Genomic DNA, 72,089 nt, shown 5'->3' on the forward strand with positions numbered 1-72,089 from the left:
GAAAGATGTTCTCTCAAAATTAAGTTAAAAAACTGAAACAGAAACTCTCCTCTTTCAAAAAATCTCTTTCTCTTTTAGAAAAAGGAAAACACTTGTATCTCACTGACCTACAATTTTCTTCAATCTGAAAAGGAAAAAGTTGTTGATCATGCTAGATGCACTTAGTTTATTTTAAAAAAATTAGGCCTATTCTCACTATAATGTCACGAGAATTATTAATGATCAAATGCATGATCAATGTGAGAAAATTCTTGGAGGCGATATATAAGGTGTTGTCTCCTTAATCAAAAGGGTAGAGACTAAACAAACCTTTTATAACGCTGATCGTTTGGATAAATATTTTAAAAATAGATTTGTAAGTACTTGTTTTATAAATATAAGTTTAATTGATACTCATTGCGTTATTGACTCTAATGGTAACACCAAATGTGTATCTCGATTATCTGCTCTTGATCCTTCCCACCAACCTCCTCATCGTGAGTATATTCTGCCCTCCACTAAGACTTTGCTGAAATGTCATATATATAATGACAAAGTTAATTTGGTAAAAAAATTCTTATCATTTTTCCTCAGTTCTCTGTTAGCAACTCTGAATCTGGAGATCAATCAATGTCTTCTAGTCTAAATGACTCTTCAATATCTCTTGAGCCTCGTGACAAAGTGTCACCTGAGCATACCATTGACGACATTGCTTGGTCCAGTACTAAAGCAAGAATTTTTAAATCAATTGATCAAAATTCTTCAGATTCAGCTGTAAAAAAGAAACCAAATTCCAATGTTAAAAGAAAGAATCCTGGAACCAGAGTTTGTTATCGATGTGGTGATGCTTCTCACAAAGTTAGCAAGTGCACTTTTGAGAAAAAGCTTCGTTCACACTAACAACATCATGATTCGAAATGATAAGTGGATCGAAAAGGGAAACTCTTTAAATTGTCTACCTGATGCTTGTTATAATATTTTTTCTTAAGTGACCCATTGCAAGATGGGTCGGTGTAAATTAACTCTATATTTTAGTTTCAGGGTAAAGAACATATTTGGTATTTAGATAGCGGTTGCTCAAGACATATGACCGAATTCAAGTCTCTTCTAGAAGATTTCATAAAGAAGGATGGTCCTACTGGTACATATGAGGATAATGCAAAATGATATACAAAGGGATACAGAACTATCAAGTGCAATTTTGTTGTATTAAAGAATGTCTCTTACATGAAAGGTCCTTAGCACAATCTCACTTCAATCAGCCAACTATGTGATGATGGTTAAAAGTTTATTCGAACAAGAAAGAATGAAAATTTGTTGATGAAAAGAATGTCACTATTCTGACTGCAAATCAACATAATGACATTTATGTCATGGATATGTTCTAACTCTCTTCGTCGCAGCTTCTTCTCTCGTACTCAGTCTCATCTAAATTTCACTTGAACTTCAAGAACATATCAAAGATTTATAGGAATCAACTTGTGATAGGAATTCCTAAGATATAATTTTTCAAAGATAAACTATGCTCAACGTGTGAAAAAGGAAAGAAAACCAATTCCTCATTCAAGCCAAGGTCCTGTTTTTTCATTATCAAACCTCTTCATCTTCTCCACATGGATCTTTTTGGATCGGTCCCAATTAAGTCAAGGGTTGGGAAGAAGCATACTCTCATTATTGTGGATGGATTTTCAAGATTTACCTGGGTAGTCTTTTTAAGGAAAAAGAGCCATGCTGTTAATGAAATCAGTTCACTCATTAAGCAATGGGAAGTTCTTTATGATCATAAAGTCAGGTAATTACATTGTGATCATCGAACCGAACTTAGAAACTCCTCTTTGGAATACTCTGGCTCAATCTCGGGAAATTCTCAAAACTTATATGTTGTTAGAACTCCCCAACGAAATGACATTGTTGAAAAAAGAAATAGAACTCTCACTGAAGCTGGAAGAACTATGGTCGTTATAGTTGGTCTTCCTCTGTTATTTTGGGCTGAAGCTGTCAAGACAGTGTGTTATACCCAAAATTGTTCCATCATTGTTAAGTGTCATGGGAAAACTGCCTATGAGCTACTTAAGGGGAGGAAACCGGAAATCTCTTACGTTCATGTGTTTGAGTGTGCTTGTTACATTTTGAATCAAAGATATCAGTGATGTAAGTTTGAAGTTAAAGTCGATGAAGGAGTGTTTCAAGGTTTTTCTAGTGTTTCCAAGGCTATCAGGGTATTCAATCTTTCAAGGCAAACTGTTGAGCAAATTGCTCATGTCACTTTGGATGAAGACTCGTTCATTCATGCTCAAATTGATCATCCTTCATCCATTCATAATGAAATTACTTTCAGTCCTTCAGACCCTATTCATGATTTCTTGCCAATTGACATTGAGCCAGTTGTTCCCAATGTTGATCAAATTGTCAACTCCTAATCTAACTTTGAAGATCAACCTGCATTCTCTGAAGAAGCCGAGCCATCTAACCAGGAAGAGTTTGTTCCAAATAATACGAATGAATGTTCTAATCTTGGAATTCTTCGAGATCATCCTGAATCTCAAATCATTGGAGATGTAAGTTCTGGGATTCTCACTTGTAGTAGAGTCAATGACAACTTCTGCATGTTTGTGAATTTTGTCTCATTGATTGAACCAAATAATATCGATGATGCCCTGAAAGAAGATGAATGGATCAAGGCTATGCAGGATGAGTTGAATGAATTTGAACAACATCGTGTATGGACTCTTGTTCCTAAGCCTCAAGGAAAAACTATCATTGACACTTGTTGGGTGTTCAGAAATAAAATGGATGAAGATGTGATCATTATTAGAAACAAAGCAAGACTTGTGGCTCAAGGATCCTGTCAATCGGAAGGGTTAGACTATGATGAAATGTTTCCCCTGTTGCTAGACTTGAAGTAATCCGTATATTTCTTTCTTCCACTTCATTCAAGAACTTGAAAGTCTATTAAATGGATGTCAAGACTGCCTTCCTACACAGGGATCTTCAAGAAGAAGTCTTTCTAACCCAACCTCGAGGGCTTGAAAGTGAAGAATTTCCAAATCATGTATATCGTCTTGATAAAACGGTCTATATTTTGAAGCATGCACCCAGACCATGGTATGACACATTGGCCAGTTATCTTCTGTAGAGTGGATACAAAAGAGGAAAAATTGACAACATTTTGTTTATCAAGAATTCATGTAACACGCAGAAATTTGAGGAGCAACATTGGGGTATAGATTACTTTTGAGGATTTGACACGGTGTGTTGGAGGCACCAACACGGTGTGTCTTGTTATGAGAAGGCGTGGTTTTCATTTAGGCAACACGGCGTGTTTCCTCTTAGAACACGACGTGTTGATGGTTCGAGATGAAACCCTAATTTTCTGGGCTTTGCTCCCTATTTAATGGAAAGTGGAGGCTAGGGTTTGTTCACCGTCAACCCCCATTAGCCCCTCAAACCCTGAGAGAAACCCTAATCATCTTTCCCTCCCATTTCAAAGCTACTTTGTTGTTTTTTAGGAGGAAGGTGGAACAAGGAAGTAAAGATCCAGCAAGCAAGTCACATCCTTCAGTTTCACACTCCTTAGGACCTTTGTAAGTGTCCATGATCCGGTTTTTATCGTTCAAAGTTTCTAGATATTGAGTTTTGTCCCTTTTTCTTCTTGTTCTTGGATGTTGGAATGGGTAGATCTCATAAAGTTTTCAACTTTATGAATCTCCAGGTCAAGGTGACCTAGTAGTGCCTTGGATCTGATGTATAATCGAGTTATGATGCCAAGCTTAGAAGTTAGGTCAAAAACCCTCATTTTGACCTAATATAGGTTCAAGACATATGTAGGAAATGTATGTCTAAAAATCACAAACCTTTGGGATGGTTTAGGTGTTTAAATTACTTATAGAAAGGATAGACTTCAGACCTTAAGGATTAGGTGCATTTTGGGTTAAGCCTTGCATCATCAAGCTTATGATTTGAGTTTTTGAACCTATTTGGTGGTCCCAGTGGATAAAGTTGGAAACTTTATCATACTTAATCACATTTTTGTATAGATCTGAGCTTTAGGAGCTCTTGGAGTCGAAATGGCAGCTGAATGTATTAAGTTGTTGGAACTCAGGCGAACACGGCGTGTTGGATGGGGTTTTCCCCACTATTTGGATGATGGCGAAACATAACGTGTTTGCAAGTCAACACGGCATGTTGGGTCAACATGGACTGTTGACCTTGACTTTGACTTTTGACTTTGACCAAGTTTGACCTAAAGGGTATTTTAGGTATTTTGGTTGGTGTTTGAGATTCGGTCCTTTGGATGTTGATTCCGAATTGGTATTTTGGTTGGATAGGTGGCGGTAAGCTGAGATTCAAAGACGAGGCCTCATCAGCTATGGATCATATCGAGAGGTGATTTTTTCCTCACTATACTTGCGGTTCAAAGGCACCAATGTCGTCCCATTGGATTGATATCCTATTATGTATGTTATTTTGCTGTTGTGATCTGTTAGATCGGTATCCTGTTATATAGGATGTTGTTTGTAACACCCAAATTTTCAAATAATTTTTCACATTTTGAAAACACACTTTCATTCATAAACATTATAAAATGTCATTGTATCACATATCAATCCATAGAAACACAACCCAAGATCATAATGTGTAAAAACTCTTCATGTGTGTATTGATCATGTCGGCGCCTTCCCGCGATCCTCACTGGTACCTGAAACACGTAACACAACACTGTAAGCATAAATGCTTAGTAAGTTCCCCCAAAATACCACATATAACACATATTATCCACTCAAGGCTATAACTCTGTTTGACCCTCTGGTCAATGTGTCTCAGTGGGACACTCCAGTCCCATGACTCTGTGGACCCTCTGGTCCTAACTATGTGGACCTTTCGGTCCTAACTCTGTAAACTCTGAATCATACATAGCACAAATCACATAGAAATCTCATCATACATAAATATACAAGGTACTCTGTCACATAACTCTAATTACCACTCTTTGGTAAAGTATAGTGAGAAGACTCACCTCGGGTAACTCGGTAATCTCGAGCTCGGTAAAAATCTGGTCTAGCCTCCGCCTAATCACATGGAATAAGCACTCTAATCAATACCACTCTCAAGGATAGACTATTCCCTCTCTTAGCACTCTCAGAAGGGTAAAAGACCATTTTACCCCTCTCATGGCTCAAAGACCCTAAAGTTGACCAAACCCTAAAAGTCAACAAAAGTCAATCCTCCGGGGTACGCTGTGCGTACCAAACCTGTACATTGGGCGTACCCGACGACCTCACAGAAACGGGGAACGCGACCCCTTTACGCCGCGCGTACTGGGATTACGCCCCGCGTAACTCCCAGTTTCAAATTCCTAAGCTTTTGGGGTCTTAAACAGTTAAGACAAACGTCCAACTTCCATATCTGGCCATCCCTAATCCTCTTAATCCATAAAGTTGGTGACTTTAAGCCTTTGCATGGCTGTAATAGTCACCAAAACCAATAACATTCCACTTCCAACCCTAAAAAAGCTCATAACTCAAACATGACCCCATAACAACGACCAAGTTGGGATTTTTATGGATCTATAACACATATAACACTGAAATGGGATAGATCTAGCTCCATGGAGTCCCTTATACTCATAAATTTTCCACCTTTGGGACTCTTAACCCTAGAAATGGTCCATGCAACACTAAACCAAAATAAAGAGGAAAGTTTTGAGCTTTATACCTCTAGATGAAGCGCCTCCCTCTGAAGAACTCATATCCAAACTTGCACTTCAAGCCCTAGCCTCCACAAGCTCCTCTCCTTCTTCTTCACTAACACACAAAGGCACTTTTAGCTCAAAACACTCACACACAAGCTTAAGGACGAAGGAAATGCTCTCTTAGGGTTTCACTCTCTGATATGGTGGCTGAGGATAAGGCCTTAGCATTCCTTATATAGTGCACAAGTCAAATATTAGGGTTTGCATCTGGGCCCTCTACGCCCAACATAACCCTGGGTACGCCCAGCGTACCTAGGCAAGTCCGCATCCAAATTAAGCGCATGAGTACGCGCAACATACTCCCCAGTACGCCTAACGTGCTCATTTGTTACAAAATTCACTCAAGGGCTAATCTTGGCAATTTGACAAAACGATAAGGGTTAAATAGATTTACCTGAATTTCGGGATGTTACATTGTTATTGTTGGATTAGGTGTCTAAGTCCATAACTATAATTGGTATGTACATGACCCCAAGAGTAGCATGGTCCATTTGGGTTGCCTTCACCAGAACAACTTGACAGGATAAATATTTGAGAAAGAGGCTATTTATGATTTACTAATATATTATAAGTATAATATATCAATTAAGAAATCATATTGTTTAATTAGTATTGATCAAGAATTAATTTGAAATTAATTTAGTGATCAAAAGAGACTAATTAAATTAACGGGGACTGATTATGTAAATCATTGATATATAGTGTTTGGGCTATTAATCTATGATGGGCTAAGTTTATGTAAGTATCTATAAGAGTTATCCCACATTAGATATGGATCATAACCCAAGTGTATGGATTAGGTTTTACCCATGACTCTTGGAATCCTACACTATATAAATGCTACCCCTTAGCCAAAATCGACACCCCTATGCATTCTAAGAGAATCATAACTGATTTTGGTGGTGTCTAGCCTCTCTCTCAAAGTCCTACTTCGATCATGGTGTTTGTGAACCATTTGAGGCATCACGATTGAGGTGTTAAGCTCTTGAAAGGCCAAAACTACAAGCTACAATAAAGAGGTATTCTTCTAATTTGATTTTATGATTAATGTACCAAAATTGTATGCTAGTTGTAGGCTTCAGGCTTTCGAAATTTTATTGCATGTATAATTAGAGAAAACATAGATCCAAAACTATTAGGGTTGCATGTGCACCATAGGAGTGTTATAGTGCTTAAAACTCAACAGTGGTATCAGAGCCTAGGATTGTTTTCTGTTATATTTGATACTTGTTAATTTCAAATCTGAAAAAATCGATTTTCTGGCCTCTGACTGATGAACTCGCCGAGTCCAATGCCTGACTCGACGAGTCTACTCAGTAAAAGGGCAACTCGACGAGTCCAATTCATGTACTCGTCGAATAGATGCTTCTGATGGCAGATTTTCGGGATTTTTGGCCTATTTTGGATTAGGATCATGATTAAGTTTATCTTCCCATGCTCCTGATGGCAGATTTTCGACATTTTCCTATTTCCCATGATTAAGTTTATCTTCCCGTGCTCCACGTCCCTACTTCCTTTTAGTCTCTGCACATCATAACAAATGTGAAATCCACAACCTGTATCAAGGACCCAAGAATTAGCATGTGATGAGTTATTAGAAAGAATAGTATAAATACATGCAAAGGTGGGCTTTATCTTCCCATCCTTAATATCCTATTAAGTATTTGGGGCAGCTTCGTTTCCAGTGCCCTTTTTCATGACAATGGAAGCACTCTGCATCATTTGGATTGGTAGAGGGATTAGCAGAACCAACTTTGGTCCCACTGGAAGAGGATTTATCAAGAGAATTTCCCTTGCGGCTCTTAGAAGGAGCCTTCCTCTTCTTCCCTTCCCATGTCCAATTGCCAGAACAGGGGCAGTAGCAGTAGTAGGAGTAGGTACAATTGACTTCCCTCTTAAGTTGCTTTTTGCAGTTCTTAGAAGACCTTGAAGCTTGCTAAGGGTGACCTCCTCCTTTTTCATATGATAGGTCATACGTAACTGATCATAACAAGAAGGTAACGAATGTAGGATGATGTCAATGACCAACTCTTCATCGAAGTTTACATTTAACTTCAGCAAGCAGTCCACATATCTCTGCATCTTTTGCAAGTGGGCCGTGATGGACTCTCAATCCTTCATTTTGGTTGTGATCATGGAGGCAATGATCTCATACCTCTCCTGACAAGCACTTTGATGGTACATTTCCATCAAATTTTGGTGCATTTTGAAGGGCCAAAAGTCATCATAGGACTTTTGAAGCTCTGCAGTCATGGTAGCAATCATAATACACGACACCTTTGTCGCGTCCCTCTCATGAACCCCGTATTCCTCGATTTGTTCGGGAGTAGCAGTTTGTTCATCAATTTCCTTCAACTCTTTATCTAGGACATATTCTTTGTCATTGTAGCGAAGGGCCATGCGAATGTTTCTTATCCAATCGTTAAATTTTGATCCATAGAAGATAGTTCTCCCAACCAAATTCATAAGGGAGAATGAGCTAGAAGGGTTTGAACCTGAAGCATTGTTTAGGATAAACATCTGAAAAGAAAGAACAAATTTTAGATTAGATGGGAATCCTTAATATAACACTCAAATGAAATATTAAGGTTAGGACCCAACACAATATTTTACAATTCGGAAGAGGGATGTCGTTCTCCAATTGCAAAATACTTGAAGGTAGGTAAATGACAATTTACCAATTTCCACCATGAAAAACGAAATTGAATATTAAGTTTTAATTGGATTGAAATTCCTAGATTCTTTTGAGATTCATTGAACGTTTCAATGACTTGTTTAATCTTGATTGTGCCCTTCAAGTTTGTGACTGGGATGTTGTGACAACCCAAAATTTCCATTCTGAACAAACCATATCAAGCCAATAGAAGTTAGAACAGTTACAGTGAAATTCCAGACTTTGGGTATAAGTTTGAGTATTTCAGGATTAGCACTTAAGGAGATATCAGGAGAGTGGATGCACTAGGGTTTTGTGCAACACTGTTATTCCAATACTCTATGATATTAGAGTTCATTCCGGGAATAAAATATTTTCTGCCAAAAATCTCAGGACTATATATAGAAATCTAAACCATATTCATTCACTAGTTACATTTCCAACTAGAGAAAAGTCGAATTCTCTCTCACGGATCTTCGGGTTTTTATCCTAAATTGTGAGTACTTCTATCTAGTTGTATAGTATAGCTTAGATTGTGTTTTATAACATCAAAATCGGATCAAAACCCCAAGATTCGGGAGTTTACCGCCCAAGAACACTTGGAGAGTAAACTCCTTTTTAAGGGCCAAAAGAGTGCCCAATGTCCCTCAAAGCTTTGGAACTCAAACTAGAAGCCTCCATTACATGTTTTAGACCACAAATCAATTAGAAACAAAGGAAAGAAGTGAGTTCACGGCCAAGGAAGTTCTTGGGCCGTGAACTCCATGTTTAGGTGCCAAAATGCCTTAAAAACCTTCCTTAAGCCAAGAGACTAATTTAGACATGTACCCTAAAGTGTTTATAGCCTAGAAAACATAAGGAATCACAAGGATAAAGGAGTTTACGGCCAAGACAAGTTCTTGGGCCGTAAACCCCTATAAATGGGACAAATGACACCCTAACTCCTTCCTTATGCCTAAAACCCAACTTAGATCATATCTTTGAAGTGTTAGGAACCTCAAAACATCAAATGGTACTCCTTACCATGCGTTTACGGCCGTAAACTCATGGGGGAGTGGTCCAAAGGCCGTTGACTCCTAAATGGAGTTAAAAAGAAGCCCAAACACTTGTTTAAGCCTAGAAGCACTTCACCACATAAGTTGTAATAATTCTAAGCTTCATTTAGGGACCCTATTGAGATTTTACGGCCAGGAGTTTACTCCCCTGGGCCGTAAACTCCAACACATATGGTCTTTTGACCATAAACTCCCATAAGAGGTCTTGCACTCCTTTGTCGCAACCCATTAGCCTCCTAGCACTTGACCAAAAGTGTTTTCCTCGCATTAGGATGTTTATACATGTTTAATTAGTGTTATAATCACTAATTGTTTATATACATTTGTCTTCATATGTAATTAGGACCATTGTGTGTGTCTAAAGTCTTCACTTGACACCTAGCAGTCCTACCTCTTCGGTTCATCCGTGTCACCCACAACAAGTGAGTTCATACCCCTTAATCAATGTCTTAACTGTTTTTAAATGTTTTATGGGGGGGGGATACAAGTAGAATTATGCTAATTATTATATCAATCACATGTGATTAATAAGCAGCATTCAAATGATTGGCTACTCATTAGCCGTTTTACCAAACAGTTTCCTTCAAATGTTTTCATAAACATTTTATATGTTTAAAACTCCTTATTAAACTGTTCATTTTACTCTGTATGTTACATTTCAAACTTATTTACAATTATGTTTCAAACAAATGTTTCCTTATACTTAAATTGTTTTATCAAACCCATGCCTTCAAACCGTTTTATAGATTGACATCAAGTCGATCTTTTCTTAAGATAATAATTATGTTCAAAGGTTTTACAAAACTTATTTATGCTTTTATATTATAAATTGCATGCCTCTATATGTATAGTTATATAAGAAATGTTTAAAAGGCTTAGGAAGGCTATCCACCCTATTTCCTTTTCGCGCTTGAGATGTGGTCTGGTGGGATATCGGGTACTCGTCCGAAGGTCGTTTAAATATTAGTTATATAACATATGTACATATATAGTCATAAAGGCCCTTCCAGTTCATCCCATGCCCTTGGGTAGCAAGGGTATACATCCATGTCCATACGTACCAGTTAGATTACTAGTAAACTACCATATGGGTAGTTTAGGAGGATACTAGAACTATTACTAGAATGCGATATCATACAATGAGTCAGTTCATTCATGAGTCAATACTTGCTAGATAGAGAGAACATACATTACTATGAGAACATATACATTACATTACTATGAGTACATATACAACTATACTAGGAGAAGAACATATACAACTATACTAGAGGAAGAACATATACAACTATACTAGAAAGAGAACATATACAACGATACTAGAACGAGTAACAATACATTACATATACATATATACATTGACAAAATTGTGATCCACTGTATCGGAGCATGCCTTAAATGTCATGGCCCGAGTTATAGCCAGAGTCTCTTGGAGGGAGAGCGTGAGTTTGCGTATAGATCTATACTGGATTGACTATCCTACACCTTGCTGCTAGCTACAGCCGGACCTGCAGGTCTGCGGGTGCCAAACGTCATTTCTTTTTACGACCTAACTTTTGTCGTTGTTACCAGTCGATAGTATGGTACAATTAATCACATGATACCTTAATATAAATCCGGTTTAAGGTAGTTAGTACAACAGTAGTTCCTATAATACAACACTACAATACTACATTACTTTCCCCTTTACATATATTTAGTGATCATTTCACTTAAACATTAAAAATGTACAAACTATATTTTGTTAATGATAGTTACACTTGGGAAATTTACATACTTTTACAAGAAACGAACATTCAAAGTAGTTAGGTCTTGGTAGAAGACTACATTCAGAGCAGTTAGTTCTTGGTAGAAGACACCCTTATATAATAGTAGGAATCATAGGGATTTCTAGGGTTTTTCAAACATTTACAGTTGATTTACAAAACATTGTTATACTTACAGTTCATATACATTGTTATACTTACAGTTCATATATATTTTCAATACTTACAATTCATATACATACAAATTCTTACATAAAAATTAAGACACTAAAATACTTATGATCTCACCAGCTTCAAAGCTGATACTCGCTTTCAAAATTACTTGTATCCTTAGGTCATCATAGTAAGGTACCGATGCAAGGATTAGGGAAGATGGAGCTCGTTCAAGACTCATCTTTCATTTTGATTTATGCTTTAGTGTTTATCAAAATTTGAAGAACACACTTGTATAATAATTATATTATTAATGCAATGGATGATGTTGTTGCTGATTTACTACTTTTCATTGTTGTGATACTGTACATGACGTCCTCCGCCCCAGAACGTTTCCGCCGTTCTTGGTTTTGGGGTGTGACAGATGCCGAGGATCACAAACAAGGTGTAATAACCATGCAGATGTGCTTGGTACTCTTAATGTTACAAATCACCCAATCAATGTGTCGGTTAACCATACACGCTCCATTGATCTATGATTACATCAAGTTACCCTTTTCCACCCTTGTTAGTCCCGATTAGTGTGTCGGTTAACCACACACACTCCACTAACGACTTAGCAAGGTGCAAAGTGCAATTTCATGGAATAGCACCATTTTCACATTTTTACTAAAGTAACTAAGATTGGGAATTTAATAAAGATTTAGTTACTTTATAATTATCAGTATACTTATAACGAGAATTAATGTCCTATCCTACCCGTTCGGTTAACGACCCTCCACCAGTGAAGGAAGCGGTGGGTGAGAGTGGACACCCATTAAACCACCATTTTATAGGCAGTAACCTTATACCCCCCTTATAGACCGACTTCATGAATGAGGCCTACTAACGGTAAGACTGACTTGTCTTATGTGTGTGTGTGTGTGTGTATATATATATATATATTAAAATTTTAATATTATAATAGTATAAGGGTTGAATTTTAAACTTTTAAAATTCTAAGGTTTGAAATTAAATGTTTCATTAGTGAGACTTTACAAATTCCAAAACTTAAGGGCAAGTTTTGTAACTCTTCAAAACTTTTGGTTTCCATAACTTATGAAAACTTATGAGTTTTAATGTTCATGAATGAGACTCTTCACATAACTTGAGGACATGTTACAAAACTAATTTCAGGAACAACTTAGATCAATTATAACCAACATTATCATATAATTTCACCATTGATCTAATATAACTTATAGCATGGCAATTCATATCAAATAATACAAATAATATCTTATTATCTTAAAATTTGACATTTGTCTTTTAATTGGATGGGGATTGTAACGCCCGTCTCTCGAAGTATTAATTATTTAATTTTCTTAAATCATAGTTGGGCCTAGTATGGAAGAAAAGAGTATTGGATTTGGAATTATGCACTTGGGCCAAGTTTTGGGCCGCCCATAAGACGTACGCGGGGCGTAGCCTGGGCATATGCGGGGCGTAATGGACCGCGTTGGAATCGGGTACGCGTACACTTACGCGCAACGTACCACTAGGTACGCGCAGCGTAAGTGAGCAGATAAGAAAACCCTAATTTAAGGGTTTAAGACCTATATAAACCTCATTATAGCCTCCCTCTGGATTCTTACCAACCTCCTCACCCCTAAAGAAACCCTAATACGTCCTTACTTTCTCTTTTGTGTGATTTTGCTCCTTGTGAGAGTTTTTAGTGAGAAAGAAGTTTTGAAGAAGGAAAGCAAAGGTTGGAGAAGAAGCTTGAGCTCAGAGATCTGGACTAGACTCACTCTTTGTCACCAAAAGAAGGTATAAAGCATTGAACTTTCTTCCTCATATGTTAGATGTAACGCCCGGGTTTCAGGGCTAAGCATATTTGTCAATGTAATAGTCTAGGTTAACTATTGTAACTCTTTTTGAAGTAATAAAGATGAAATATTTGAGTATTATGTGAATTATGTGTGTTATCGTGCTTATTATTTAATTATAAATGTATAATTAATAAAGAATAAAAATAAGCGTTAAAAATTAAAGTGTTATATAAACCCTATATCTCTACATAAAGTTGTAGTGGTCGAAACAAGGATTCCGGAGATATAAGGAACGCCGAAATCCGAGTTATAACGACGAAGAAGTTATGACCCGTCGAAGTTTCGCGACAGAACCGGCACGATACCGGGAAGCGTAAATAGTGAATTTACGATAGAGCGAGATTTAGCCTTAACGCTCTAAACGAAAGTCGTAGAATATGTTAAACTAAGAACATCGATAAAAAGAACGCCCAAATCTGACTTCGTATGAGGAAGTTATGAGTTTTCTAAGATTTAGCACAGCAGTGCACAGCCCGAAATCTGAATTTTAGATCAGTCGATTTTTAGCCGACAGGATCTAAATGAAAGTTTTAGTACTCGTAAATACCAACACGTGGATATAAATAACGTCGATAATAGAGCTCGTATGCGAAAGATATGGACGAAGCTTAGTCCTTACTTTTCGAGCGCGGCGAATTCGATACAGTTTTGTAAATCCGAGATATAATGAGAATTAGCCAACGAGGTCTAAGTGAGAGTTGAAGATCTCATTAATAGGAACTCAATGGTTAAAATACAGACAAAAACGGAGCTCGTATGCGAAAGTTATGGATGAAACTTAGTCTCTACTTTTCGAGCGCGGCGAATTCGATATAGTTTTGTAAATCCGAGATAGAATGAGAATTAGCTAACGAGGTCTAAATGAAAGTTGAAGATCTCATTAATAGGAACTCAACGGTAAAAAGACAGACAAAAACGGAGCTCGTATGCAAAAGTTACAGACGAAGCTTGGAGACTACTTTACTATACACTTCCTATAAATAAGAGATGAACTCTTCATTATTTCCTCACACCTTCAAACCTTTCTTTCTCTCTCTAACTTCTCTCTAACCTCCCTAAACCCCTCCCAAGTCTAGGAAACCTCCCTATCACGAGAAGAAAGCCCCGGAGCGCCCGACGGCTCCGAGAAGAAAAGCTTTCGGCTCGGAAACGCTTCTCCAGCGAAGCCCGGTTTTTAATAAAAACCCGTTGTAAGTGAGTTACGCCTATACTATATTTAATATAGCTTTTATTTAATTATAGTAACATTATTAGGACCTTAAAATAATTATTTGGGCTATTATTATGAGTTATATTGAGTGTTATTTAACGCTTATATAATAGTAATAATAGCTAGACTATTAATTAGTCGCGATTAACGTTAAAACTAAACTCTAGTGGTATTAATACTAGGTTTTGGTCAAGGAAAAATTGTTTTAAGAAGTAACGAAGAGTTGTCCGAGTGCTGAGTCACCACCTTACCAGGTGAGTGCATAGTTACTTTCAGCTTACACATAGATATGAAGTATTTTATATAAATTATGTGTTATGTGTGCATATTATCTGAACACTTGCTATCTATGCTGGATGAACATTTTTATACATGTTTTCAATGATTTAAACTGTATATGTATTTTATATCTACGAAAATGTTGGGGTAAAACATGGGTAGATGTAATAGGTGATGTGTGATAAAATGGTGAAAGGTCTCGATGTTGATGTTGTTGATTCTGTCATCTAGCGGAGTATGGATGACGACCACGAACTCTTCTAGACAGTCCAGTGGAACACTAGCAGGCTCGCAACCTGTAGGTGTTTGTGAACGATGTGTTCACCGGTGTACTCCATCCCCCACATGGTTGCCTTTAGGACATTTATTGTTAAGGAATCCCCTTAGCAGTAGTGTCCATCCCGATGATGATCCTTAGACTAGGTCCCTTACGATAGGTGTTTAGGGACGTAAAGTGAGGATAACAGGAACGGGTAATCAGGTTATTGTTGATTGATGAAATTAATAAACTTATTTATTGTGGGTTGAAAACCCTATGTGCTCACCAGGCTCCCAAGCCTGACCCACTCAGTTTTATGTATTACAGGTAGTGGCGCTTGAGCATAGATATGATGTTTGGACGAGGGATTACGGATATAGGCCTGTAGATATGAAATAATGTAGTAAAGCTTATATTGTACTGTTTATGCTTTTGATCTGTACGAACATGACATCCCAAGTCTTTTAATAAAATACATTTCTATGGAAATGCTTTTGATAAATCTTTATCATATATTGTTTTGGGACAAATTCCGCAACACTTTTATTTAAAATGTTACTCTGATTTTCAAACAAAGCATAAACAAAATCGGTCTTTTTCTGGTCGTGAAAATGGGGATGTCACATTAGATCTAGAGTTATTGAAATTTTGGACATCTTTAGGTCCAAAGGTTGGACCTAGATCATGAAGATTCGTTTTTGAGCTTGGGATTGCCATCCTTTGGGCTCAAACCACCTCCTTAGTAATAAAGTTTCGATCTTGGAGGTTTGCATGAGGCCATGCAAGAGATCTAGTCATTTCTATGGGGTTAGGTTATTGCTTTTTGAAGTTTGAGCCTTTTTGAGTTATCCAAGCCATCAGGTAAGCAACTTTCTAGCTTAGGACTGAGAATAAGACATGGATCTGAATTTGTAGCTTCTGAATCGAAGGATTAAGCGCTTAATAGGAAGTTGGCTTAACATGGTTGTACGTTGGGCGTACAAGGAGGTACGCACGGCGTACAAGCCAGCAGCCAGTACGCCCCGCGTACGCTGTCAGTTTGGGCTTCAAGCATTTGGGCCTCGGTGTGGGTTGTGCTTTGACTTAGAGTCTTTGGGCCTTATGAGTCATCAAAAGTCAGTGAATATGGGCATTGTATAGGTGTTGGGCCTAGGGTAAGGCCCAATAAAAAGATTTGGGCCCAATGTAGAAATGGAGCCATTAGTGGGCCTTTAGTGGGCCATTAGAGGACTTAGAAGGAATTAAGGGTTTGGGCCATGTTTGTGACCCACACCATAGCAGGGGTAAAATAGTCATTTTACCATGAGAACAGTTATCAGTATCTAATTTAGTGTTTATGGGATTGTAGCCGGGGAGTTCCGGAGCAGCAGTCAGCCAGTTTCAGATTTTGCATCTCAGCAGCCAGCCTTACGAGGTGAGTTTTCCTTCTAGTAGGAACGGGTCTACGACCACAATTCCGACCCATTTAGTCAGTAGTAGTTTCCGGACTTCGGTTTGATGCAGTAGTTCAGTGTGCTTGATGTCTTTGTGTTATTTGTTTCGGACCTCGGTCCGATGCAGTATGCAGTTTATGTGTTATGTTAATATGATTATGCTATGCTATATTCAGTCGGTTTTCGGACTTCGGTCCGATGCAGTTTTCGGACTTTGGTCCGATGCAGAGGGCAAGGCCCTGGTGTGTTCCGGACTTCGGCCCGATGCAGTTTCTGGACTTCGGTCCGATGCAGAAGGCAAGGTCCTGGTTAGTTCCGGACTTCGTTCCGATGCAGTTGTCGGACTTCTGTCTGATGTAGAGGGCAAGGCCTTGGTTAGTTTTCGGACTTCAGTCCGATGCAGTTTTCAAATTTCGTTCTGATGTAGTGGGCAAAGCCCAATATGTGCTTTATATGTTACTGTATGGTATGTGGTAGTTTGGGGGAGCTCACTAAGCTTCATGCTTACAGATTTCAGTTTGGTTTCAGGTGCTTCCGCTAGCAAGGGGAAGAGCTCGGGATGATGGCATGGCACACACCACAGTCACAGTTTTATTTTGGGAGTTTTTAAAGATATTTTGATATGATATTGACTTCAGTTTTGATTTGATACACTTACTATGGCATTTTGAGATATATGATTCATGGTTTTATTAGATAACATTTGATGTTGTGGTTTTTAGTAATATTAAAATAAAAAATTTTGGGTTGTATTTTTAGGATCTTTCAGGGATCATCATTACCAAATCAGAAATACATTTTTTATGATACAAAACATTTTGTGGTAATGATCATAAACCAATTCTGGCCAAAAACTCGAAATTCTGCAACCAACAACATCTACTTGACGAGTGCATGAACTGGACTCGTCGAGTTGCCATTTTACTTAGTGGACTCGTCGAGTCAGCCAGTGATCCCGACGAGTTCGTCAGTCAGAGACCAGAAAATCGATTTTTTCAGCTTTGAAAATTAGCAAGCATCAAATATAGTAGAAAACAATCCTAGGTTCTGATACCATTATTGGGTATTAAGCACTATAATACTCCTATGGTGCACATGCAACCCTAGATGTTTTGGATCTATGTTTTCTCTAATTATACATGCATTTTCAATTTTCAAAAGCATACATCCTAACTAGCATACAATAGAGGATATACAATATAAAACTCATAGTTTGATGAATACCTCTTATGTAGTTTGAAGTTCTTGGCCCTTGAAAACTTTAGCACCTCAAGTGTGATACCTCTAATGTGTCACAAACACCAAATGCAAGAGGAGGCTTGAGAGAATAAGCAAGTTAGCTCAAAATCTATTGTCACACTCTTAGAATGATGAGGTAACCGATTTTAGATCTAGGGGTGTGCTTTTATAGTGCTACAAATGCTAGGGTTACATCCATGCCAACCCTAATGCACCATGACCTTTCATATTACTTAGGCTCCATGGGTTAAACCTCCATGGACTATCCATGTTGGTTTAGCCCATCTTTATTAACCATGGATCTTTGGCCCACACTATAAGAATCATTGATTTACTTAATCAGTCCTCGTATATTTAATTAGTCTCTTTTGATCACTAAGTTAATTCCAAATTAATTATTGATCAATACCAATTAAATAATATGATTTCTCAATTACTATATTATACTTATAATATATTAATAAATCACAAATAGCCTTATTCTCAAAAGTCCATCCTATCAAATTGCAATGGTGAAGGCAACCCAAAATGACCATGCTACTATCGGGTCAAGTACATCCCAATTATAGTTATGGGCTTAGACACCTAATCCAACAATAATATCATATACAAATAATCATATAAACAATATCACAGGTACTCCTATAGATCTATTTGTTGGATAAGGTGTCTAAGTCCATAACTTATTTGGTACATACTTGACCCGGCCCGGCATGGTCCATTTGGGTTGCACTTCACCCAAACGATTTATGGATAATTTTATGAGAATTGTATACTTACGATTTATTAATATATTATAAGTTATAATATATTAATATGAAGTCATGTTATTTAATTAGTTTTAGTCTTAAATTAATTATGAATTAATTTAGAGATTAAAAAGAAGACTGATTAAATTATGGGCTATTATATTTTATAGTGTGGGCTAATACTCATTTGTTAATGGGCTAAACTAATATGAAAGCCCATGGATGATCCATGGAGCTTTTAAACCATGGATCCTTGGAAAGGAAAAGACATGGGTTATTAGGGTTTCACCCTAACCATGCACACTATATAAAGAAGCATATGATGCAAGAAATGACACTCTAGTTGTGTGAGACTTAGTGGTGGCCGATTCCACAAGAAAGTATACTACTCTCTCAAAGTTTTCCAAGTGTTTGTGGTGATTTGTGATTCCATTTGAGGCATTCACACTATTGGTGCTTGGCTCTCAAACTCCAAACAATCAACCATCATCAAAAGGTATGTATTTCTACTAGTACTTTTATGATTCATAATCCTTATGCTATGCTAGTTAGGAAGAAACCTTGGAAGTTATTATTTGCATGTATTTTAGAAGAAAACATAGATCCAAGGTTTATTAGGGTTGCATGCACACTTAGGAAGTGTTAGATTGCTCAAAACCCAACAGTGGTATCAGAGCCTAGGCTTGTTTTCTTGAATACTTGATGCAGATTGCTGAAAATCGAAGTTTATGTGCTGTCTGCTCAGCAGACTCGCCGAGTCCATGAAGGGACTCGACGAGTCCAAGACAAAATTCATCCAACTCGGCGAGTTGGTTAATGCACTCGACGAATTGGAACCCCAGACAGCATATCTTCGAGTTTTAGTGCTGGAATTGGTCTAGAATCATTACCTTAAACTGTTTTGGACTCATAAAACCTGTTTTTGATGTGGTAATGATGATGGTGGACCAATTTCAAAATTATAATCAAAATTTCAAGTTTATATGTGTTCATATGATTCTTGAAATTGTTGATGTGGATGTTCATGTTCATATGAGTTTTGTTAGATCATAGGAATTATTTGCAAATTGTTTGTTAGTTAATTCTTGATCTTAATGTGTTTTAATGGAATTCATAATTTGTCCTCAAGTTATGGAATTCCAAAAGTTTTTTCTTTTAAATGTTTTTTTTTAAGAAGTCATAAGTTACACTTTAGAAGAGTTTTTCTAATAAATGCTTTTATGGACTTCATAACTTGTCCTCAAGTTATGGATTTCCAAGAGACTCTTCATTAAAAGTATTAAGCACTTAATTAAAACTCATAAGTTATGAATATCCAAAAGTTTATGAATTGTTCAAAACTTGCCCTCAAGTTTTGGAATTTGTAAAGTCTCACACAAACTTTAATTCCATACCCTAGAAGTTTTAAAAGTTAAAATTCTACCCTTATACTATTATAAGATTAATGGTTAATTATTATATATATGTATAAGAACAAGTCGTTTTACCGTTAGTAGGCCTCATTCACGAAGCCGGTCTATAAGGTGGGTATAAGGTTGCTGCCTATAAAATGGCGACTTAATGGGTGTCCACTCTCACCCATCGCTTGCTTGACTGGTGGAGGGTCGTTAGCCGAACGGGTAAGACAAGGACTTATAAATTATCATTAAGTACGATGAATATTATAAAGTAACTAAATGTTTTATTTAATTCCCAATCTTAGTTACTTTAGGAAAAAATGTGAATTTGGTGCTAGCCCATGGAATTCACACTTTGTACCTTACCAAGTCGTTGGTGGAGCATGTGTGGTTAACCGGCACACTAACTTGGACTAGTAAGGATCACGAAGGGTGACTTAATGTTTGTCATAGATCAATGTAGCGTGTGTGGTTAACCGGCACATTGATTAGGTGATAATATTAAGGGTACCAAGTGAATTGGTATGGTTATTCACATCTTGTTTTGTGATCCTCGGCATCCCAGTCACAAAATTTGAGAGGGCACACTCGAGATTGAAACATGCCATTGAAAAGTTCAATGAATCTCAAAAGATCTAGGAATTTCAAATCCAATTAAAACCTAATAAATTATTTCGTTTTTCATGGTGGAAATTGGTGAATCGTCATTCTCCTACCTTCAAATATTTTATAGCTTGGATTACGGCATCCCTCTTCCAAATTATAAAATATTGTGTTGGGTCCTAGCCTTAATATTTCATATTGGGTGTTATATTAAGGACTTTGAATCAACTAACTTGATTTTCTCTCATTATAGATGTTTGGTTTAGACAACTATGATCTTCCCAAATCTCTTGAAGATGGTGTCCCTCAACATCATGCTTCACTTCCTCCACCTCCTTTAATTATTCTCCCTCACCCACAAGTTCTTGAAAAGTTTAAAGTCACTCAATCCCTATTGGCAAACATAGTCTATGTGTGCTCACATCTTGGAGATAAAGTCACATATTGACAAGCCGGGAGAGTTGGGTGTCAAAGTCCCGTGAAAGTTGGATGTTCAATCACTTTCTTAGTAACATAGTGAGTCTCTTTGGGAATACTATGAGACGGGCTATGACATGACCCTTAATGATGTTATCTATTTGCTTGGTGTTGTGGAATCAACAATGATTTGGAACACCAGTAAAGCAAATTTGATTAAAAGAACAACTTCCCAAGTCTTAAATGGACATTGACAATGGTAGCATTGGATATCTAGAAAAAGATTTCTCTTCCCAATGGAAAGGGATCGGCCATAGTCAACTCGGTTGACCAAATGGTAAAGAGAAAGGCTAAGTCTGAGATAGTCTCATGTGCCATTACCAAAGGGTCCATGCGTTTTGTTGCCAAAGGAAGGGGCATTGGTTGCGAAGCTGCCCTATTCACCTGAAAGGTCATAAGGTTGATCAAGTCAAGAGGTTTGACTCTACTTTGGGTAAAGTCCACTGTCTAACTCTATTAAGTTCCTATTTGGAGATTCTTATTACATAATGTGAATGGGTCACATGCTGATGTTTTTAAGAATCAAAGAAAAGATAGGAAGCTTAAAGTAAGTATATGTTGATTCTGATTGCAAAGGTGGGTTTTCGATCGCATGGTTCGGCAATCAGAATTTTGAGCTGTTGCTTAAGAGTTATAATATATTGCTTATGAATAGATAACAACAAGGTTTTCATGTGGATTGTAAGGATAAGTTTTTCCGCAAAGTTTTAAAATAAAAGGAAAAAAGGGTTTTAATTTTATTTATTTTAAAAATATCCTTACAATGGCATCTGTGGAAAATTGTTGCTTATATGTTTCCATTAATAGCAATATTGGAAAGCGGATTTGATTCTTTTATTTGTGGTAGTGTCTGAATTTACCAAATGAAGAAAGGTTTTCATCACCCAAGTTTCAATTGGACAGAAACTTGGAATCATACAAGTTGTATTGTATGATGAATGAGAATTTTCATCTTTGAAAATTAAGACTAATTCTTTGATCACATGTATATGTGAGTCAATTGAAGGACTAAGGAATTAGGTACACTGGGTGGGCGCTGGTCAAGGTCCACCACAAAGATTGATTTGTCATGATTTACTGAAGATTAGTAAATATGATTATACTTATAAGGTTAAGTATAATTCTGTAACATTGGAAAGGTTACAATGTATGACAAAACAAATGAGAATAATCAAATTAGGCAGAAAGATAAAAGTTTCTCAAATTTGAAAGGATGAGAGAGTACTTTAGTATCGTATTTCATGATCATCTTAATGATTATGAAACCATATCACAAATTCATACTCTAAGGACGTCTTAGTGCATTGTTATGGCTAAGAAGAGAGGTCATGAATTGTTGGATTGGTTAAGATCGAGAAGATGAGTCATACTTCGTTCCAAAACAATTCTTAGAGTCATACTCCAAGAGTGTAACATTGAGTGACATAAAGTAAGGTTTAAAACACTTATCAAATGTAGTGTAGAATGTTTCTACCCTTGTACATTTGAGATTGGTAAGTTGTGATGTCTTGGATGAGACAAAGACCAACTAAGACCAATTGTGTGAAGTGTTAGTCTTGATAAGAATCCGCACTATCCCTTGAATATTTGTTTTGTCAAGGAATGGTTCTTGACTGGGGAAACTTATATGTCAAGGGGACAGTGGGAGCCTTAAAGATCCTGAAAGAGTTTCAAGAGTTAATCAAGAGTAAAACCTGTAATTTATCACTAGCACACAACTTAAGGTTTGCAACCTATCGTGTTGACATAATTCTTGTTTCTGTACCTACTTCAAATAAGTTGAATTTGCATGTGAGTTATCAGAGTTCAACTTGGAAGCATTGGTGGGCCTTGTGCTACCAATGTGACAAGAAACTAAGATTGAACAAGTTTGATCCATGTAAGGCTGAATTTGTCACTAACCTTATCTTGTGATTATGGTTTTGACAAATTCACATGGATAAGAACTCATACACTATAAAATCTAAGTGTCATAAGGTTTCTCTCCGGTTCATGAAAATGATGGTGAGGAAACGCTTTCACTAAGTAGATTTTACGTAGATATCAATTGTGTTATTTGCATTTTCAAAAGTCATTAGTGGAGCGTGTGTGGTTAACCGGCACACTAACATGGACTTGTGAGAAATGGAAAAGGTCTAAGAAATTGAGACTATGATTACGGCATCCCTTTTCATAGTTCTTGAAATTGCTTAGACACACATGTGAGCTATTTAAGAAAGGGTGTATGAATCTAAATTTCAGAAGTCCAACAGATTTCTGGAAATATGTCAGAGCTAGTGGGAGCATAAGTGTTATGCTAATAATCATCATGTTAGTGGGAGCATGATTATTACGTTTAGTGTTGCAAGTTAGCAATGTTAATTATAGAAAACAAAGTTTCAATTCGTGAAGTTGCAGGGGTTGAAAAGTTGTTTTGCTATAACTAAGGGAGAGGAAATTATACTTCATTTCAATTCTAGAAGCTTAGATTGAGATTTTAATCATCTTTAGTCAAGGACATATATATGAATTTTATGTCTGAATGGTTCGACTTAAGGAAATTCTATATATATATTGCGTTCTCAAAATTCAATTATGATTACGGCATCCCTCTTCATAGTTAAATTTTGAAAACATGGCAAATAAAAAATATTGTAGCAAAAGACTGGTCTAGTATCATGTCTTTATGTCAAACATCATGAATCGTGTCCCATATGCTTCGGATATAGGATCGATTGCATGTGCTATACTATTCACCTTTTCTAAATTTTCCAAATGCTTAAGGCATTGAGAAAGGAAAAGTCTAGAACTGGATATGACTAAAGTGATTAAGCAATTGTCGAGGACAAATCTAAGGTTCGCAAAGATTGGTTGCTCAGGGACAGTTGGAAGTATGATGTAAGTTTTCGGAAAGGACCATATTGACATATTCTGAAAAGAAGTAACTCTTGTTCGGAAGTGATAGTCAAAATGGGACTATGGAAATGTCTCCATAGGTGGAAGTTATTCAATCTATGTAAGATTAGAAAACCTTAATGCAAGAAGGATGTTCAAAGCAATGTACTTTGAATATGAGACTTCCGTTCCATAGAAGTTGACCTTCTTTGGAATACTCTGTAATGACTGGTGACAAGGTTTTGGTGACTTTGTGCATAATCATTACAAGAGGAACATTGCATAAAAGTTTAAAATCTAACAATTTTTTTTGGTAAATGATAGGGATCGGGGATTCTCACATTTACAATAAGGATTTGGGATTGTGAAATGAGTATCATTGGAATCATGTTCAATTGATCTACATCACAATGTAAGGATCATAGACAAACATAGTGTGCATACTTGGAGTATGGCATAACTATTGTTTAGAAAACAAAGTGTACATGCTAGGAGCATGGGACGACTGTTGTTTTATTCAAGTCTTAAGTTGATTGTTTGAAACATTATACAATGAATAATGTGTAATCAATATGGTGATAAATAAAAGGTGGTTCTATTTATATTCAAAAGGGTTCTGAGACCATATTGGATTCGATTATTATTGTGTTTCACTTTGCATGTTTTGACTTCCAAAATAGCTAGGTTATTCTTTCCGAATGACCAAGTTATTTAAACACTCCACAGTCGTTCATATGTTGGAAGTAGGTATGAATCAAGACTGTCATGAATCGAGTTTGTAGATGGCTAAATGGGTTTAGTCATAGCAATGGTTGCTACAACATTCATGAGTGCTCATAAGTTATGTGTATTGGAATAAACCCATGCTCACTTGTATCACATCATGGAATTTATCTCGAGTGATCGTGAGACGGTAATATCATATAAATCTTCAAACCTAGAGATATGAGTTGTTACCTATGAGTTGGTTGTGCATTGATTGCACGTAAACGCATCAGTAACTTGATGTTATAAAACGTGCCTTTGTGTACAATTCAACAAGTAGTAGAACAAGCATATGAGTCGAAGTTTATCTGTTCCTTCTAGAAATAGAAGCGATATCTGGGCCCCTCGATGATTTTGTTGTGACCTATGTACCGGCTGGTCAGAACTAAATTGATGTGTTCGATTAAGTTCTTTGTCAAACAAATCGGAAATCGGGAAACAAACTGTTGGACAATAAGTACGACGTTGTTCCATGTATTTGTCCGGCTGATATCATGAGAACAGAGGATTATATGATCACTTATCTAAAATGGCGCTTCATAGTTCAACAAAGTTTTCGAGAGCTACGATTGTTGGTTGGTTCCTGAAGTAACATACGCAAATATAGTTATTAGACTTATCCAAGTGGGAGTCTGTTGGATAAGGTGTCTAAGTCCATAACTTATTTGGTACATACTTGACCCGGCCCGGCATGGTCCATTTGGGTTGCACTTCACCCAAACGATTTATGGATAATTTTATAAGAATTGTATACTTACGATTTATTAATATATTATAAGTTATAATATATTAATATGAAGTCATGTTATTTAATTAGTTTTAGTCTTAAATTAATTATGAATTAATTTAGAGATAAAAAAGAAGACTGATTAAATTATGGGCTATTATATTTTATAGTGTGGGCTAATACTCATTTGTTAATGGGCTAAATTAATATGAAAGTCCATGGATGATCCATGGAGCTTTTAACCCATGTATCCTTGGAAAGGAAAAGACATGGGTTATTAGGGTTTCACCCTAACCATGCACACTATATAAAGAAGCATATGATGCAAGAAATGACACTCTAGTTGTGTGAGACTTAGTGGTGGCCGATTCCACGAGAAAGTATACTACTCTCTCAAAGTTTTCCAAGTGTTTGTGGTGATTTGTGATTCCATTTGAGGCATTCACACTATTGGTGCTTGGCTCTCAAACTCCAAACAATCAACCATCATCAAAAGGTATGTATTTCTACTAGTACTTTTATGATTCATAATCCTTATGCTATGCTAGTTAGGAAGAAACCTTGGAAGTTATTATTTGCATGTATTTTAGAAGAAAACATAGATCCAAGGTTTATTAGGGTTACATGCACACTTAGGAAGTGTTAGATTGCTCAAAACCCAACACTATTAACTAACATATCAGAACTAGCATGCATATCCATCCCATACTCTAAATATCAATGAATATCAGGTTATCAAACCAATGGGTCGGCCTTGGTGACTTCAACCCATAAGTTGTAGCACCTGGTTCCTGGTACATATTCCTTGTAATTAATATTTCTTAAATTATGCATTTTGCCTTGGACTCGGCGAGTTGAAGGACCAACTCACCGAGTAGAAGCGGGATGAGACGCGGGGTCTAAGCTTTGGACTCGGCGAGTAGGCCCTGTTTGGGCAAAAACCCTAACCCGGGTGTTTGCACCCTATTTAAGCACTCTAACTCGGTCTACCTTGTCCCTAACACTTCCAGAAGAGTTGTAGAGTGAAACCCTAGCCCCCTTTTTGTCCTTGTGAGTGATTTTGGGCCTTGTGAAGGAAGTTGAAGCTTAAGAGAAGAAGAAGGAGGTGGAAGAGTGCAAGGAGGGGAAGTAGATCCGACATCTACCCTGCAAGAGGCTTCCATTCAGGTAGAAAGGTTCCTACCTTGATCACTAGTTCATTAGATCCCCTTTTTTGTCCCTAATTGGTGGTTTTCAAGCCCTAAAACCCCAAACTCCATGTGTTTGTGCTCTATGGTCCGAAAGGACTTCAGATCTGGACCTTATGGGCATCTTAGAAGTATAAAGTCTCTGTGGTTGGAGTATTTGGGGTCCATAATGAGTGTATGACCTCTTAAAGAGCTTGGATTTGCCTTCTTGAGCTTGTAGGGCCATGCATGCACGTAAAGTTTGCAACTTTATGTGATAAGCATGCCCTAGGAACATAGATCTATGGTTTGGAAGCGTTGCATGTCTCAGATTTGATCTATATGGGAAATGGGTCGAAGGGACTCGGCGAGTTCTATGAAGATGGCCTTAGACTCGGCGAGTTGGATGAACAACTCGGCGAGTCCTATGAAGATTGCCCGGAACTCGACGAGTTGTTCTTAAAACTCGGCGAGTCATATGAACTGCTATTGAGTAAGAGGGGTTTAAGTGTTGAAGGTCCAACCCTTCGTATCTGCACGCAGGATTAGCAATTTAACGTGTAGCAATAGTCCCAGAAACCCAAATCCTCATAAAGGATGCTCTGGTGAGGATTTTGAAGCGGGTAAGAGATCTGCTCGTGGGGACTCGACGAGTTGTTCTTGGACTCGGTGAGTCGGATCGCAAATTGGTTCAATCGTCCCGAGTAGTGAGTTTAGGGTGACTCAGTGAGTGGGAAGAGGGACTTGTCGAGTAGAACCGGGTTAGTAGGAGAAGGACTCGACGAGTTTGTGCCATGACTCGGCGAGTCCAGTCAACTGGAAGTTGACTTTGACCAAGGAGATGACCTTGGACCAAGGGTGGGTCATTCATTTGACCTAAGGGTATTTATGAGTGGCTAATCTATATTTATGGATTTATAGCCGGAGGATTACCAGTGCAGCAGCCAAACGTCTAGCAGTTAGACTTTCGGTAGCTACTTTTTGAGGTGAGTTTCCTTCTAGTAGGAACGGGTCTAAGGCACCAAGGTCGGCCCATATAAACGATATGTTAGTGTCGGAGTGTGGGCAGAGCCCGTATCTCATAGTTGAGTTTGATTATGATATATGCCAGTATGATAGAATTGTTTATACTCGTTGTCTGTGTGATACTTGTATGTTATGGTTTAGTAGTTGAGTGTGGGCGAGGCCCGTATCTCCCAGATAACGGAGTGTGGGCGAGGCCCGTATCTCCCAAATAGCGGAGTGTGGGTGAGGCCCGTATCTCCCAGCTAACGGAGTGTGGGCGAGGCCCGTATCTCCATGAGTGTGGGCGAGGCCCGTATCTCTTAACTGTTCATTGTATGATTGTATGGTATGAGGTATTATGGGGGAACTCACTAAGCTTCGTGCTTATAGTTTATAGTTTGGTTTCAGGTACCTCTTCAACGAAGGGGAAGGAGCTGGCACGGTAGCGGCACATCATACACACATCTCGTTTTCCGCGCTATGAGATTATTCTGGGATTTGTACTCTGACACTATGGTTGATTTCATGTTTTGGTTTTCAGACACGTAATATGTTTTAAGAAATGATATGATCGAATGTTGTTTATTTTCAAATGTTTCGCAAAGTGTTTTAATTAAAAATGAATTTTGGACTTGAAAAATTGGGTCGTTACATAAGTATAGTAAGGAAAACTCACCTCACAAACTGAACATAACTGATGAGGCCCGACTCCGAATCTCAGTTCTCTACTCAATACCTAATTCTATCAAATGACCAGTTTCCATAAGAATCCCAAAATACCCTCAAGGTCAATCTTGGTCAAAGTTGAAGTTAACGGGTCAAACCCCTCAAGTCAACCGAGTCAAATCCAATAAACCCACTGAGTCAACCTAACCGACTCAAATCATCATGGGCTGACCCATGCGAGTACGTGGGGCGTACTTCGGAGGTACGCTCAGCGATACACGAAGCTACGTAGAAGACCACCATCGGGGTGGTTGACCGAGTACGTGGGGCGTAATCTTGCAACCTCAAAATCTTTATTAAGTGCTTAATGGCTTAAGCACTTAAGCCCATACTTCAGATCCAAGGTCTAGATGTATACTAGAGTCATAAAGTTTCCAACTTTATGACTTTACACGTCCATAAAGTCCTTAACCCAAGGTCTTAATCCATTACGACCTTTTACAAGATGCATGACACATTTCTAGCAATTGGGGCCTCATTTTTATGGCTTAGGACCCCTCTAAGGGTCTAGAAGGATAGCTCAAAACGACAACGACTAACCATGCACAAATATGGAACCTTTGGGACAAGGAAAGCAACATAAAGCACTCAAAATGAGATTTAATCAATCAAGGAATCAATGTGTAGACTTTTTACCTTATGGAGCTTCTCAAGAAGGCAATGATCCCAAATCCACAAGCTTGCTTCCACTTCAATGCTCCTTGATGCAACTTCTTCTTCCTTAAGCACACGAAAAACACACTCTTGAGGGACTAGGGTTTGCCGAAAAACAACTCAAGGGATATGGAGGCTGAAAGTTTACCAAGAGAGTGCATTTTCGTTTCATTTCTCTTTAAACCACTTTACTTTACTAATTACAATATCTTACTTTCATTTTATTTCATTTTCAAGCATTAGACTTTGAAAATTTACCAATTACAACATCCTCGTTTCATTTTAAATATTTTTAAAGCACTCCACTCTAAAAGTTTACCAAGAGAGTGCATTTTCTGTTTTTATTAACGAACTGTTGTTCTATATAAGTCTCTTACCAACATCTAGAAGTTGTGATTCTACAAAAATTTGTTCTGCGAGTGGATATATAAAATGCATGATGGTATTTTTGACTCATTGTTCTGTAATATGTCAACAAAACAATTTCAAGTGAATTACACATTAGGTGTCAATGATTTGAATATTTGTTAAGAGACGTGCTTGGGTTTGTAAATTTATAGAAAAAATTTGGGATGTAATTGAAATCATTTCCTTGACTTTTACTATTTTTTTTATTAATTGAAAAAATACAGCATACGAGAAAATCAAAAAAATTCTATCAGTACAACTATACATTTTTTGGTAATTTTGATATTATATATTTTTTGCTATATAAATTGAAAACTACTGTTTACAACATCTATTTTTTTTCTTCCACATTTCATAATTCTACAAATGACCTTTTTGATCTATAACATGTTGGATTTTCATATATCACTCACCAAACATTAAAAAAATAAAAATAAAAAAATATGACCCATATAAGGCGCAAACCTTTTTATTAATTATCTTTTGATTTGAGATTGAGACCAAATTTACTATGAAAATACAAAAAAGGATTGAAAGTCACTTAATGTACCAAAAAAATCAAACTACATGGACAAGTTTACTCTTAATTTTATCATTAACCTTCACAATCGACGGTGAAAACTTATGGGGACTAAGGCGTAATAAACACAAAACGTGGGACATCTTTCTATAGAGTCATACTGCAGGGACCTGAGGTGTATCATAGTCCTAGGGTTTCTTGTGCGCCTCTATATATCTTTCTTTTAGCCTGCTTCTCCCCCTCTTGCATTAGTCTGGCTGCAACGGCGAAGTACTGAAACCCTAAGAACAACAGCAGCTAAGAGCCGCAACAATGGCACAACCTAAAGTTTTGACAACCAAAGAGGCCGATATACAAATGATGCTTTCTGCCGAGGTCCATCTCGGCACCAAGAACTGTGATTTCCAAATGGAACGTTACGCTTTTAAGCGCCGTAACGACGGTATACACTTCATTCTTCTTCATGTTTTCGTTTTCTCCTTGTTTTTTTATAATAAATTTGGTTAGTTTTTTGCTTTACGATTCGATCGGTGCTTTTTTCGAGTTCTAGCATCCGTTATTCATACAATGATTTCCAATTACGCTCTTATTTTCTTCAAATCGACCGTGGTTTCTTCTAGTTTTATATGCGTATCAGTTATCAAATATGCTAGCTGTGTAATAGAACTCTGTCACAACCTAGACTAAAACGTATCAAAACTATCGATTTAGTAATCCATGTGTGATTTTAATAACTTTGTTGCGTTTCAACTTAAGATCCTGTAAGATTGGTTTCTTTAATCCTATACTTTAATCTTTGCATTTGACTTGTAACTTGGGACAATCTTAGCAAAGTAGTGGGAGACTGATAGCTTATTTATGTTTACATTGGTTGCTTCTAACACAGCTTCCAGTTTTTCATTTTGAGTTCTCTCCTGATATTACAAACAGTTATCTTACTCATAAGATCTTGTTTTACAGGAATTTACATTATTAACTTAGGAAAGACATGGGAGAAGCTTCAAATGGCTGCCAGAGTGATCGTAGCAATTGAAAACCCTCAGGACATTATTGTCCAATCTGCTAGACCATATGGACAAAGGGCTGTACTGAAATTCGCTCAGTACACAGGTTGCCACGCCATTGCTGGGCGTCACACTCCTGGTACCTTCACAAATCAGCTCCAGACATCTTTCAGTGAGCCACGTCTTCTTATCTTGACAGACCCAAGAACTGATCACCAGGTGAAAATTCTTAATATCAGTTTTTGATTCAGTAGCATTGATGTCTTGAGTTTTATTTTGATGATCCTCTTTTGTTTTAAAACAGCCAATCAAGGAGGCTGCACTAGGAAACATCCCCACAATTGCTTTCTGTGACACTGATTCTCCCATGAGATATGTTGATATTGGTATCCCTGCTAACAACAAGGGAAAGCACAGCATTGGGTGTCTGTTCTGGCTCTTAGCTAGAATGGTGTTGCAGATGAGAGGTGTGATTAACCAAGGACACAAATGGGATGTCATGGTAGGCATCATGATTCTTGAGTACATGTGTTGTTTCAATGGATATGAAGTTATATGGTTTGATGAAGTGAATTTGGTTTGTTTGCAGGTTGATTTGTTTTTCTACAGGGAGCCAGAAGAGGCTAAGGAACAAAATGAAGATGATGGTCCTGCCCCTGCAGATTATGTTGATTATGCAGCAGGTGCACTTGGCATGGGTGACAATTGGTCAGCCCAGATCCCTGATGCTCAATGGGCTGGTGAGATGGCACAACCACCAATTGCTGGTGCCCCTGTGGTTGCAGGTGTCACTGGCTGGACTGGGGCTGAGGGTAAGGATTCATCATGATAAATCAGTTGATTTTGTATTGGTTTGATGTTATTTGTGTTTTCTAATTTTTTTTTTTTATAATTTGTTTAATCAGCTCCGGTGAGTGGTGGTGATGGGTGGGAGGCTGTTGCTGCTCCAGTACCACAAGCTGAAGGTGCAGCTGCAACTGGCTGGGAATGAGACAAGATTGTTCTTCTGTGTTCAACTTTACTTTTTTGTCTTGTTTAAAACTAAGTATGCTGAGACTAGTTTTATGATATGAGTTTTTGATATTTTTCAATGTTCAAAATTTTTGATGGTTTTGTTATGAATGATAGAATTAATTTTGCTTTCAGATTCTGTTTGAATGGTAAAGCTTGGTAAGTTGCTAAACAATGAAATGTTTGTTTGTCGTCTGTCATATCATCAGATCACTGGTAAATTAATTGTGTTTTGATTAATATTTAGGCGGTCTAAAGTTTTTCAAGCTCTGTAAAAAGTTGCCCGATTTAACAAAAAGGTAGCTTGTTTCAGAAAAAATTTCATTAGATGAAGAAAAAAATCTTTGCCTTCCAAAATATACAGCTTTTGTTTTAGTATTCATTTTTATATATTACGTTTAGGGACGAGCAAAAGGACCGAACCTGTTGGAACCGGTCCGAACCCGACCCGACCCGGGAACAGACTTAGGCCAAAATCAAGAACCGAACCGCCCTGCGGTTCCTATCGGTTCTTGTCATGTCTTCAAATGATGGAACCGGTCCTCGAAAAATAGCATCATACGGTTCCGGTTTTTGTTGGTTTTACCAGTTCCGGTCATATCGGTTCCAGTTTCTATCGGTTTTCGGTTCTAAAAATCCACAAAAATAATGTCCATGTCCCGGCCCCGGCCCTACCGGTTTCATCGGGTTTCGGTTCCGGTTTCGGCCGGTTCTCCAGTCCATATGCTCATCCCTAATTACGTTGTATTTAAAAATAATAGACAATAAATGATTTTGGATATTAGCTTTTAGCCTGTAAAATAAAACCGGTTCAACAAGAATCGTTAGATGGAAACGGGGACAAAGGATAAATGAACCTTAATACAAGGCGTCCTTAAATCCTTATTTCAATCCCTGGAAAATATAATTTTATCCCTACTCCAATATAATTTTAAAGAATATTATTACATAAAGAAAAAATTTTAATTTTAATTTTAATTTTACCAACATAATTTTAAAGATTTTAAAAGACAAAAATATTTATAGATTGCATAAACAAATTTTCTATCAAAATTAAATACATATATAAAAAATCAAAAATCAAATAGAAAAAAATTATCAAAATGATAATTTAGGTCAAATAGATAAACCAAGAAGAAAAAAAAAATAAACCAAGAAGAAAATATAAAATAAACATGAGGTTAAATTCTAAGGAAAGAAAAAATATAATTTTAATCAGTTAATTATTAATGACGTGGGTTAATAAATACTAGGGTCGGGTGTAGGGATGTCTCAATGCGGGCAACGGGACGAGGAGTGCATCCCCCGCTCTCGAAATTCCCCGTACCCCCGTCCCCATCCCAGCCCCCAAAGTCCAGCCTTCATAACCTCGTCCCCACCCCCCAAATCCTCCTTATTACCGCCCCTGCCCCCGTTCCCCACTCCGATTGATTTTGACCTGTCTTTTTTTTTGGACCAAAAAAAGTTATTTGTGTTAAAACGAAACTATTTTTTAGAGAACAAATAACCATTTATAGCATAATTTTATATGTTAAAAATAAAAAAATTATGACGTCTTAAAAACAATATACCAACAACTTAAAAACCATGTTTTTTGTTGAATTTTGAAAGCTCAAAATCATGTTATTGTTTATTATATTTATGTAATTAATATATATAAATATATGTATAATTAGTTAAGGGGTGATGAGGGTTTCGGGACGTGATTGTCAACCCCGCCCCCACCCCCAATTAAAATGGGGGTTAACCTTGCCCTCACCTCCGATTTTTTTAATAAATATCCCAAACGGGATGAGGGCCCCATGGGAACGGAGTCCCACAAGACTTTTTGACATCCCTAACCGGGTCCATGGTCGGGGACTATGATATCATCTTCCCCACATTTTTATTGGGGGATTCTCCATCCCCGGTCGACTTAAGGATTCCCCGATTAAAACGAGTGCAAGTTTTGGGTTCACATGGGATACGTTAATATTACAATCCCTAGTAACGGCTTTACAGTTTCAACTTGAGATGATTTGTATATTCTTCAAATAAACTGGAACCAAAACATTGTATAAAAGAAAAACTGTGGGTTGATCAACTTTGTAAGGTGATATGTTTACTCAAAATCTTCATTATCAGTTTTTCCATTCTATCCAATGCACCACATTGACTTTTAAACTTACTATTAATATCATCATTTGCCTCCCAAACACTTGTTCTTTCCTTTTTTTCTGCATACCCAGCTGGCCAGCTCCTAATCTTTCAATTTGTATTATGTTCCTAATACGTAAGACAACACATTTACAAGGTGTAACCCTGATACTAACTCTACATAAAAATAAACGAGTTGACACCAGCAAACACTGTTTCTGTTTGATAAATGAATGACAAGGTATTAAAAGGGTTTTGAAGTGTATGAAGATAAAAATATTTACAAAGATTCACATATCCTAAGTTATTTAAACAACTATAGCAATCTGTTTTTTTTTCTTAATTTTACATCGTCCAAGTCGAAGGTTGTAACTCTGCCTTGGTGTTTTGACGGAAGGGGGTAGGTAGTCAGTCAGTCACCTTCGTTTTTTTGATTTTCATGAAATTTTCTCTCTTTACCTTTTATTTCCGCGAATGCCAATCCACATCCTTTGGATGTGACAAATGACAAATCAAATGGTTTATCATCTCATCACTAAGATTTTTATTTTTTATTTTTTATTTTTCAGGGCAAAACAGCCAAAACTGGTCAATTGAAAAACAATCCTCCATGCATCACCCATTTCACAAATCCATCAGTGTACTCACTCGCATTTCCATCCTTTTGCTCTTCTCCCTAAAAATGTTTCCAACAAACAGTAAGATATTATATTTTACAAAAATAGCTCAAAATTTAAAAAGAACAATAATTAAAAATAACACTTACCTTGACATGCAGACACGATTCAGAATCACTCATTCCCTTCACCACATTCTCAGATGATGATTGACCAGCAACAGGAGAGCCTATGAGCATAGACCTGCAACACAGAATGTCAAATATCAAATAAAGGGATAAAACTTAAAAGCATATGGTGATATTGGTGGGTGAGAATGAGTCACCTTTCATATTGTTCATCTTCACATGAATTCCCGGATGAGGAAATCCAATCCACATCAAGAAAATTAGAACAGTTGAAAGAATCCAAACGTTTATTGTAGAATATCCGGTCACTATTCGGATAATCTTCAGAATGAGCATCTACAAGAATCTGCCTACGAGACATCGACGGCGTATACCTACATACATGTTTCAATCCTTAAAAAAACATGAAACTGACCACATCTACCATTATACATCTTGCCATGTCATTATGGGAAAAAAAAATTAAATCAAACCTCGGGTAAGACGAGTCACTATCACAAGTTGAAATTTCAGGTGATGATTCCGATAGGCCTTTCCTACCACTATCTTCTGTTTCTTCAGGATACAAATGCTCAGATTCTTCATTCTTCCCTCCATTTTCAATCGCTGAGCTGTCATCAACTAGAATGTTCCCATCTGACAAAGACCTTTGAAATAGTGCCCTAGAAAAACATCAGTACATGGAAATATAAATTTTCCTGTTAAACCCATAATAATGGTGTTTAAACATTAAGGATCTATATTTATTGTGTACAATTAAAACAACAGGGACCAATTTTGTACCTTGTATTCTCCTCATAAAAGTTAGAACCACGGCTTCCAACATCGAAATGCTGGTCGGAATCCAATTCCCATAACGCAGGTTTACCAACTTGTGGCTGATAGTGACCCAAGAACCTGTACAAAATCACCCAATTGAATATCAATGATTGATTCTATACATACATGACATTTTTTTTTTAAAAAAAATTGTTTATCTTACACATTAATGGCGTCCTGTTTTTCTGCATCCATGTATGCATTACTATAGTAACGTTGTAGAGTTCTGAAAAATTCCTGGGACTGACTTGCTGCTTTCCATTGACCTCTTCTTTGACTAAATATCTGTGTTATAAAAATTTAATAAACATGAAGTTTAATTGAATTATGGTATAGGGTAGCATAAGTAATTAGTATATAATTAGTAAATACCTTATTGTGAGCAGCAGATCCACCATATTGTAGTGCAAGGGTGTCACCCATTCTTTCATAAACCCCCATCAAATCATCTGCTAGAGGGGAATCCAGCTCAATGAATGGGGCATCTATGTATCCTAAAGCATGCAGTTGATGCCCAAGTGCAGCCCAACCATATGCAAATTGGGCTACATTTGTTCGATCCAAACAATCTATACAATTTGTTCTCAGGACACCTGTCTGATATTTAGGAGGCTTCACACTAAATTTGTTACTGGAATCACTGTTGTCTTGACTACATACATTATGAACATCACTTTCATCTTGATTTAATGATTCTTGGGATTTTGAATTTGAGGTTACTTGACAATAGAAGAAGCCAGTTAGGTTCAATGCATAAGTAGCCACTTTGCCCAAAAGTGCCAGCACGTTTGTAGATCTAATGAAATAAGAAACAAAAAAATGAGTTAAATTATGGGTAGTTATTTCTTTAATAAAATAAAATGTGGAAGGGAGGAAGGCTACTTTCGGGAATATTTGTTTAGATCCCAGTGAAGAAACTTCAAGCGACGTTCGTCAGGTAAACTTCTATTGATTGACTCTATGGCATTAGCGAATTCCACACGCAAGATGGATTCCCTGGGTTTCTTTTCTCTGGTCTGCAAATAAATCATGGTGATGGATTAAACTAAGAGTTTGTTTGGTATGATGGAATGGAATGAGTAGGGTAATGGAAAGGATCAGTGCATTCCATTGTCATGTTTGGTTGGTTTGAAGGAATGGAATCAGTTATTCATACGTGTTGCTTGTTATGTATAAATAGAAACTAAATGAAACTAAATTGATAAACAAACAAATTTATATATTAATTTGTAAAAATAAACTTTAATCGTCATTAAATAAAATTCTATAGAAGCATGTATCATGTCATTTGCAATATGTACTATATATATTTCAAATAGTTAAAAAAGTTTACTCATCAATTTAAAAAATGTTTACATTACTAAAAATTAAATAAAAGTAAATACCATGAAATCATAGAATTATAATCAAAAGATACTTTTAGTTAAAGTCTAGATAAAAATAACAAAAAATTTAGTACAAGTTTTGATATCTTTTAAAAAATACTATTGTTAATGAAGATTATATAATAAAACTAATACTACGTATATAATTATAATATATCATTCCATTCCATCAGGGAATGTGAAATGAAAATCAGCCCAGGAGAAGGAATCACATTCCGTTAGGAATGTTCAATTCCATTCCTACGTGGCAGAAAACCATGATTTTTTTTATACCAGCATAATGCTCAATTCCATTCCCTCTCTAATTACTGCATACCAAACATTACCTAAAAGAACCCAAAAGTAAATGAAACTATTTATAAACAATAGGAGTATCTTTTTTTTTACCTTAACTAAATTCAATATAATAATTGGATTCCCGTATCTCTTATAAAGATTCTGGAAGTGGAGTCTGGTGGCTTCATAATTATGGTCCTTCTTTGACACTAAATATAAATAAAGGTTAGCAAAGTAACTGTAAACACTAATTTATATAAGTGGAGTGTTTTTTATACTTACAGACGATATCAGGCTTCATATTTAAACGTGAAGTTTCCTGTGACCAAAAGAGGGGTATTGAGCCCCGATTTTGGACAATAGAACTTATTTGCACAGGAAAACCTTCTGGAACATCTTCAAACACTATTTGTTCTGTTTCTACATCATTAGCAACACAACCCTTCTCATTTACCCCTCTTTTCAAGTATCTACAACATACATAGAGAAAAGTGATCAATAGATTTGTTATGTATGATGGAATGAAATCACAAAGGGATGGAATGAACATGGTAATTGAATGAATCACTCTTCCCACATGGATTGAAAACATTACGTGAGGAAGATGCTCCATTCAATTACAATGTGGCAAACAAATAGAATTTTTTGATTCCATTATGATGCTCCATTCCATTCCATTCCTTTCCCACCCAAATGTAAAGATCAAAGGTAATCAAACCTGGTTCCAGCATAGTGGCGAGATCGTCTAGCAATGAGGGTCAACTTGAATTCTTTTTCGGATAATAAAAGTTTGACCTAATTTATATCAAAATGAAAAGAAATAACGCCATGTTTATAAGAACAGATTCTCAATCATCAGCAATAGTATTAAGCAATGTTACAGAAAAATATATGGTACATAAGCATGTTTCCATTTTAATAATTATGCAATTAGAGATACATTATATGAGTAACAAAGATACCTGCTTAAAGAAGCCATGAACTAGTGCAACAGTCCAAAGGTTATTGTTGACCTGATTGTGAATTGCAGTAGTCAAAAACTCATTCCAGACAAACATTGTTTCATTAGCATCTTGGCCTGTTTCATGACTAGACAAGTTTTTTTGAAGACTATGCATGACATTGTAGGAGTAGCTGAAAAAGAAGTCCTTTGTAAGATCCACCGAGCAGAGGAGCTTCTTGTATCTATAAAAACCAAAAAGTAAATTACAAGAAAAGTAAATGTCACAAGTTCAATTGAATGCATAAAAATATATAAATGATTAAGTAAAAATACAAAAGCTGCTGACTTTTAAACTTTAAAATCAATATAAGTCGCAATAAAAATTGATTTTCCTGTGAAACCCTGATGATACCTTGCCTCATTCAACAGTTTAAACTAACATCACAACGGCAATGGACTTCGCCCCTGTAACTTCCAGGAAGTACACTGACAAAAATGCCCCTATGAAATGATAGTGACTAGAGATGTGTACAAAAAAGAAGAAGAAAAAAGCACTATGTATCTGCTAGGATTTAGCATTTAATGTATGGCACGTGAATTATATGTAATAGACGATCGACATGTAAGGTGGAGAATCCGTATATGTATAACTATCAAAATATCAATCTAAATTAGGAAAGAGACTAAATGTCCAAAGAGCAATATCAAGTTATAAGTAAAACGAAAAAAGATAAATGGAAAACAACCAAGGTTGAAGTCAATGGTTATCATGATACAATGGTCAACAAGTAATTTCTGACTTCTAATAGTTTTGTGTCTCCTAAAAAATACCAAATACATTTTACATTTACATGCAGAATTGACGAAAGACCTGTTTTCATTCTTAGAATAATCCATATTGGATGCAATAGTAGAATTGGGAATTGCTAAGATCTCGCTCTTGGTAATCGCGTATATTGCATGACCACAAATTACACCAATCTTCCTTCTTTTTGTAATGAGCAGCATGTAATAAGGTCCCAAAAACTTTATAAAGCCTAAAATCATAATACAAACAAGTGAAAAGAGTGAGAACCTTAATCATGTTAGTATATATACTTATTGACTTGAAAAACATCAGAATGAAAAATGAAGCATACCAACAATGCCATAACAGGCAGTAACAAATTTAAGCCCCCCTGTGCACTTATTTCCTTCATGGATACGCTTTAGCAATTCACTACATTCAGTTTCTGTGTACATTGTAGGATCTTCCATAATATTTAGCTCAGAAGCTTCTGACCTGTCGATCTTTAATACCTTCCACACTGATCTGTTCTTACTGCGTCCAACCATATAAAAGTTCTGTTGCAACAAGTAGAACAAAATGTCTCAACCTTTAGCGACTGTAATGACCAATCACATAATGCAGTATTGAGATTTGGCAAGTTAAAAAAAAGTCTTAAATTTAACTATCATAAAGAAGGAAGCTCATTTGACAAATCTACCAATTTTGTCAAATAACAGCCATAATAATCCAAATCGAAGCAAAAAAAAAAAATGATTGCTGATAATCTGCTGTTCCCTAACTTAAATGATACGTTATATCATGGAATTCATAAAAACTTGTGCATAACAAGGTTAATCTCAACACTATTAAATCCAGCGAACTTAAAACCTTCTACAGAAGATCAGCTCTGTAACGGATGCAAAGTATATGTCAACAGAATTGAAATTTGATTACAGAAAGCAGCAATGAAAAATATACCGAGCGAGACTCGTAAAGTCTGAATTTTTGTAGATAAGCATTTTCAAGTTTAGGCATCTCTCTGATCCAAGCATGAAGGTCGTTTTCTGAAGCCATGTTTTTCGGAAGCCCGAGCCTCAAGCCCGGGCTATATCACATAAACAAACAGAACTTCTGAGAGATCGTCGGTCAACTAAGCCGCCACAAACCTAACTTTCACGCGCTGTACATCAAAACAACTTAAAATTTCAGTCTATACATTGAATAGATATGGTAAGATTGAAATTTGAAAAAACGAAGACTTCATACCTGAAATCTATGAATGAAAGCCCGGAATCGAGTAGAGCAGCTGAGCTGGTAGATCAGAAACCGGTGCAAATGATCCGGTGATGGTAAACAAGGAAGAGAGAGAGAGAGACAGAGAAGAAAATCACAGGTCCGGCGACTGTATCCACAGAAAAATATGAAAAAAAAAAAAATGGGAATTGAATTTTTAGGTATTTTGGTCGCTCAGATTCGTAGATTTAAGAGAGGAGTAAATGATTGTTCAACCTACATACAGCCACAAGGCTACGGCGTAAATGTATTTCTATATTCCCGCTAACCTTTACTTCCCGTAATTCTATGGCTAATTGGTATTGCAAAAACGGAATATACCTATTCCACTTCATATAATTTATTTTTTTCTATTTTTAACTACATAGTTTTAACTTTTAACACATACCCTACTACTATTAATTATAAAGATTGAGATTGAGATTACAACATTCTGTCCATAGTTATCTTTTTTTTTTATTCGTCATGTTCTAGCCATATTATTACAATATTTAACCAAATATTATCTAGCGTTATAGATTTACGATTTTTTTTAACAATCATTTTAACATTATGTATAAATATAAATGTCTACATCTACCTCTTTTTTACTCCATAAAAACGAGGATCTTACAATTTTTATTACTTCTTAAGATATAGCATTCTTATAAAAACTTAATATTATTTAGTTTAAGATTGTTAAAATACATTTCTTTTTCTTAATATTTTTTTACAAAAATCTTTAAATACCTTTTGGAGCCTTCCCTATATCTGGCGATTATGAAAGGAAATTATCCCTTTTTAGTTTTTTTTCACGTCAAGTTGGAGATGATGATAAATGATTTATACATGTTTCGGTTTTTGTCTTTGTAGTTAATAGGACCTTATCAACACAAATGATTGAACGAACACGGCACCACAAAGCTAAATTTAGTTTTTATTATGACTAAGAACAACAAAATATATGATTAAAATGAAGTTTTAAACAAAAAATTAATAAAAACAAAACTGTGTGTTCATAAGTGTATTAAAAAATAAAATCTCTTGAAACCCAACTATTGATTTTGTCCATCTGTTTTGAAACTTATATATAAAATTGAACAAAATTATATATGATATTAAATATTATGTTATCAAGATTTGATCATCATAGTTTCTGTATAACTTCTAAGTTTTGATAACAAATAAAATAACAAGTATATTTAAGTTAATTGAAAGAAAGTAAAAATTATTATGTAGGTGGAAGTGGCAACCACTTTCGTCATAATTTAGGATTATAGAACAACCAATTAATATTAATATTTAAATATATTTAATTAGTCAAAATGCGGAAGAAGCAATAGAATCATGGAACGTGTTCCTCAAATCCTTTTTTTCATTTTTTCATTTTTTCTTATCAAAAAAACAAAAGACCTATTTTTCCTTTTTAAAGTTATAGAGAAGTCAATTTTAAAACTAGAATGTATGCATCAAAAAAGCAAAAGCTTAAAAATGTCAATATATAAATATAAAATATAGACTACTTTCTCGTGTATACTCAATATTCAATATTCAAACTTCAACATTTGCTTCTACTTCCTCGTGTTTTCATTTCATTTTTTATTAAAATTTGAAAAAAGCAACATGTTTTTCTTTTTATTGTAAGACGCAATATACAAAATGTGTACGGACCACAAAACTAGTTGGTAACTAAAATATGTAGGTTTTTATTTGTTATATAATTTGGTAAAAATTGTTGTAAACTTTTGAAATATATAAAATGACATAAAATGATAATTGTTTAAAGAAAATAAATACATAAATATATTTTTAAGGACAATTTTAGAAATTGATTTAAAAACCCAACATTTTGTTAAAAAAAATATAAAAGCTCTAAAAGTTTTGCCACTCGATAAAAAAACAATTGAATTGGGTTTCATGAAATAACATTATTTTTAAACGACGGAATCATGTTTTATAATAAGAAACTATGTATTATTATCTTCATTTCTAATAATATAAACTTTAGAATCATATTCAATATAGAAATTATTTACCTATCAATGCAAATATCATAGGAGCTTTGAGGGTGGTCAAATTGGATATATATATATATATATATATATATATATATATATATATATATATATATATATATATATATATATATATAGAGAGAGAGAGAGAGAGAGAGAGAGAGAGAGAGAGAGAGAGAGTTATGTTCAAATGTTTTCACTATTTATTGTATGCATGTATGATTGATTCTGGACCAATCATACATGCACACAATAAATAGTAAAAATAAAATAACCTAACCATATATATATATATATATATATATATATATATATATATATATATATATATAATAACGATAAAAACTTTTTTTTTCTGACTCGTTCTGAGCATTTAAAGATATTTAAATTTTGAGGAACTACCTATAAATACAATTCATTTAACTTCAATTTATAAAATACTTAAATTTAATAGCCTGATATCCAATTTATCAATCTCATAAGTTTTAATTTATAAAAAGTGGTTTAATGATAAAACTTTGATATATGATACATTACAGATTACAGATTTCATGTGAAATGTTTTACAAAAACACATGACGCTTAAAATTATAATAAAACCCATAATGATTGGAGCATAAATGTGTATTAAATAAATAATAAATAAATATATAATAAAAATGGTGGACGATACAAGTTGAGGGTGACATGTCAAGATGCTGAAGACGTGTCCACATGGGCAATCAGCTATATGTTAGCTGATGTGTCACCTTGAAAATAATTTGTTGTTATTACTTATTACCGGCATTTAATCGTTACTTGCCGCTAATTACGCTTTGACAACCATCTTATCCCAAAATTATTGGGTAACTAAAAAAATTATCATCTTTTTATTTGACACATCTTTATATATTTTTTATTAAATAAATAAAAATATACAAACTAATAAAATTTAGAAAAATATAAAAAAATCTCAAAGTAATGATAACATTTCATTAATAGATAAAAAATTATAAAAATTAAAATAATTAAAAAATTTCATAAAAATACATAAAAATATTTCATTCTCAACCCTAGTGTATTTCTTATTTTATGTTTGCATGTTGGTACCATTCAATTGTACTTTGGTCGATTGATCAAGTAGTCGAAGGTTTTGAAACAATTACAACACACGGTATGGACGATGAGAAGTGATGTTATTGTTGATGTGGCACCTCATAACCCGATCATAACAAGATGAATATCACCCCAAGTCTAGTTAAGAGGGTGTTAAGGCACAACTCGGTGTAACGAAGACAAACAAAAACGAGAAATGTGATTGGCTTTTGCTTTCGTCAACTAATCAAATTCTTTCTTTATTCTTTTCTCTCTACTTCTTAACATGTTATAACATATGCATACCACCCCCACTTCATATTATAACATGTTCAAATGTGAGGTGGTAGTAGTTGGCTTCATAACACTGTTGCTCATACCCACTACTCTAAGACATCCTTCAGGTCTCGCCCAATACAGATCTGTCTGTAGCATACGATGGGTCCCGCCCAACACACTCATCAAGCCTCGCTTGGCACCAGGCCCTGCCCGATATACATACAAATATATACAATACATGCAAGATTCACACAGACAACTAGCATTCTAATAACAATAATCACTGGTACGATATCTCCCACACTCCGAACCATACGGAACCCTTCCGACCCTAACTTATCTTGCTGATTCCACTGGGGAATCAAGAATTATGACAAATACTTGTTGATGAACTCTTCATCCGAAAACAAGGCGGCTCCAAATACGAGCTTCAGTTAGATAACCACTGCAGAGAGGCACAAACAATACCAGCATTTCCACAACTTCCTGGCTAAGACCGAATGTATAGAGAGAGATCCACAAAGCAGTGGACTCTCAAGGCTACAAACATCGAATCAGCTCTATCAATAGGCTTCCTGAGGCCGGAAGCCCATCAGATCAAAAATCCAAAACCCAATATCCAGGACTGACATTCATCCATTCATTGAATCCACCCATTGTATGAGAGTATGATCATTACCAACCATGCGGAAAAAAAGAACTCAAACACATCAATCGTGAATTTTCCACCCATTTACAAATCCATAATATACACCAAAATCCTTTAATTAACACGTAACTCCCTGTCACGCCATTCCACTCGCTGCTCATACGAGCAAAGATAAGAATTCTAAGAACCTTCACATTTACCTCTAATCCTTAACAACTCTGGTGTAACCCCATCTGGCAAGACACTCGAGACATAACAAAGATATTTTGATTTGAGACTTCGTAACCGATTCTCAACCTTGATGATCAACCCCTAAAAACATATTGCGAACAAACGGGAGTAAAATGCAACATTTTGTAGAGACTTTCTGATACTCCCAACAACCTTTAATTGTTTCCTTTATCCGAACCAACTGGTTTGTGAGTCTCCCGAATTTCATCAACACGCCAACACCAAAAGTACCTCAAGCAGAAGAAAGAACAACCATAATCATATCAACATGTAGGCTACAAGGCATCACATAACATGCCGATCTATCATGCAATTCCTGAAAGTATCCCTATCCTTATCCTAGCATGTGAACATTCATATCATATATCATATCAACATGTATGGGTATTCTGGTGATCACTTACTTGAGCTCGGCTGATTCCACGCATCATACCCACCCCCTTTCTTTATAAAAATCTTTTTAGAAATTTTTTCTTTCAAAAGATTACCAATTCCCCAGTTTGAGTTCGGACATACCCAAGAGTGTGTCTGAATCCCTTAAACCAAGGCTCTGATACCAACTTGTGACATCCTGAAAATCCAAGGTAAAATTTTCATTTTCAAAACAATAAATCATACAAATGAGTTGTTCCAAAACCGATTAAAGTGAATATGTTATTTAAACATCAGAGTATTATCATTAATTGTCAATGCAGAAAACTCTGGGGGATACTGTGCAGACACGCCGGGCCCTTCCTTTTCGAACTGAAAGTACCTGAAACCATAAGTATGAAACCGTAAGCACAAAGCTTAGCGAGTTCCCCAAAATACTGCATACCATATATATACAAATATAACAACACTTGGCTGTGTCAGGTCTATATTAACCCTCGGGTCCGAATCAACCCCCAGGTCTATTTCACCCCGTATACATAAGCATACAAACATATAAGCATGATTCACAAAGACAACAAGCACATACAAGCATATTAGTAAGTTTCACAAAGACAACCATCATCCTACAAACATAATCCAGTGGGCCGACATTGGTGCCTTCAACCCATGAGTACAATGAAGAGACTCATGTCACATTTTGAAAGAATAGTAATGTGTGATTTTTATATATATTGTAACATCCCAAAATTCAAGACCAAAATTTTCATTTTTAATTTAATAAATCATAAAACAGATTATTGAAAACATCATGAAGTTATCTCATATCATAAAAACCCATACGCCATATGTCTCAAAACATGTCATAATATAATAATGTCAGAGTATAAAATCCCAAGAACATCATAGTGCACAAAATCATGGTGTGCGATGCGCTTCAGTCATGTCGACTCCTTTCCCTTCGAAGAAGAGGTACCTGAAACCAAAACTGTAAACCGTAAGCATGAAACTTAGTGAGTTCCCCCATCATACCACATACCATACACTAAACATATTGTCAAGCATATTTAGGTGCCCGACCTACCCTGCTGAGCATATCGGGGTGCTTAACCTACCCATGTTAAGCATACATGTTGGATAAGGTGTCTAAGGCCATAACTATATTTAGTATGTACTTGACCCGACTTGGCATGGTCCATTTGGGTTGCATCGACATCTCAACTGTTGGATAGACAAAATGAGAAAAAGGACACTTACGATTTGTTAATATATTATAAGTTCTAATATATTAATATGAAAACATATTATTTAATTAGTATTGATCAAGAGTTAATTTGGAATTAATTTTGTGATCAAAAAGAGACTAATTAAATATATGGGGATTGATTTGTAAATCATTCATTCTTTTATAGTGGGCTTATGGTTCATGATTCACTAGATTGGGCTAGGACCAATTGGGTGCTCCATGGAGGTTATAACCCATGGATCATGGGGGAAATGAAAAGTCATGCACATTAGGGTTTACATGGTGTAACCCTACATGTGACACACTATAGAAGAAGCTATATAGCTAGCAAAATTGGCGACTAAGACAAGACAAGGAGGGCTAGTCGATTTTGTGATCAAAGTGTTCTTATCTCAAGTTATTCCAAGAGTTGTGGTGTTATGTGAAACATTTGAGGCATCACACTTGAGGTGCTAGGCTCACAAAGTCTTAAGGAATCCAAGCAACTACAAAGGTATGCAATTCTACTAGTTTTTATATTACATGTACCCCATGCCATGCTAGTTAGGATGTAAACCTTGGAAAATTCTTATTTGCATGAATATTAGAGAAAACATAGATCCAAGGTTTCTAGGGTTGCATGTACACCATAGGAGTGTTAGAATGCTCAAAACCCATCACTGGTATCAGAGACTATGCTTGTTTTCTTTGTATTTGATGCAAACTGCTTGAAAAAGTCGAGAATTCTGCAATCTGGACAGTGAACTCGCCGAGTCCATGGGGGGGGGGGGGGGGGGGACTCGACGAGTCCATGGAAAAATGCATCTTACTCGTCGAGTAGGTTCTTGCACTCGACGAGTAGGAGCCCCTGTATGCAGAATTTCAAGTTTTGCTGCTGGAAATGGACTAGAAACATTACCCTAAACTGTTTTGGACTTATAAAACCTGTTTTTGATGGTGTAATGTCTATGCTAATCCATTTTCAATGGTTGTTATCAAAATTTCAAGTTTTTATATGTGTTTATATGATTCTTGAAACTGTTAATATCATACTTATGAGTTTTAAAAGATCATAATAATTATTTTCAAATTGTTTTTTAGTGGAATTCTTGATCTAAACGTAATTGATGGAGTCCATAATTTGTCCTCAAGTTATGGATTACCAAAAGTCACTTCTTTAAAAGTCATTAAAGAAACATAAGTTACATAAAATGAAGAGTCATCATTTTAATAAACCATTAACTCATAAGTTATGAATATGAAAGGTTTTGAATAGTTTCAAAACTTGTCCTCAAGTTTTGGAATTTGTAAAGTCACTTTAGAAAACTTTAATTCCATACCCTAGAGTTTTAAAAGTTAAAATTCAACCCTTATACTTTACAATATTATAAGTTAATATATATATATATATATATATATATATATATATATATATGTGTGTGTGTGTGTGTGTATGTATAAGAGCAAGTCAGTTTTACCGTTAGTAGGCCCCATTCACGAAGTTGGTCTATAAAGGGGGTATAAGGCTGTTGCCTACTATAAAATGACATCTTATGGGTGTCCACTCTCACCCACCGCTTCCTTGACTGGTGGAGGGTCGTAAGCCGAACGAGTGGGACAATGACTATAACCCTCATTAAAAGTATAATGAAAAACATAAAGTAACTAAACCTTTTATAAATTCCCAATCTTAGTTGCTTTAGGAAAATGTGAAATTGGTTCTAACCCATGAAATTACACTTTGTACCCTACCAAGTCGTTGGTGGAGCGTGTATGGGTAACAGACACACTAACATGGACTAGTAAGAGTGGCAAAGGGTGACTTAATATTTATCATATATCGGTGGAGCGTGTGTGGGTTACTGACACATTGATTAGATGATAAACAGTAAGGGTACCAAGTAAATTTGCATGGTTATTCACACCTTGTTTGTGATCCTCGACATCACAGTCACAAACTTGAGAGGGCACAATCGAGATTTAAACATGCCATTAAAAATTTCAATGAATCTCAAAAGAATCTAGTAGTTTCAATCCAATTAAAACCTAATAATTTATTTCGTTTTTCATGGTGGAAATTGGTGAATCATCATTCACATACTTTCAAATATTTTATAGCTTGGATTACAGGATCCCTCTTCCAAGTTATAAAGTATTGTGTTGGGTCCTAGCCTTAATATTACATTTGGGTGTCTTATTAAGGATTCTATATCTAATCTAAACTTGTCTTTCTTCTTTTCAGATGTCTTCCAACAATGCTGCTTCTGGCTCAAACCCTAACGACTCATTCTCTCTCATGAACCTTTGTGGGAGAGTCATCTTTGATGGTTCAAACTTTAATGATTCGATCATGAACATCAGGATGGTCACTCATTACGAGAACAAGGAATATGTCCTCGACAAGGAGCTGAAGGAAATTGATGAGTTTACTGCTACTCCAGGGGAGATCACTGAATTTAGGGAACATGAGAGAGATGCTACCAAGGTGGCATGTATCATGTTGGCCACAATGAAAGATGAACTCCAGATGGTCCTATGAGGACTTTTACCCTTTTGAGATGCACATGGGCTTGATGGACCGCTACTGATGGGTTTTAGTCATAATAACATCCTATGTGCTCATGCAAACCCTAAAGCTTGGATCTAAGTTTCTCTATTGTACATGCTTTGAATCCAAGACTATAAACCCTAATTCTAGTATATGGAAATTGATATTAACATATAAATGGGTTTAAGATCATACCTTGATTGTTATGTAGCAATAACAATCCCAATTCCTCCTTGTATTGACTTTAGAAAGCTGAGAGTCACAAGTGTCACTCCTCTAATGGCTTACAAACACCAAGAGCAAATGGAGAAGATATAAAGAGAGAGGAGAGGTATAGAATTCGTCCCTAAGAAGCCTTGGGAAGGTCTGGACGAATTATGAGCCAAAGGGGTGTTTATATAGGTGTAGAGATAGGGTTTCAGTCCTTATCCTTATCTAGTTGCTTGCCCACCAAGCAACCCATAAGATAAGCCTTGAATCCTTATCATGGTCGAATTCTAAGGCCTTATCACCTTAAATTCGTCCAACCTATCCTTAGGATAATCCTTACCCTATTTTGTAACTATCACATACTTACAATTCAGCCCCTCTAGTTCAATTAATTACATTTGATCACAAAATTAATTCTTAATTAATTATTGACCAATATTAATTAAACAAATATGATTTATCCTTTAATATATTATTCTTATAACATATTAATAAATCATAATAACCTCTCTCTCTATTTATTTCTCCAATCAAGTTGCTTTGGTGAAGGCAACCCAAAAGGACCATGCACCATCGGGTCAAGTACATACCAAAATAGTTATGGACTTAGACACTAATCCAACAGTCTCCCACTTGGATAAGTCTAATAACTATTCTGCGTATGACTTTAGATCCTGATCTGCAATCGTAGCTTTCCAAAACCGCTGTCAACTCTGATCCTATAAGATACGTGTGTCCTTTAGATAAGGGATCATATATTCCTCCATTCTAGATATCGTATGAGATATGATTTCAAATCATTCTCTTTGTACTATTTCTCGACTTCTGATTTATGACGACTGACCAATTGAACAAATCAAATTAGCGCTAGCCCGGCCGAGCATTTACGTTTATCATCACTAAATCATCGAGGGGCCCAAAGATATCGCTTTTATCCTACTTTGGATAAAAGGAACGGATAAACTTTGATACAATGCTTGCTTGCACTCACTCACCGAATCACACACAACAATATGTTTTATAACACCAAGTTACTAGTGTGTTTACATATTATCAATGTGCAACCGATTTGCAAGATACAACTCACACATCTCGGTTTCAAGAATATAAGATGTTATCGTCTCACCAATCACTCGTGACACAATCCATGGAGTGATCCAAGTGAGCGTGGGTTTGATCCAATGCTCAAATCATATTCATAAGCACTCATGAACGTTGCAGCAAACATTTGCTTATGTCTAATGCTCTTTAGACAATCCACACACCAATTCACGACAGTCTTCATTCATACCTACTTCCAACATATGAACGACTATGGCCTCAACCCTTTGAGCATAAATAAAACACCTTTTATTTATCACCATATCGATTACTCATTATTTGTCGTTTCGGGTAATCAACTTCTTACTTGAATTATTACACTTGTCCCATGCTCCTAGCATGCACACAATGTTTACCTATGATTCTTACTTTGTGAAATAGACCAAATTGAGCACATTCCCAATCATTCTCATTTCACAACTCCAAATCCTTTTTCCATAAGTGAAAGAATATCAAATTCTTGCTACTTATAGATTATGCTAGATTCTAACATTCTATGCAACGATCCTTTCGTAATGTCACTGCACGAAAGTCACAAAGACTATTGCCAATGATATTACAAAGTCCTCTATCGGAAATTGTTACAAGACAAATCCTTAGATATGATGTCTCTCATTCAAGGTACATTCCTTTGAACATCCTTTTGCATAAAAGTTTCTAATCTAGTCATAGATTTTTCAATATTCAATTTCCAATATGGATACATTTCCATATTTTCCATATGACAACTTATTCTTAATAGAATCTTTTCTATTCATAATAATGTCGATATGGTCCATCCAATACCATGCTTCCAACTACTCTCAAGCAACCAATCCTCATCGAACTTTGGATTGTCCTTTGATAGTTGTTTAATTATTTTAGTCAAAACTGATTCTAGTCTTTTTTTCCTCTAAATGCGCTAGACATTTGGAAAATTTTAGAATGGTCAAACATTAAAGCATTTGCAATCGATCCTATTCCCGAAGCGTATGGGACACGACGCATAATGTTTTATTTGCTATGTTCTCAAAATTCGAATTGTGAAGAGGAATGCCGTAATCATAATCGAAATTTTAAGAACACACTATTTACCTTTGACTAAATTTATTAACATCTCTCAACCTAATCCTTTAGATTTGAAATAAAGCATAATATTCTCTCCCTTAGTTATAGCAAAACAACTTTACAACCCTTACGACTTTGCAAGGTATAACTCTTGTTTTCTATAATTAATATTGCAATACGTGCCTTAATAATCATACAATCATAACATTTATGCTCCCACTATCATGATGATTATTATAAAATATAACACTTATGCTCCCACTAGCTTCGACATGTATTTATAAACATCTTAATTTCCAGAAAGACAATACCTATTGAATTTCTTAAGTCCATGTTTCTAATACTTAATGATTTAATAATCTTTTATCAAGGCCTCTTAAACTTATACACCTTTGCCTTAGATAGTTCATATGTGTGTCTAAACAATTAAGACTAATTGCCAAACCTCACAATTCAAATCATGCAAAGGGATACCGTAACCATAATCGAATTCGAGAATGCAATTTTACAATCACTATCTTCTTAAAATCTTTCTTAGTGAAAGCATTTCCTCACAATCATTTTCATGAAGGAGGAAATCTTATGACACTTAGATTTAAATGGTGTATGTGTTCTTATCCATGTGAATTTGTCAAAACCAAAGTTTACGACAAATTCAAACTCATATGGACCGAACTTTCTTAGTCTTGATTTCTTGCCTTATGGTAGCATAGCTGCCCACCATGTCTTCCAAGTAGTTAAGCAGCTCACCCTTTCCTATCAATGTACCTTTCATTGATTAAGGTTCCTTGCCTTTTATGCGTTCAAAATGAGAACTCATAGAACTCACATGCATAATTAACTCAATTGGAACAGCACAGAAACAAAATAATGTCAACACGATAGGTTGTAAACCTCAACTCGTGTGCTAGTGATGATCAATAAGGTTTATTTGATTTGTTCTTGAAACCTTTCAAGACCATTAAAGCTCCCACTAACTCCTTGACATATAAGATTCTCTTGTCAATAACCATTTCTTGACAAAACAAATATTCAAGAGTTAGTGTAGCTTTTATCAAAACACTTCATAAAATGGTCCTAGTTGGTCTTTGTCTTATCCAAGACATCGCAACTTTCCACATTTGATGAATGTTATAAACCTTCTTAATATGTATCACTCAATTTCACAATCTTAACTCTAAGACTTGTTTTGGAACGAAGTATGATTGACTTCTTGATTTAACCATTTCTTCAATACCTGATTTCTCTACTTAGACATACAATTGTACTAAGACCCACTTAGAGGATCAATTGAGATATGGTTCTTAATCATTAAGACCTATCATAAAGCATAAAAGCTACTCTCCCTTCTTCTTAGAACGGAGAAACTTTTATCTTTCTGCCTACTTGATTCTTCTTATTCGTTTTGCTATTGATTTAAACCTTTTTAATCAATTCCGAATTACACTTAATCTTATAAGTATAATCATATTTACTAAACCTTTAGTAAATCATGACGAATATCTTTGTTACTCTTATGGTGGACTTGATCAACACGCAACTTTGTGTGCTCGATCTCCTAGTCCTTCACTTGACACTTTGTCAATGAATTAATATGAAATTTCTCATTCATCGTGCAACCAAGTTGCATGATTCCAAGTTTCTGTCCAATTGAAACTTGGGCGATGACAAACTTTCCTTATTCGGTAAATTCTTCGACTTTCCATAAATAACATAATAAGAACCAAATCCATTATTGCTAATAATAGAAACATTCAAACATCAATTTTTCATATACGCCATTGCAAGGATAATATAAAATCAAAATTTATTTTATTGCGGAAAAATTTGTCCTTACAATGCAATTCATTGAAAAACTATGCTAATACATCTTTCTTAGCAATCTAATTCTAATTCTAAGTAGTAGCTCAAGAATCTAATCTTCGAGAAATGCGATCGAAATCCATTCCTTCACGGTTAGATTTTGCTCACTTCTTCCCTTAAGCTTCCTTTCTTTTCTTCGATTCTACAAAACATGAATTGTAATCTTATCACATTATGTATTAAGAATCTAGAATAGAGGCTTAACAGAGTTTGTTATTGGATTTTACCTATATTGGAGCCATACGTTTCGACTCTCCCATCTCTTAGATCTCTTAGGTAAATTGGGCAGCTTCGTCTCCAATGCCCTTTCTCTTGGCAATAAAAGCAAATTGACTCTTTTGGAACATGACATGGAACTACTTCAGACATTGCCTTTCTCTTATGATCAAGCTTTTTGATCATAGCATGTCTTTCGTTGCCATTGTCTATATCCATAGAGGTCTTGAAGGCAGATTCACCAATCATCTTTGCTTTTCTATTGCGCCAAACCATTGCTGATTCAACAGCAATAAGCATATAGGTGAGATCTATAAGGGTCACGTCACGGTTTATCATATAGTACTCTCTTACGAACTCACTATATGAGTTAGGAAGTGACTGAAGAACCCAATCAACAGCTATTTCCTCACAGACAATGGATCCCAACATTCTTAACCTATCAATGTGTGACTTCATCCCTAGGACGTGTGCACACACCGGCTTTCCTTCTTTATGCTTACTTGCCAAAAGGGATTGAGTGATCTTGAACTTTTCAAGCCTTTGAACTTGTGGGTTAGGGAGAATAATTGGAGGAGGTGGAGGAAGTGAAGCATGATTTCTTGTTCCTCGATCGAATCGTGGAATATCATCTTCATGTGGAAAGCTCGTTCCACGGGATTTGGGAAGACCATAGTTGTCGAACTTTGACATCTACAAAACGGGAGAAAACGAATTCAAGTTAGTTGATTGATTGAGTCCTTAGTAAATCACCCAAATGAGATACTAAGGCTAGGACCCAACACAATATTCTACAACTCGGGAGAGGGATGCCGTAACCCAAATTGCAGAACATTTAAAGGTAAGTGAATGACGATTCACTAATTTCCACCATGAAAAACGAAAAATAAATTTAAGTTTTAAATCTATGAAAACTCCTAGATCCTTTGAGATTCATTGAACACTTCAATGGCATGTTTAAATCTCGATATGCCACTCTAGTTTGTGACTGGGATGCCGAGGATCACAAAGCGGGTATGAATAACCATGTAAACTTACATGGTGCCCTCACATGTTACAGTCACCTATTCGATGTGCCAGTAAACCACACACGCTCCACCGAACTATGACAAACATTGAGTCACCCTTTGCTACCTTTGCTTAGAACCATTTAGTGTTCCAGTAAACCACACACGCTCCAATAACGTCTTCGCAAGGGCACAAAGTGTAATTTCATGGAATTGCATCAATTCACTTTTGCCTAAGTAACTAAGATTGGGAATTTATGAAAACATTTAGTTACTTTTATATTTCATTATACTTATAATGGAAGGTTTTGTCCTATCCTACCCGTTTGGCTAACGACCCTCCACTAGTCAAGAGTGCGGTGGGTAAGAGTGGATACCCATTCAATCGCCATTTTATAGGCAATTTCCTTAAACACTCCTTATAGACTAGCTTCGTGAATGAGGCTTACTAACGGTAAGACTGACTTTTACTCATACATATATATAATGTTATACTTTTAATGTTATATATAATATAGGGTGTATTTTACACTTTGAAAATACTAGGTGGTCTAATTTAACAATTATACTTTTAATTCAATTAAATTGTAAACCAAAACTATTATGGATTTATTAAACCTCTTTTAATTATACTCCTTAATTAATAAAACCATAAGGGTGTGATTTGAACTTTTTCAAAACAATACTAGGGTTTTAGAATTTAACATTCCTAATTAAATTTTTAATCAACTTTTAAATTCCAAAACTTGAGGGCAAGTTTTGAAACATTTCAAAACATTAGGGTTTAGAATTTAAATATACATCAAAATTAAACTATTAATCAAAATTTAAATTCCAAAACTTGAGGGCAAGTTTTGAAACCTTTTTTCAAAAAGTTAGGGTTTCAACTATTTAAATTTCAAAACAACAAAACTTTTGGGTCCAAATTTAGACTATAAAACCTAAAGGGGAAAATATGAAACTTTTCATAACAACAAGGATCAAATAACAAATAATTTAAATTAACATTTAATCACATAATTATCCATATTTGATTTATTTAATGATTTCTTGCAAAACAATTTACCATTTTAATCAAAATAATTAATCAATTATCACATAAGGAAATAAATATTTTATTAATTGATAAATATATTTAATTAGATCAAGAATATAGTCAAATATATCATAAAATCGAATTTATATTGATATAATATGATAAGGCAACTATCCTTAAGCAAATACAGCAAGAAATCCCGGATATAGCTCCATCTGACGCTCGAACTCGCCGAGTACCACACTGTACTCGCCGAGTACACTGTGGTACTCGCCGAGTTCAGGAGGCAGAACCACAAAAAACGAATTTTTCAAACATACAAGGCATCAATACAATAGAAACCAATCATGGCTCCGATACCACTGATGAGTTTTAGTCATAATAACATCCTATGTGCTCATGCAAACCCTAAAGCTTGGATCTAAGTTTCTCTATTGTACATGCTTTGAATCCAAGACTATAAACCCTAATTCTAGTATATGGAAATTGATATTAACATATAAATGGGTTTAAGATCATACCTTGATTGTTATGTAGCAATAACAATCCCAATTCCTCCTTGTATTGACTTTAGAAAGCTGAGAGTCACAAGTGTCACTCCTCTAATGGCTTACAAACACCAAGAGCAAATGGAGAAGATATAAAGAGAGAGGAGAGGTATAGAATTCGTCCCTAAGAAGCTTTGGGAAGGTCTGGACGAATTATGAGCCAAAGGGGTGTTTATATAGGTGTAGAGATAGGGTTTCAGTCCTTATCCTTATCTAGTTGCTTGCCCACCAAGCAACCCATAAGATAAGCCTTGAATCCTTATCATGGTCGAATTCTAAGGCCTTATCACCTTAAATTCGTCCAACCTATCCTTAGGATAATCCTTACCCTATTTTGTAACTATCACATAATTACAATTCAACCCCTCTAGTTTAATTAATTACACTTGATCACAAAATTAATTCTTAATTAATTATTGACCAATATTAATTAAACAAATATGATTTCTCCTTTAATATATTATTCTTATAACATATTAATAAATCATAATAACCTCTCTCTCTATTTATTTCTCCAATCAAGTTGCTTTGGTGAAGGCAACCCAAAAGGACCATGCACCATCGGGTCAAGTACATACCAAAATAGTTATGGACTTAGACACTAATCCAACAGCTACCATAAAAGTGCTCGTCAAGAGAGGTATGAAATCATCTCTTCCATGATAACAACCCGAATGAAGGATGGTGTACCCATCTTTGGCCACATGTAGAAAATGCAAAGCTATGTAGACCGTCTGCTGAAGTTGAAGGTGAACTTCCCTGAGGAGTTGGCTATTGATATCATACTGCACTCCTTACCTTCTTGTTGTGATCAATGCCAAATGACCTATCACATGAACAAGGAGGAGGTCACACTCAGCAAACTTCAAGGGCTTTTTAAGATCACTGAAACTGGTCTTAAGGGCAAATCGGTTGTTACTACTCCTACTCCTACCGCCACCATGTTCTGGCAATCAGGCAAAGTAGAGAGAAAAATAGGAAGACTCCTTCGAAGGGTACCGAGGGAAAGTCTCTTGATGGCTCTTCTTCAAGTGGAGCCAAAGGTGGTTCCATCACTCCTTCTTCCAACCCTAAGGAAGCTCAATGCTTCTATTGTCAGGAAAAGGGGCACTAGAAACGAAACTGCCCCAAGTACTTGCAATATGTTAAAGATGGGAAGGTCAAACCTAATCATGCAGGGCCTAAGAAGAAGCGAGGATGTGGAGCATGGAAAGATAAACCATATCATGGGTAATAGGAAAGCTTCACCTGTCACCAAGATTAGAGTTTATTCTTTATTGCTAAGTAGTGGGTTAGTGTTAGATTTGAATAAATGTTGTTACTCGTCTGAAATGGCGAGAAATATTATTTCCTTTCATGGTTTGTACAAACAAGGATTTACTTTTTCATTTGATAATGAAATTGGTGGTATTAATGCTTTTTATAATAATGTTCTTTATTTTAAAGCATTACATTGTAATGGTGTATATGAAACTGTGTCGGTTGTAGACAACTTTGGAAATAATGTATTACATATCGATTCTTCCACTAGTTTGGACAAAGCATCCTTGTGGCATTGTCGTCTTGGACATGTGAACAAGAAGCGCATAAGCAAACTCCAGAAGGTTGGAGTTTTGGAGTCGTTTGAGTTAAAGTCTGATGATAGTTGCGAGTCTTGTTTACTTGGAAAAATGACAAAGTCACCCTTCACTGGTTCTTGTGCTAGGGGTGAAGGTTTGTTGGACCTTGTAACGTCTGTGTTTCTAGGCTTGTCATTAATGTTGATATAATAGTCTAGGTTAACCTTTGTAACCCGTTTTGAAATAATAGAAGTGTATTATTTGAGTATTATATGTTTTGTGCTTAATTGTGTGTCTTAATTGAATTAAGTATGAAAATAAGCGTCAAAATGAAATATTAGATAAAGCCGATACCTATGGATAATGTTGTAGTAGTTGAAACGTGGTTTCCGAATATATAAATAATGCCGAAATCCGAGTTATAACGAAGAAGTTATGATCTGTCGAAGTTTCGCGACAGAACCGGCACGACGCTGAATAACGTAAAAAGTGAAATTATGTTAGAGTGATATTTAGCCCTAGTGATCTAAACGAATGTTGTATAGTTTGTTAAATCGAGAGCGTGCATAAAAAGAATGCCCAAATCTAACTTCGTATGAGGAAGTTATGATTTTTCTAAGTTCCAGCTTAGCAGTATGCAGCTCGAAACTTGAATTCGGGATCGAGTGATTGTTGGTCGAAACAATCTAAATAAGAATCGAAGATCTCGTTGATAGTAGTGCATTGGTGAAAAGACAGACGAAAACGGACATCAGGTGAAGAAGTTATGAATTTATAACGGAGTTTTCCTGTCCCGGCCTGCTAAAAACAAATAATAAAAATAAATTCAAAATTAGCCAACGGAGTCTAAACGAGAGTTGTAGAGCGTAGTCTCACCTACGCGTGGATATAAATAACGTCAAAAACGGAGTTCGTATGAAGAATATATGAATTTCTGAAAATTTTAAATAATTAATATTTATTATTTAATCTTTAATTCGGATGGTTATCCGAAGGAGTCAGTAATCCGATCCACACTACGCCCAGCGTACACCGAAGCGTGATCCGCCTCGCACTCAAGTACTTCGATGACGCATGCGGTGACGAATCTGGAGTGCGCCCCGCGTACCGGAGCATTACGCCCAGTGTAATGCGAGGCTTCAACCTCTATAAAAGGGCATGCGAGGGCAGTCGGTCCTTTTGTTCAATTTCTCTTCTCTCTCTCTCGTTTTGCATCGTTTTGTGTGCAACTTATATCCCAAATCCCCGGTATTAATCCCGAGCCCCGAAGCAAGTCTCGAATCCCCGAAGATCCCGAGAAGTGAGATTCCAGAGCCGAAGATCTGCCCGCGAGAAGCCAATTTTTGTGAAGATCTTCCAGATCTACCGAAGAATACTACTTCTACAAGTCATAGTGTTGTCCGATCATCTTCTGATCAAGTGAGTGTAGTCACTTTCTTCTAACGCATAATTATGAAGTATTTTATACAAAATACGTGTTATGTGTATATTTTGTTGTTATATGTGTGAATGTATATTCACTTTCTTCTATCTCATAGATATGATTTATTCTTTATGAAATACGTGTTATGTGTATGTGTCTCATCTGTTGTTTGGAATATGTATTGAATGAGAATGCTATACAGGTTTTAAACTATGTATAAATATATATATTTTTATCTACTAATATGTTGGGTAGAACATGGGTAGATAGTTGATGTGTGATAAACAGATGAGAGGCCTCGATGTTGTTGTTGTTGATCTAATTATTCAGCGGAGTATGGATAACGACCACATACTCTTTCTAGACAGTCCTGTGGAACGCTAGCAGGCTCATAACCTGTAGGTGTTGTGAACGATGTGTTCACCGGTGTACTCTATCCCCCTCATGGTTGCCTTTAGGACATCTATTCTTGAGGAAACCCCTTACAGTAATGTCCGTCCCGATGAAAAATCCTAGATCAGGTCCTTTGAGATAGATGTTGTTTTAGGTACGTAGAGTGAGGATAACGGGAATTGGTAATCGGGTTATTGTTGGTTGGTAAATTAAATATATTTATTTATTATGGGTTGAAAACCCTATATGCTCACCAGGCTCCCAAGCCTGACCCACTCAGTTTTGTTGTATTACAGGTAGTGGCGCGAGAGCATAAGTTGGACGACTTATCAAGATCTTTTGATATTAGACCAGTTGTTATATGTAACTATTGTATGGTATATCTTTTGTTGTTTATACTTTTGGTCTGTTTATCGGAACATGACATCCCGAATATTGTTATATAATGAAAATGCATCTCTTGATGAAATGCTTTGATAAACTTTATTTTATCATATTTTGTTTTGGGAACAAATTCCGCAACTCTTTTAAATCAAAAGGATTTACTCTGAAATTATTTAAAAAGCATAAATTAAAACGGTCTTTTTGATGGGATTTGAGCATTCTAACACTTCTTAAGTGTACATGCAACCCTAATAACCTTGGATCTATGTTTGTCTAATTATCATGCAAAGTTGATTTCCAAGGTTATGTTCCTATCTAGCATACACGGGGAACAATATTTCTTTGAATGAAAGATAGAACTACATACCTTGTTGTTGAAAGTGTTCCTTAAAACCTTGTGAGCCTAGCACCTCAAGTGTGATGCCTCAAATGCTTCACACAACACCAAATGCAATGAACAAACTTGAGAGAAAACTCTAACACTTGCAAAATCGGCCAAACCCTCTTCTTCCAGTTAGTGTAGCCATTTTTGGGGAGAAATACATTGCTTATATAGTGTGTTGCATTAGGTAAACCCTAATGTAACATGACTCTTCAATTCTTGATCCATGGGTTAACTCCATGGAGCATCCATGGAGCATCCTATGGGTGGAACCCAACTTGACAATCCATGGAGCCTCTTAGCCCACTATATAAGATATGGAAGATTTACATAATCTACCCATATATCTAATTAGTTATCTTTTGATCACTTAATTAATTCTAAATTAATTCTTGATCAAAACTAATTAAATAATATTATTAATATATTAGAACTTATAATATATTAATAAACCATAAGTGTTATTTCTCTCATTTAGTTTATTCAATTGCATGATGCCATGCAACCCAAATGGACCATGCCGGGTCGGGTCAAGTACATACTAGAAATAGTTATAGACTTAGACACCTTATCCAACACTTTTCTGGCCGTGATTTTGGGGATTTCAAAGACCTCATACACACAGATGTGTGTGGACCCTTCAAAACCGCCACACGGGATGCTAACCGCTTCTATGTGACTTTTACATATGATTATAGTAGATATGGTTATGTCTACTTAATCAAGCATAAGTCAAAAACCTTTGAAAAGTTCAAAGAGTTTAAACATGAAGTGGAGATTCAGTTGGGCGGGAACATTAAGATGCTCCGATCTGATCGAGGAGGAGAGTATCTTAGTACATATTTCCTTGACTATCTTAAGGAATGTGAAATTGTTTTACAACTGATACCTCCCAGGACACCATAGGTTAATGGTGTGGCTGAGAGGTGCAATCGAACCTTGTTGGATATGGTTCGTTCCATGATGAGTCGAGCTTCATTATCAATCTCATTATGGGGGTTTGCCTTAGAGACTGCCGCCCATATCCTAAATCTAGTCCCTACCAAGAAGGTTGCCAAAAACACCTCACGAGATGTGGACCGGGAAAGTTCCCAATTTAGATCACATCAATATTTGGTGTTGTGTGAAACATTTGAGGCATCACATTTGAGGTGCTAGGCTCATAAAGTCTTAAGGAATCCAAGCAACTATGAAAGTATGTCATTCTACTAGTTTTTATATTACATGTACCCCATGCCATGCTAGTTAGGATGTAAACAGTGGAAAATTCTTATTTGCATGAATATTAGAGAAAACATAGATCCAAGGTTTCTAGGGTTGCATGTACACCATAGGAGTGTTAGAATGCTCAAAACCCATCAATACCAGGGTGCCCAACCTACCCCTGTTAGACATACCTGGGTGTCTGACCTACCCATGTCAGGGATATCTGGGTGCCCGACCTACCCTCCGGTTTATCTCAACCGGTTACGGAGACTTTCGGTTTCTTTCAACCCATAACTGGGGACTATTTTACCCCTCCTATCACTATCACATAATATCATAACATCCTAGCACATAAAGTATAACAAATAGTGGCATACCTGACAATTATCTCAAAACAATCATCTCAACTATAAACAATTACTAGTGGGCCGACATTGGTGCCTTCGACCCACTTCTATTGGAAGGTAACTCACCTCGCAAAGCTAAGTGTCGAATCTCACGGCACGGAATACCCAACAGTTGCTCTAACGACTCCCCGAATATCATTATCATAACAACACTTAATCATAATCCAGAATACTACTTAGGGTAAAATGACCATTTTACCCCTTGGTCTAATTTGGACCATACCCAAGGTCCAATTCCATCTTATTTTTCCCAGCCCACTAATGGCCCAATTTTCTAAATTAGGCCCAATTCCTCAAATGGGTCTTATCATAAGCCCAATAAATCCTTATCCCAAAATAAATAATTTTGAGTGGTCCTATATGGCCCAAAATAAATAACTTTGACATGGGGCCCAACTATCCAGGCCCAAACTTCTAAGGCCCAAAAGCCCAAGTTTGCCACTCTGCATGCGTACGCACGGTGTACCTGGCACGTACGCCCAACGTACACTGACCTTGATCAAAAGTGGGAAGTTGACCCAGTACGCGCAGCGTACCATGGTGTATGCCCGACGTACCGACCAACTTCCTTGGTGCTCCATTTATGACTCAATCCATTAAATCCTCACGTCCAGAATGTAGATCCAAGTCCTTTAGGACATCCTAGTCCATAAAGTCACAAACTTTATGTGCTTGCATGCATGGTTGGGGGGTCAAAACATGATTTTGATCCTTTAACAAACTTTGTGACCATCAAACACTTGCATGGTTGTGGCTTAAACATTATGGTCCAATTTTTATGACTCTAAGTGCTTTTAAGAGCTCAAAAGGATAACTATTATGGTTTGAAACTATCAAGATTCAAACAACCTCAACAATGGAGTCCAAAAGAGACATAAAACATCCCAAAGTCAAATCTAATCATGCAATGATCAAGTTTGAAGCTCGATACCTCAAATGAGTCAGAAATGGTGCTAATCTCCTGGATCTACAAGCTCCCTTTGAATCCTTGCTCATTCTTCAAACTTATTTCTCTTCCAAAACACCAAAACAACACTAAAATGCTCTCAAGTGGCTACCAAATCACAAGAACACACAAATATGGGTTATGGTTTTCGTGGTGGCTATCTAAGGGTGAGAGGGAGGCTGGACCAAAGGCATAAGGTCCTTTATATAGGGATCAAACCCTAAAATTTAGGGTTTTAGAATCTGCATACGTACCCTGTGAGTACCTTATGGTACGCTGGGCGTATGTGCATGACTTCTGCATTCCAATCTCTTGAGTACGCTGAGCGTACTTGGCATAGTACGCCCCGCGTACGACACTTCTCAGTTCAATCATAAGGATCCAATGTTCCAATCCCAAACCGATTCCATTCATTAAGCAAATAATAATATAATTAGTACCTTATTAATCCCAGATGTTACAAATCTCCTCACTTGAATTAGACTTTGTCCTTGAAGTCTGTTGCTGTTGTTGGGAATAATTTGGGGTAATGCTCCCTCATCTCGTCCTCTAGCTCACACATCCATTCCGTGCCCTTACGGTGCTGCCACTGCACCTTCACCAACTCTACTTCCTTGTTTCTCAGCGCCTTCGTCTTCCTGTCGAGAATGGCTACCGGTCGCTCGATGTAGTTCAGGCTGTCATCCACCTGAATATCCTCTAGAGGCACCACTGTGGAGTCATCTACCAATCACTTACGCAGCTAGGAGACTTGAAAGGTGTTGTGGATCTGACTAGCTCGACTGACAGATCCAGTCGATACACAACCCGGCCCACTCGGGCCAATACCCTGAATGGTCCAATGCATCTGGGGCCCAACTTGCCCCGCTTCCTGAACCGGATGAAACCTTTCCAAGGTAACACCTTCAGGAGGACCATATCTCATACCTGAAACTCCAGGTCTGATCTTCGTCTGTCGGCGTAGCTCTTCTGCCGACTCTGGGTTGTCTATTCCGGACCTGCTGTATCCTCTCTGTCGTCTTGAGTACCTCTTCGGTACTCCCCAGGACCCTCTGCCCAACATCACCCCAACATATTGGGGTTCTGCATTTCCTCCCATGTAACATCTCGAAGGGAGGACGTTCGATTCTCGTGTGGTAGCTATTATTGTAGGAGAAATCTGCCAAGGGAAGGTAGGTATCCCAGCTACCACCAAAGTCTAATACGTACGCCCGCATCATGTCCTCTAAGGTCTGGATGGTCAGCTTACTCTGACCATCCGTCTGGGGGTGAAAAGTCATGCTAAAATGCAGACGAGTACCCAACTCGTCATGAAATTTCTTCCAGGATCTGGAAGTAAACCGTACATCTCGGTCAGAAGTCACGGAAACTGGCACTCCATGTCGAGCTACTACCTCTCTGATGTAGATGTCGGTCAGCTTCTCACCCGAAATGCTCTCCTATATCGGGATGAAATGGGCACTCTTGGTCAACCGATCCATGATGAACCAAATCAAATCCAATCCTCATGCGGTCCTGGAAAGTTTTGTGATAAAATCCATAGAAATATCCTCCCATTTCCACACAGGGATGTCCAATGGATGCATCTTGTCGTGAGGCCTATGGTGCTCAGCCTTGACCTTCCTGCAGGTCAAACAACTTTCAACGTATCGGGCTACATCCCGCTTCTTGCAGGGCCACCAGTAATCAGTATGAAGATCTCTATACATCTTCGTCGCCCTGGTAATTTGGACTTGTGCGCCTCCTCCATCAGGATTTGGCGCATACTTCCTGCGTACGGAACCCACACTGTGTGTTGGAATGTCAACAGCTTGCGGCTATCATAGTTGAATGAGGAAATCTGACCCACGATATGCTCACTCTTTCGTTGTTCCTCATTCATAGCCTCCTGTTGGGCCTCCCAGATCTTCTCCAAAAACGGAGTTACTACTATTATCGTCAGACATATGTCTCTGATCGGGGCTGTGAATGCCTTGCGGTTAAGTGCATCGGCCATAACATTGGCCTTCCCCGGGTGGTAGAGGATCTTATAGTCGTAATCCTTCACCACCTCTAACCACCGACGCTGCCTCATGTTCAGATTCCGCTGATCTAAGAGGTACCTCAAGCTCTTGTGGTCCGAGTAAATAGTACAACGGACCCAATAGAGGTAGTGTTGCCAAATCTTGAGGGCGAAAACAACCGCCCCCAACTCCAGGTCATGCGTCAGGTAGTTTCCCTCGTGAGGCTTCAGCTGTCTCGAGGTGTAGGCGATGACGTGCCCTCTCTGCATCAACACTGTGCCCAAACCCAAGATGGACACATTGCAGTATACTACAAAATCCTCCACGCCCTCTGTCAGGGCTAAGACCGATGCCTCGCACAACCTCTGCCTCAATGTCTCGAACGCTGTCTGCTGGTTAGGCCCCTAACGAAATACAACAACGTTCTTTGTCTGTCGGGTCAAGGGTACTGCTATCATGGAGAAGTCCTATATGAATCTACGGTAATAGCCTGCTAACCCGAGGAAACTTCGAATCTCATATGGAGACTTCAGAACCTCTCATCTCATCACGACCTCCACTTTGGCCGGGTCGACCAAAATACCGTTCTGCTTGACAAGGTGCCCCAGGAACTACACCTCGTGCAACCAGAACTCGCATTTGGAGAACTTGGCGTACAAGCTCTCCCTCCTCAGGGTATCCAACACCTCCCACATGTGTTCCTTATGCTACTCCTATGTATTGGAGTAAACCAAGATGTCATCAATAAATACTATCACAAACCAATCCAACATCGTTCTGCATATGCGGTTCATGAGGCCCATGAATGCGGTGGGGGCATTGGTGAGCCCAAAAGGAATCACAATGAACTCGTAGTGGCCATAGCGAGTCCGGAAAGCAATCTTCTGCACATCCTCATATCTAACTCGCATCTGGTGGTAGCCTAAACGCAAATCTATCTTGGAAAACCAAGATGCCCCCTGTAGCTGGTCAAAGAGATCATCAATCCTCGGGAGTAGGAAACGGTTCTTCACCGTTACCTTGTTCTGCTCCCGGTAGTCTATACACATCCGATGTGACCCGTCCTTCTTCTTCACAAACAAGATTGGGGATCCCCAAGGCGAACTGCTCGGTCCGATAAATCCCTTGTCTAACAACTCCTACAACTGTGTAGACAACTCATGCATATTGGGAGGAGCCAACCAATATGGTGCCTTAGCTGTCGGAGCCGCACCCGAAACTAGGTCAATCCTAAACTCCACCTGTCTCTCCGGAGGTATCCAAGGCAACTCCTCTGGAAATACGTCTGGTTACTCTTGCACAACTAGCACATCACTCACGGTCGCCTTACCTGCCTCCCGGGTATCCATAACGTAGGCGACATACCATGTGCAACCCTGCTGAAGGTAGCGCCTAGCCCTCGTTGCTGAGCACAAAGCTGGTCCACGCTGCAACCTCTCGCCCTAAATGACCAACTCTCCCCCACTTGGGATATTGACATGTACAAATTGTTGCGCACAGTCGATCACCACCCTATTAGGGCTCAACCAATCCATGCTTATGACGACCTTGTTCCCACGCAACAGAATGGGAACCAAATCCACGTGGTAACGCTCGTCATACATCCTCAAAACACAATCTCGGTAGACCTCCGATGCCCGGACAGATCGGTCGTCAGCAATCTCGACATCTAAAGGGCAATCCAACATGTCTGAAGACTCAGAAAACCTCTTGTTAAGAGCAAGAGAAACAAATGATCGGGTAGCCCCCGAGTAAAATCACACATGTACTGGGATGTCGTTCACATGGAATAATCCTAAATAAAACACATAAAACATAGAACATAAATATCATAACCGACATGTAATAAGAGTTATGTAGAAGAAAACATACCCGTCACCACATCCGGTGCGGCATGTGCCTCCTCGGCGGTCAGCTGGAAGGCTCGGCTCCTCACCACTAGAACATCTATCTTGCCCTGTCGGCCATCCATGATCCGTAGGGTCGCTGGAGCTAGCGTCGCCACTGGCGCTCTTGATGTCAGTCTCGGGCAACTGGCCTTTTTATGGACCTTCTGATTGAAATGAAAGCAAATCAGGTCTGATGTCTGAATGGTGGGGGTAGGGGCAGTACAATCCTTCCCAAAGTGCCCAGTCTTGCCGCACTTATAGCAACCAGATTCCCCAGCTCTGCAAACCCCCTTGTGTGGCTTGTCGCACTTCCCGCAGTGGCTCCGACCCTGGTGTCCCTTTGGCCTCGAGTCGAATCCCTTGGGTTTCTTCCCAGAAACCCCAGTTGCTTGCCCAGTCTCTTCCTTCCTCCTCCTAATGTGCTCTATATCAATCTCCCTCTCCATCGCCCTCGCAATCATGTCATCCAAATTCGAGCATGCCGAGTAGCTGACATTTTCCGAATGTCAGCTCTCAGCATGTCATGGTACTGGGTCTTCTTCATCTCCTTGTCACCCATGTACTGAGGCACCAGTAAGGCCCTCTCCCTAAAATTGGCGGTAATCTCCGCCACCGACTCAGTAGCTTGCCTCATATCTAGAAACTCACTGGCCAACTATTGAAGCTCTACAACCAATGCAAACTCTGCCCTAAACTTGGTCACAAAGTCCGACCAGGTCATAGCCTCAATTGTTGGGGCTCTCAATGAATCACTGACTGCCTTCCACCAGTCTCTAATTTTGTCTCTCAAACATCTTGCAGCATACCGGACCTTTGACCCCTCAAGGTAGAAGCTCGTCAACTATGCATACTTGATGTCTGCAATCCATCTCCTGACCGTAATGGGGTCCTTCACCCCGTGAAAGTCTCATGCACCACATCCCCTGGAGTCCTTGAAGGAGAGTATGCACGTCCCTGACTGGCTAGGTGCCATGTCACTACGGAATGCCTTGAGGCGATCCTCCATCAGCTTAATGATCCTTTCCTTGATCGACCTGAAAATCACCTAGGTCGCCTCAAGGATTCCTCTTGTAATCTCAGACGCGTTGAACTTGCGTAATTCATCATCAACCGGCTCAGAACCTGATCCCGAACCTGATCCAGACCCTGAACCTCCTGCTCCGTGACATGTCACTACCATTTTGAAACAAAACGCATAATCGTCAGGGTCATACATAATCTCGAGAGGTCTCACACACTCTTCAAGTTCGCTGGTTCTATCTCATCCCTCCTTGACTTGATACCGATCATCTGCTTTCAGTAGTACCGGCCCATACTACCTTCCATATCTATCCGTACTTTCCTTAAGGATTTCCTTGACTTCACCAAGTCCCTTTCACTACTACTTCTTACTACACTAACCTCATCCTAGGCTTATCCTAGGGTAACCTCCAACCCACTCTCCGTCATCAGCGGCATAAGAAGTCCCTACTACCTCTCCTTAACTAGCTCACTAATACCATTACATATTACTAAGACCAGATAATTCTTCGAATGAGAGGTCCTACCCTAAAACGGTTGGACTCAGACAAGAGCTGTGAAATAGGGCTAGACCTAACCTTCTGAAATTATTTACTCCTTGTAATATGTAACTTAACGTATTCGTTTACTATTTAGTTAAATATAACTAGAAATCCTAAAGCACAAAGCAATCAACCTTTGGGCATTAAGTAACCCAAACCAAGCATATCCTAATCAGGTTATCATATCACTAACTAGTCAGTACTATCATGCAACTCAATAAGCACATAAAACAAGCATCTTCCTAGATCATTATCCCTAATCTAGCATGTGGTTCTCATACACATAAAATAGGTATGTAAGGCATCCTTCCTAGACCCTTAGCCCTAATCTCGCATGCAGTTCTCATCATCATATCATATGTCATAGCAAACATGTATGGGTATCTTGGGGAAAACTTACTTGATCTCGTCCGATTGCACGCATCACACACCTTGTTCTTCTCAAAAGTCTTAACTTTAATTTTTTTTTAAATTACTTTTTTTTCCTTGTAAAATCTTTCAAACCCTCGATTTGAGTCCTGACACCCCCGAAGATGTGTCCGACTCCCTCAAACCAAGGCTCTGATACCAACTTGTAACATCCCAAAATTCAAGACCAAAAATTTCATGTTTAATTTAATAATTTATAAAACATATTATTGAAAACATCATGAAGTTATCTCATATCATAAAAACCCATACGTCATATGTCTCAAAACATGTCATAATATAATAATGTCAAAGTACAAAAACCCAAGAACATCATAGTGCGGAAAATCGTGGTGTGCTATACGCTACAATCATGTCGGCTCCTTTCCTTTCAAAGAGGAGGTACCTGAAACCAAAACTATAAACCGTAAGCACGAAGCTTAGTGAGTTCCCCCATCATACCACATACCATACAATAAACATACTGTCAGACATATATGGGTGCCCGACCTACCCAATTGAGCATACCTGGGTGCCCAACCTACCTCTGTCAGACATACTGGGTGCCTAACCTACCCTTGTCGGACATACCGGGGTGTCCGACCTACCCCTGTCAGGCATATCTGGGTGCCTAACCTAACCTCCGATTTATCTCAACCGGTTACGGGGATTATTTCACCCCTACCACTACCACATAATAACATAACATAAACATACTGCTAGGCATACATGGGTACTGTCTACCCCTTGGGTCTTTTTAAACCAGTAACCGAGGACTATTTCACCCCTCCTACCACTATCACATAATATTATAGCCTCCTAGCACAAAAAGCATAGCAGATAGTGGCATATTAGACAATTATCACAAAGACAATCATCTTAACTATAAACAAGTACTAGTAGGCAGACATTGGTGCCTTTAACCCACTTATACTAGAAGGTAACTCGCCTCGCAAAGCTAAGTGTCGAATCTCGTGGCAAGGAATCCCTAACAGCTGCTCCAATGACTCCCCGTCTATCATTATCATAACAACACTTAGTCAAAATCCATAATACTAATTAGGGTAAAATGACCATTTTACCCCTTGGTCTAATTTGGACCATACCCAAGGCTCAATTCCATCTTATCTTTCCCAGCCCACTAATAGCCCAATTTTCTAAATTGGACCCAACTCCTTAATGGGCCTTATCATAAGCTCAAAATAAATAATTTCGAGTGGCCCAATATGGCCCAAAAGGCCCAATACTCTAAGTCTCAGTTCTAGGCCCATAAACACTGCTCCACAGTGGGCTGTCACACCCCCAAACCAGAACGGCGAAAACGTCTGGGTTGGATGACTTCATGTACAATATCATAACAATTGAATATAAATAAAACATAGCAACACAAACATTCATACATTGAGATTTCTAGTTTACATTGTTTACAAAATTTGTTTATTCAAAAGTTAAATACAAATAACTGAAAAGTAGAAAACATGCAACAACGACGCCGACCCTCAAGATGGTTTGATTACCTGTTTACTGATTTCCTGAGAATACAAGTGATTTTGAAAAGTGTCAACAATTAAGTTGGTGAGTTCATAAGCATTTTTTATGAGAAGGATTTGTAACGGTTTTGTGTAAAATGATTTTGTGTACTTCTAGAAAATCCGATATTTTCTTTAAAATCGAGTTGTGAGCTTTATACCAAAACTCAATTGTATGTATTTCATTTGTATCTCTTCCTTGTAAAATGGATATGTATGTTTCCAGAAAATCAAATTTTTTTCTTAACTATGAACTGTAGACTTAAACCCCAAGACCGAAATGTAAGTAATGATGTATTGAAAATAGTATGTAGTCTCATATTTTTATAAAACTAATGAAGTGTAAGTTACTCCGTAAACCAAGTAGTTTTGTTAATCCCTATGTGAGTTATTATAACCATGTTAATATGACTGATATGCTTGAACGACGTTCTTCAGGCGTCGGAGCTGGTATACATTTGTCATCCTAGACTTGCCGGTCTAACTGTAACTAACAGTTGAGGTGCGGGGTTGTCAATCCTGTATAGATCTACACACAAGTATCTTGCTCTCCCTCAAGGAGGCTATGGTTATAATGCAGGACTTAAGGTGTACACTAGGTAGGTATGGTGAGGTGAATGTCTCACAAGAGCATCAACAGATTTACGTGAACTATGACTCCTTTTTCTTGTGAAATGAAATAATTATACCTTTGAATAATTATATGGTTCTTTTGAAACGAAAATGTGGTTTTGTGACTCCCAAACTATACTAATTATAGTTTATATTGTATGCTTGTTGAGACTATTTATATAATCTTTTATATAAATATAAAGTTGTTATCTTGTCTAGTGTCAAAATATGAAATCAAAACATGATATTTTTGGGTTGTAACCCACCAACTTAGTAAATGACTACAATGTAACCAATTTTGCTAGAAAATATATATTTTATTATAAGTTTCCAAAACCTTGTAGTTTTCCAAATCATACTTTTCCTTATGATGTTTATAGCATATAATGAGTTATGTTTTTGTTAGCTTTGCATATCAAAACTAATATATCACAGATGTTGTATAAAAGTAGTGATAATCATACCTTATGCAAATAATATCTTATTTTTAACATAAAGATGAAAACATGTAAGTATTTGTGTGATAAACAAAGTTTTACTTGTATCCCCCCCCCCCTCGCCTAAAACATGAAAAAGCTTGAAAATGGGGGGTATGAACTCACCTTGAGTGGTTTTGTGGGTTATTTGAGAAGATGGTGTGAAGATTTCCAAGCCTAACACTTGAATGTGGTGGTTGAACTTTCTTGGCAAGAATGTTATCCTAAGAGTTTAACACATAATAATATGTGTGTAAATATAATGAAACTAACGTAAAAGTGTATAAATACACTAGATTTGAAAAAAAATACTTACCAAGAATCTAAGAATAATCTTGGAGAACTTGAACTTGGAGGATGTTTGGTTATGGTTCTTGAGAGAGTGTGGAGTAATAATAGATAGAACGGAAAAGGGTGGTGTTTGTGGAGATGATTTCGTCCAAAGATAAGGTGGGAATTGATGGGATGTTTACTTGGAAATTTGTTGGTTAATTACTTGGAATACTGTTGGGTAATATATATCATGGGAAAAAGAGGAAAAGCATCTAAATCACAATGTCAAAAGCTCTTATCTGCTTCCCTAAACCGAAATCACCCTAGAAAGGGGGTCATAGAGGTGTTTTCGGCCATACATGACTGAAATCACCTCCATTCCTTTGTGATTTCGGTCTTAACTCCCTCACACAAGGGGTTTTTGGCCTTAGGGGGCTTGCTCTTGGTGTTTTCGGTCTTGAGTCTCGACATGGAAGGGTTTTCGGTCTAAGCATCATCCATTAAAGGGTGATTTTTTCCTAGTGGTTTGGACTTAAGGAGATTTCGATTTTTGGGAGATATCCCTTAAAGTATGCTTTCATTTCTATTTTTTTGATCTCCAAGGTTGATTAGGACAAGGTTCCCTAAGTATATATTATATTAGCTTATACAAACAATGCCCTATTGGTTTGTAATATTCTTATTGCAACAAACTACGTTGTGAATTCACTTGCACATGGTTACAATTTAGACCTTGCTTTATCCAATTTTTTTGGGTTGTCACCTGGGCTATGGGGCCTAACTATCCAAGCCCAAACTTTTGAGGCCCAAAAACCCAAGTTCGCCATTCTGCATGCGTACGCACAACGTACCTGGCACGTACGCCCAACGTATGCTGCGCGTACCAGGGTGTACGCCCGACGTACCGGCCACCTTCCTTGGGGCTCTATTTGTGACTTAATCCATTAAGTCCTCACGTCCAAAATATAGATCCAGATCCTTTAGGACATCCTAGTCCATAAAGTCACAAACTTTATGTGATTGCATGCGTGGTTGGGGGTCAAAACATGATTTTGGTCATTTAACAAACTTTGTGACCATCAAACACTTGCATGGTTGTGGCTTAACCATCAAGGTCTGGTTTTTATGAATCTAAG

At 37.1% G+C, this 72,089-nt stretch overlaps 2 protein-coding genes across 3 annotated transcripts; one reads left to right on the plus strand and one right to left on the minus strand.

The window, feature by feature from the left end:
* The first annotated feature begins 29,948 nt into the window (after window positions 1–29,948).
* Window positions 29,949–31,869, plus strand: LOC145087035 (small ribosomal subunit protein uS2-like). The gene is made up of 5 exons (XM_079024936.1): window positions 29,949–30,162; window positions 30,681–30,943; window positions 31,029–31,226; window positions 31,314–31,536; window positions 31,630–31,869. The coding sequence occupies exons 1-5, from the start codon at window positions 30,033–30,035 to the stop codon at window positions 31,713–31,715; spliced, it is 900 nt and encodes a 299-aa protein (XP_078881062.1). The 5' UTR covers window positions 29,949–30,032; the 3' UTR covers window positions 31,716–31,869.
* A 2,198-nt stretch (window positions 31,870–34,067) lies between these two features.
* On the minus strand, window positions 34,068–40,339 carry LOC145087043 (phosphoinositide phosphatase SAC2-like). 2 transcript variants are annotated; one of them, XM_079024950.1, is made up of 16 exons: window positions 40,075–40,339; window positions 39,787–39,988; window positions 39,179–39,383; window positions 38,911–39,076; window positions 38,059–38,281; window positions 37,815–37,891; window positions 37,379–37,566; window positions 37,208–37,305; window positions 36,318–36,451; window positions 35,808–36,231; window positions 35,599–35,720; window positions 35,400–35,513; window positions 35,090–35,263; window positions 34,814–34,990; window positions 34,638–34,731; window positions 34,068–34,547 (listed from the first exon to the last, which is right to left on the minus strand). In XM_079024950.1, the coding sequence occupies exons 2-16, from the start codon at window positions 39,880–39,882 to the stop codon at window positions 34,461–34,463; spliced, it is 2,379 nt and encodes a 792-aa protein (XP_078881076.1). In that variant the 5' UTR covers window positions 39,883–39,988; window positions 40,075–40,339; the 3' UTR covers window positions 34,068–34,460. The 2 variants fall into 2 exon arrangements, with proteins under 2 accessions (XP_078881076.1, XP_078881072.1); XM_079024946.1 differs by having other exon boundaries at window positions 35,090–35,278; window positions 40,075–40,338.
* Between the last annotated feature and the right edge of the window lie 31,750 nt (window positions 40,340–72,089).

The sequence above is a fragment of the Lactuca serriola genome, chromosome 1 (assembly GCF_051521515.1).
Source record: "Lactuca serriola cultivar US96UC23 chromosome 1, Lser_US96UC23_V15, whole genome shotgun sequence".
NCBI classification, from domain to species: domain Eukaryota; kingdom Viridiplantae; phylum Streptophyta; class Magnoliopsida; order Asterales; family Asteraceae; genus Lactuca; species Lactuca serriola.

Coding starts and splice junctions, on each gene's coding strand:
- LOC145087035 (XM_079024936.1), top strand. CDS start 30,033: ATGGCACAACCTAAAGTTTTGACAACCAAAGAGGCCGATATACAAATG. Junction 30,163..30,680: donor TTTTAAGCGCCGTAACGACG/GTATACACTTCA, acceptor CTTGTTTTACAG/GAATTTACATTATTAACTTA. Junction 31,227..31,313: donor GACACAAATGGGATGTCATG/GTAGGCATCATG, acceptor GTTTGTTTGCAG/GTTGATTTGTTTTTCTACAG.
- LOC145087043 (XM_079024946.1), bottom strand. CDS start 39,882: ATGGCTTCAGAAAACGACCTTCATGCTTGGATCAGAGAGATGCCTAAA. Junction 38,282..38,910: donor TATTCTAAGAATGAAAACAG/GTCTTTCGTCAA, acceptor TGGTTTTTATAG/ATACAAGAAGCTCCTCTGCT. Junction 35,514..35,598: donor AAACAGGACGCCATTAATGT/GTAAGATAAACA, acceptor GATTTTGTACAG/GTTCTTGGGTCACTATCAGC.